Below are 60,948 nucleotides of genomic sequence, written 5' to 3' on the forward strand. Positions count from 1 at the left end.
TCCATTCTCCCCCAATCAAACTTCAGTGGCAGTGCATTCCACCTGAGACAAAGTGAAACTGGGTGGTGAAGGTTGTCTAGGTTTCCATATAGGCTTTGACAAGCACTGGGTCCAGGCATCGCCTGGGTCCCAAAAGTTTTATTCATTTAATTGTGGCTAAACAAAGGAGAATGATTGCACAGCAACAAAGGAGCAATGAAGTACAGAAGAAACTCCGATTGCCAATAGTACACATCAGAATAGAAAAGAATTTAAAAAAAAAATGTGTTTGTCATCTTTGTAGCATTTATAAAAATACACACACCACTAATCCCCTGAATGTATGATTATTAATGACATATCTAATGTTGTCTGACAGCTCTCCTTATGTTGGATATAAAAAGAAGCATTCACTGAGTGTTTCAACGTTAAAAGCTTTTTTCAGTTTCTTGCAGTGGGCCGCATTTTCATGAAGGGCTGTATGCTTAATTGGATAATTGTTTAAGTGAACCAGTGGGTGGTTAAGGCCACAGTAATTACTTAGTGAATTGAAGAAAACAGGAGACTCTGCAGCTAGCAAACATAGCAGGAGAGAGAGCTGAGCAGCTGGCTTCCCAGGAAGATGATGGGTAGGTCTTAAACTGCATAGCTCCTCCAGATCATATTCGTCAGTCCCGTACATAATAATTCCCTCGGTTTTGGAATCTTTCACAAATGTTTTAGCATTTCACCCAGTTCATCCTATAAGAAAACACTAAACTTTAAAAGTCATCAGAAATGATGAAGCACTGGTACATTTACAAACCAAAGACACGGCTGTAATACATCACTTAAATATAAGTGAAATTCCCCCAAATAGCTTAATAATATTTTGAATTAATAAAATGCTCTTACCACAAAGTGGATTCTGGGAGTTTTGGAGAGATTTAAAGAGGACATTAACATCTACATTAACACCAGGCATTCTGATGTTTCAATTGCTTAATAAATACTGAAAAGAGAACAGTTTTCATCCTTCATTGCCGCCACAGATGAGTTCAGGTATCGTGCGGTGATGTCTGTACCAGTACAACTTTATAATTTTGTAGCAGTCCAGGTACAGAACAAGCATTGTTCTTCAGAGTCATCATGAAAGAATGCAGCCAGCATGTCATTCAACACATGTACATACATCAGACTTTTATTTATGTTCCAACCAGACTGGTTTTCAGATTCTTGGTTTTAGAGATGTACTGAAATTTCCAACAGCAGCCTTACTTTAAGATCCATTGTGGTTTTTTCTTTACAATTTCCTTAAATTAAGTGACAGTTATCCAGAGGAAACCATTTCAGTCTTAAATGAGAAGTAGTGTATAGATAAAGTGATAACCTAACTATAGTCTTTGAAATATGACTTTAAAAGAACATATTCTTGTAATCCGAATATATTCTTGTACACTGTATGACTTCAGTGGTAAATAACAGTAAAAATACTATAGAGAACCGATACAAATCTGCACAACATAATTAATACAGGTTTGGATTTCATACCAGTCATAGCCCTGGTGTTAAACAATAACCTGAGCCCCCCACCCCACTGTGCCAAACACAAACATACTTAACCAGTGAATATATTAGACGTCTCTCTCTCTGCCTAGAAGAGAAATGAGCTTTATTCAGCTCTCAGGGTTGAATAAGCGTATGACAAACTGCCAGGCAGCTGATATGAGCTTTCTCCCGCACACACAGTGCTCTGGTCCTCCCTATTAAAGCTGCTGTACTGTTGGGTCACCACGGAACTGGGTCTCTCTGTTGCTGTCGGAGTGGGCCAGAGATCCGTGATGTCCGCTGGATTAAAGGCTCCTGGGGTCAGTCCACTCTCATGTTCGGTCTACAAGGGCCACCAGTTTGCCAAGACTCTCAGAGAACGACAGAATGCCTGTCTGCTTTTGTTGCTTTCTGGCAACTCTTAAGTTTCTTTTGTTTTTGAATTCATAAATACTACATCCTGCCATTGTGAAAATGTTTTACAATTGTCATGCACTGAAAATTATGGTGTACTGTAAAAAAAAATAAATACTGTAACAGTGGTGGCAGTGGCCGTCTGAAAGCTCAGAACAAGTACAGGAAGAAGGCACTTCTACTAGAGTCCTATACAAGCCCTGAAATTAAAGCCTGACCCATACCCGGAACCTAGAGACCAACCTGACCCAGCCTCAATAGTACTAGAAAATCTACAACCCGAACCCTAAATTGTGGAAATATTAGTGTATACGGAGTGATTCGCAAGCTGCATTTTTTCTCTCGGTAGTCAGATGCTTGCTGGGTAGCTGGTAGATGAGAGAGAAAGGGAGGGGCAGGGGTTGGGTGGAATGGTAAGTGCAAATGAGCAGAAGACACAGCAAGCGCAAAAAAGCAATTTGGACATTATATATACAAAACCCAACCCCAGCTAGATGTTGAACATAAACAACTGCTAGATATCTGGTCCAAAACACGAGGCTTTGCGGAATCCCATCTGGCTACGCTGAGTCGCAGACATGCAAGTTTTAACTGCAACAACAGAGGACAGCAAATTTGGAACTGCAAGCTAGAGGGCAGCCAAGAACAAAAATGGTGCCCCCCCCCCCCACCCAGGCGGGTAGGGATTTAGGTTGAGTGTTGTCTTTTGGTTTCTTTTTCTATTGCACATAGGAGAGAGTATGCATTTGGTATGAGTCACACTTGGTAGTTGGGGTTTTGTTTGTTGTTTTGATTGTGGTTGATTATGGGTGCCTCCTAGGATTTGAACCTATAACCCTAACCGTTCCAAGCGTTAACACACTGGTCATAGGAGCTATTCCTCTGTCATCCTGCCATTCCTGTGTCACATGACCTGGCTCCTTTATTCTGCTAGAAGAGAGCTTGAAGAGAGTAATGAAATTGCATTATGCCATAATAATACTGAAAATAAAAAGAAATATCAATATAAAAAAAAAAATAAAAGAATAATAATACCGTTGTCAGGTTTTGTGGATGAGGACGGGCAGACTGGCGGATAGGCGGCAGGGAAGGACGAGGCAGGCAGGCAAAAGGCGGGGAAAACTGGGGAATTATTAAGGGAGAGACGGCTACGGGGAGAACAATACATCGCAACGATACTAACATCAATGACAGACATTGGACAGGGCGAGACGTGGACTGATATAGACAAAAGACAGGGCGAAATAACACAGCTGGGCATGATTGGGGAAGCACACGTGGATAATCAGGGGGCGTGGCACACACGAGGATCGTATGAGCCGGGCGTGACAACCGTTTCTCAAAATGTGATCCTTATTTTATGTTACACTATAGAATGTAAATAAAATAAGCAGATCAACTACAGATATCTCTGTGTTTTAGCTTACAGTGAATTATAGAATCTTGCCTTTTTATTGCGCCCATCTCAGAGGCTTATCATGGCAGTACATCTTTCTTAGCATTTCAATCCAATATTTTATTGGTAAAAATAATAACAATGTATGAGATTTTCTAGCATTAAACCGTTCGCCTTATCAGTAGCCCCAGTCTAGAATGTGTCTAACGAGTCTCCCTGCCTGCAAATGATGTTAAAGCTCTGTTTGACCTTTGAATACTTTCATTGATCCTTAGATGAAGAATATGTCACCATGTGCTACTCTGTACCCTAAAAGCACAATGACGGAAAATAATAAACACAGAAGATGAATGTTATAAGTAAACAAAGAAAACTTTTATTAGTAAAGTTACGATATACTTTTGCTTTTTCAAAGAGTATGCGAGGTTTATTTCCTCTGTATGTGTGTGTGTGTGTCTGTGTGAATGTGTGTGTGTGTGGGTGTCAATGTGTTAATGTGTGTGTATGATCCCATGCATGTACACATAGTGCGCATATTCATATCATGGTAGGGGCTGTTCATTTCTGTGGGCATAACCCTAATCCCAGCAATGACAGCCTTTATCCCTACCCATCTTAATCCCTACCCAGTTTAATCCCTACCCAGCCCTAACCTTAACCATAAGTAACCAAACAAAATACAAGACTGCTGGCATTTTTAGGTTCTCGATAGTAGTCACAGATTTTTATAAAATTGAGGTTGTCCTTGGGGGGATGGAAGAAAAAATCCCCGCAAAAAAATTGCAGGTTTTTTATTTATATAATGAAATTTGGTCTCCACAATATAATAATCACACACACACACACACACACACAAACAGAGAGAGAGAGTCTGGATATGGTTTAATTCTGTTCTTGCTAGAAGTACAGTATACCCTGAATATGGGTGGATAATTTTTCAACGCAGAATCATTCTATTCCACGTTAATTGCACACATTGTGTATCTGAGGCTGTCAGGGTGCACAAACAGTCTGATTGTAAGGAGAAAGAGGGTGATTAGTCTACCTGTGTCTTTTATGCACTGTTACCTGGGTCCCGGTTTAGCAACTGTGTCTCCTCATTAGGCCTAAGCCTCCTACAGTGTGTTTAGTGGTCTCATGGTGCAGATCCTCCTGTTACTCGGACCTTTATGATCCTCAGGATCTTCAGACATATATTCTTATTAGAATTTATGGTAGTGCCTGCATAAATGGTATTTTAATTTGCTAGTGACCTTGTATAATTTCTGACAACAATGTGATCAACCCACATATTGTGTATAAAATACAAATTCTGAAAAATAAATAAACCCATTTAACTGTACTCTTTCTTCCCAAATTTAAGCATGCTAAATATCTAAGGTACATGAGTACAGTGTTGCTGTGTAGTGTAAATATGTATGCTATGCTGAAACTGACTTCACTAGACCCGGTACTGTCAGAAACGACAGCGTTGTATTCCCCAATTAGCCCTGAAACTTGCTCCACCCACCTAATTCATATTCGTCCCACACTTACCAACTTCCACAACTTCTAGAAGTACTGGATAAATGTTAAAGTTAATAAATGTGTTTTTACGTGAATGTTGTGAGTGCTTGTGATATCCATCCATCCATTTTCCAAACCGCTTATCCTACTGGGTCGCAGGGGATCCGGAGCCTATCCTGGAAGCAATGGGCACAAGGCAGGGAACAACCCAGAATGGGGATTGCAGGGCACACTCACACACCATTCACTCCTATGGCCAATTTAGTATGAGAGCCTCAGCATGTTTTTTGACTGTGGGGGAAACCGGAGTACCCGGAGGAAACCCTACGACGACATGGGGAGAACATGCAAACTCCACACACATGTGACCCAGGCGGAGACTTGAACCCGGGTCCCAGAGGTGTGAGGCAACAGTGCTAACCACTGCACCACAATGCCGCCCCCTGCTTGTGATGGTCTGAAAGGTCTTATTAATTTACTGTATTACTGTAATACTGACAATTTCATATAAGCTGATTACTTTTATTTGTTTTTGTATGTTTTAATGTCTATGATCAGACTTCTCACCCGCCAGCTCCTCTAGCTCACTGGGAGAATGCCGAGGCATTCCCAAGCCAGCCGATAGATAATCTCTCCAACATGTCCTGGGTCTGCCCTGGGTTCTCGTTCCAGTTGAACATGTCTGATACACCTCCTCAGGGAAGCGTCCATGAAGCATCCTACATAGATGCCTGAACCATCTCAAACTTCTTTTGATGTGGAGAAGCAATGCTTCTACCTTGAGCTCCTCCCAAATATCCATGATCCTCACCCTGTCTCTAAGGCTGAGCCCAGACACCATGTGAGGGAACCCTATTGCTGTCACCTGTATCTCATTCTTTCAGTTACTAACCAAACATACAGAATGGTACAGTGTCCTCATTACTGCCGATGCTGCGCCAATCTGCCTGTCGATCTCATGCTCCCTTCTTCCCTCACTCATGAACAAAACCACAGGATACTGAAACTCCTCTACTTGAAGCAGAAACTCATCCCCCACCAGAAGAGGGCAGTCCATCCTTTTCCGGTTGAGAACCATGGCCTCAGACTTGGAGGTGCTGATCCTCATCCCAGCTGCCTCACACTCAGCTGCAAACTGCCCCAGTGCATGCTGTAGGTCACAGTCCGATAAAGTGAAAAGCAAAGACGTGATCCTAAGATCACCAAACCGGACCTCGTCCACCATTTGGCTATACCTATAAATCCTCTCCATAAATGTTATGACAGAATTGGTGATGAAGGCCAGCTCTGGCAGAGTCCAACACCCACCAGGAATGTGTCTGAAGCGGGGTTTTTGGCTTATTGGGGTAACTTGTCGGATTTAAGGTATCACAGTTTAAATGGACTATATTTTCGTTCAACTGGAAAATCAACACAGCAAATATTCAGATATAATTATTAATTACTCATGTTTTGTAACACAGTCAGCTCGTGTTTTGCGAAAAAGAATATTTCGACTCATGCTAACTTAAGACGCGCTATTAAACTGACTTCATCTTTCTGTCTTTGGCCTACAGGAACTGGACAGTGTACTTCACCTTATATAAGGTTAGTTTAGTTTCATACAGTACAGTACATGGCCTTAGATCGTACCTGCTGATTTCTACAACCTACCAGAATCACCCTTTCAGTTAGTGGATGCTTCCTTGTGACAATATCGGCAGCAAAAAGCCTCTCTTCTGCTCCCTCATTGAGTGTCGACGCAATTGACCCTGTATCAAGCCTTCCTCCTAACTCAAATTAGCCATTGACTCAAACAACCACATAGAACACGAAAAAGCTCGACCTTGTGTACTGTGTATTCTGAATAATTATTTTATAGTCATCAGCTGCACTTCTTCAAATGGTCATATAAACCTCCTCTAATTCAGAATCATCTGTGAGGGTTGACTCAGCTATGTCCAAACTCCGCCTCATGAAAGGTGAGCTTCTCAGTTTCAAGCCAGAGCATGTGGCTCCACAAGATATTGGTTTGGAAAATGATTTGATGGTGGGCTTTTTCTTGAACTCTGCAGTTGGGATTCGCTGTTCCAATGGCCAGGTCTAAAACAGCTGGAACAGAGTTTTTCCTACTTGTACTGTATAATAGCTGTGTGAGGAGAGGTTTTGTAAGAAATTTTGATTGCCCAACTGATGATTGCTCCACAACAACAGACTGTGCTCTTTGCTCAAATACATGACCTAGTAACCATACATATGGACAAAAGAACTGGGACACCTGATCATTATAATTGCATGAATTTTTATGACATCCCATTCTAAATCAATAGGCATCAACATGTAGTTTGTCCCTCCTTGGCAGCTGCCACTCTTCTAGGTTGGCTGTCCACAATAATTTGTAGTGTGTCTGTGGGAATGTTTGCCCAATCATTCCAAAAAGGATGTGTGAAGTCAAGCACTGATGTTGGACGTAAAAGCCTGGTTCACAATCTCCATTCTAGTTCATCCCAAAGTTGTTTGTTGTGGTTGTGGTCAGAGCTCCATGCAGGCTAATCAAGTTCTTCCACACCAAACTCACCCAACCTGTCTTTATGGACCTTGCCTTGTGCACTGGGGTACAGTCATGCTGTTACAGAAAAAGGCCTTTGCCAAACTGTTCCCACAATGTTGGAAGCAGAAAATTGTCCAAAATGTCTTGGTATGCCGAATCATTAAGAGTTCCTTTCACTGGAACTGAAGGGTCAAGCCCAACCCCTGAAAAAAATAAACCCATAATGTTCTGGTGTGGGGTGGAACAGAGGACGCAGATGTGGGAATCGTGGCAAACAAAAGAAGGTTTACGAAAACACGACATCAATGACGGCACTGTGTCGGTGAGGTAAGGCTTACGAGAAGAAGGCATGGTTCTAAGCCACGCCACGGAGGAGACAGGCGTGTCAGGCCGGGCAGGACCGGACACATACCTTAATTCTTCCTTCACCAAACTATACATTTGGCACAATGCAGTCAGGCACATAATGTTCTCCCGGCATCCACTAAGTCCATTAAACTGCCAGACAGAGAAACGTGATTCATCAGTCCATAGAACACGTTTCCACTACTCCAAAGTCCAGTGACAGTGTGCTTTATACAGTACCACTCCATCCAACACCTGCTGGCCAAATGGGGACAAACACATAGGGCAGGGATGGATGGGCACCGACCCCGACAGCTGATAATTAATAATATATAGAATATGTCTCTCTTCCCCTCACATAATCTATGCATATGGACGCAGATCACTGGTTCATTCTTATCCCTGTTTATTTTGACCAATCAGATGGTGGTGACACATCCAGCTCAGTTTAAGCACACTTTGTCACTTGTCAGTACGGGTACGGCTCAGGTTTAGCTTGTATACTTTGCAATGGAAAACCATCAGTTTGCATTACCGGTCAGGTATGTCTCACTTCCTAGTGGCAGTGGAAAAGCGACATAAGAGCTACATTCAATGCCGATGAGAGCAAGGTGTCCAGTATCATTCGACTCTGTATTACGCTCAGGAATGCTAGAGCCATTCAACACAGAGTTGCCCTGAATTAAAATGTACATCAGAAGAAGGTTTTGGGAACACGCTTCTTCACTTCTTAGTATATGCTCAACAACAACTGATGAGCTTCCACTAGTATGGGTATGGGCAGGGAAAACTAGCATTGGTGGCCTCTGCAGGTAGTACATCTACTATCAGAGCCTCCAGAAGGTGACTGTGGACCATGGGGTGGCTGAGATCTGGAAGCAAGAGCTTGTGTGGATGCTATAGGACCCACGTTACTAGACCTTTTCCTTACAGATTTAGCTTATTAGCCCTGTGCCATTAAGGTACTGCTGACACTATATGCATTAGCAAACTCAGAAATTTTCTCCTTAAACGTGACTATTGTCTCATTCATGATATGGGCAAGGGGCACTAGTTCTTTACCAGTTTTCTCAACATCATCAATTCAATTTTAGTTTATTTTTGTATAGTGTCTTTCACAACCCAAGGCACTCTACAAGAGTGTGTCACAATACATTCCTACATCATTTATACAGAATAATACAAAAAACAGGGGAAAAGGAAGACGAAAAAATAAAATAAAAAGAGCCAAATCGCAATGAAGGAGAGGAAATAAAAACTTCAAAATAAGAAAGAAAAAAACCTTCGGGGGTCTAAGGTCAACTGGCTGCCCAGCTCCCCCAGGCGTGCTAACATTACAGAGAATGAGATAATGGGTCTGCTTGTAAAAGCACACTAAACTGTGGTCAAGATCAAAGCCAAAGTCCATCAATGAGTCAGTTCCCCTCGCTAGACTGTGTGAGTTAGCACACTGAAGGCTGCACTCACTGTGTCACAGTTTGTAAGTCACATCCACTTTGTCATATTTCCATGGGACTGAACCATGACATCACCTCAGATGGTGCCCAGTATGGGCACTATCCAGACAAGTGGGATAGTAAGCAGAGAGCATGGGTGGCCAGAATATGCATAGACACATTAATGGAGAAGCAAAGTAGTCCAAAACTGCATGTACAGCAGCATCAGTAACCATAGTTACAGTGTTTGATGTGCTAAGTTGCAGGTAAGCTAAACTGAATTAATAGATCTTAAAGATTAAGCCTGATTCGACATCCTGAACATGAGCTACAATACAAGGGCTCTGTAGCAGAAGGCTTTACCACAAACTGTTTATTTATATGTGGAATGGCAAGGCAGCCTGTGTTCTGTGATATGAGTGGATGACACAGCATGTAAACTGCAATTAGTCCTGTTAGTTAGGCAGGTGATAGACATTTTTATTGCCTTATATGTAATTAGGAGAACTTTCAAGTTACTCCTGAAGTGCAGGGAATTAAGAGCAGGGGTTATGTGTTCAAAGATCCTGCTCCTGGCGGTTATTAGAGCTGCTGTGTTTTGAATACGCTGCAGCATGTACTAATTTCTCAGTGTCCTGAATAGTATGGAAACATTGTAGATTGACAATGTTACATAGCTGTAGGAAGCACACCTTCAATACTGTATCCAAATGTGATATGAACCAAAGGCTCATATCTAAGGTGACGCCTAGGTTACAGGCTGAGCTGCTGAGGCAGTAGTTCTGCCCCTTAGAGTGGAGATCACAGCAGGCCTGTTTGTGGACATGCTTGCAGCCTCAGCATCTAGGTCTTCACTGCATGGAGTGACAAAAAGTTTTCATTCATCCTCTCTAATGCAATCAGCTAACAATAGATGAGGAGTCATTAGGTATAGCTGAAATGTATATTTTGCTGTCATCAGCATAGGAGTGATAATTAACATTGTGTTTTCCTGTTATGCTACCTAATGACAGCATGTAGAAAGAGAAGATCATAGCCTCGAGAACACATCTCTCTGATACTTTTACTGGAACTTTTTGACCGTTGACATTGACGACAAAGTACAGTTGTTGGACACTTGCATACATTGGTTAGTCAAACACGATTTAAACCACTTCAAGTGTAAAGTAACAAAACCAATCAGACATAGGTCAGTTGGAAATCACACGTTAATCAAAAGCAATATCAATAATGATTTGGATCACGTAAAATCATATAATATATAATGTAGTAGTGCATAATATTTGTTAGTGAAGTGCATACAATATCTTTTATATCAAAACTCTCTGCTTGCATATACTGCGTATATCTTTGTCTCAGCGTCTAGCCACACTCATTTCTTAGCTGATTTTGTGACCATGAAATCACCTTTACTTTTAAACTTTTCAGTGCTGTTAGTCTTGCATTTTTAACGAGTCCAAAGGGTAATGCTCCCAGTGCATACAAGGGCATAATTTAGATCAGGATTGTCAAACTCAAGGCCCGCGTGGCGGATGTGGCCTATGGTACAACTGTATCTGACCCACGCAATAATATCTTATGTCTATCAAGACTGGCCCATCGGTATATAACATACACAACACTGGCACTAGAAATCCCAAATTGCACGCCAATAACTGGCTCGTTGACACGTCAATCAAGGTCTTCAAGCCAGCTCCTCCTCCCGCTTCTTGATTGACATACTCATCAGAGCATAGGCATAGATTTAGGGGGGACAGGGGGGACACCCCCCCCCCCCATTTTTGCGATATGGGGGACTATCCCCTTCAGTAATAATATATAAGCATAACGCAGAATAATAAAGAAGAACCTGGACAGATGTCTTGCTTAGCCGGATAACTTGCTGATTTAAGGTAGTCCGGGCTAAATGGAATTGGATTTGAATTGGATTTGAAGACAAAGTGCATTTAAACTGGGGTACCTTAAATCCTTAAATAATTTAAATAGTTTTTTTCACTTACATTTAGCCCAGACTTCAAAGTCTAGTCATCGACTAGTCACATCTTGTGTTTACACGTCATCATCCAACAGCAGGCCAGGTAGACTGTTGCAGGAAGGAATATTTATTATTTTACGGTTTATCCATGTTTTTACCTTTAAAACTTTATTCGCTTTACTTGTGAAAAATGTTAGTGGATTTACAGTTAGAGGAACTACAGTTTACAGTTAGCAGAACCAACAGTGCAACAGCGCACACACACACACACACACACACACACACACACACACAATAGACAGTAGTTTGCTACAGGCTTGACTTTGTATGTGCTTTAAATAAATAAATAGTTTGCGACATTTAATAACTCAAAATTGCTATAAGTAAGTTAGTACTATAACTGTCTAAGGGAAGAAAGAGAAAAAGCTTAATGAGTTACAGTGCAAAGTAACAAAGTACAAAAGTGAAATAACAAGGGAAAACAGCAGAGAGAAAATAAGCCATAGAAAGAGGCTAAATTGCATTGATAGAAACAGAGAGTCAAGAAGTTGAACAATAATTACAGTTTTTAAATGGGCAGAATTACATTCTACAAGCAATATCAAAAGTTCTGTGTAATAAAAAAAAATAAAGTGGCAAAAGAGACCAGAATCTTTCAATGCATGCACAGCATATTCTTTTAATCTACTTGTAGCGTTTAAATCTGAAGATGAATCACATGCATTAATGCTTTAATTTATTTAGATATATAGATTTAATTAAATGAGTAATGATTACTTAGGTGATAGAAGTCGCAATATTGAAGTAATGTATACATTCCACCCTGAAGTAATGCATACGTTACATTTGAGTGTGCGGAATAATAAAATACTTTCATTCAAATTAAATACCATAACTACTCCCATCATTACCAATAATAATAGTAATAATAATAATAATCAACATCACTTCTTCTTTCACTCTCCTCGTTATAATTCTAAAAGAGATGAGGAAAATGCATTTGAAGGGATGCATGTTGCATTAGCCCGCTGGGCTTTTTAAGGTTAAGGTGGTGTAAATATGGTTTCCAATTTTCTTTTCCCAGAAATATGCCATTTTTGTTCAAAGCTGTCATTTTCTCACTGCATTTATATTCTATCACCAGACTGCCACCGTGAGTGTGGTTTTAGATTTCCAGTTCCGAAGGATTGCTTTTTTGGTCATACTTAAAGAAATAAGTACTATATATTGTGCATGTATATTGTGGGTGTCTTTGTCTGTGTAAGATCACCAAGCATGCAGAGTGGGGGAGAAGGAGGGAGTTTAGGATGGAATAGAGCTTTTCAAGGTGCAAAGGCCCACATGGAAGGAAGATAATTATCTATGGCACTCATGGTGCACTGTGAACAGGTCTCAGTGTTACTTAACCCCATTTTATACTTTTTATATTGACTATTATGTGTTTTTGTAAATTACTTTGTATTGTATAAGCTGTAGGTTGGTATTTACTGTCATTGTTAATGTGTTATTTCTAACTTCCACCCAGAAAACAGAGTTGGGGGAAATGTTAAGTTCCCTCTTTCATTTAATTTTTGGTATCATGGTGTCTGTCATGGATATAAGTTTAAATATTTTAGAGATTTCTTTTTTTTATTTTTGAGTTGGATAATGTTTAATATATTAAGAGGATTAAGGGTATTAAGGTTAGGCTTCAGGTATTCCTGGTGTTCATTTTAGTTTTGATGGTGAATTTAATATGTAAATATTCCAGATATTGCACGTTCCCAGCTCTGCATTTCTGGATTAAATCTTCAAATGACATGAAGTGATTGTTATGAAAAGAAGGTGACGATGTGTAATCCCTTTCAATTCCTTCGGAGCAGAAGTGAATGGTAGTATTTTGAAGGTGGAAGTCTGGATTTTGCCAGATGGGGGGTGTATTTAAACGGTTTAAGAGCAGACTTAGTCATTTTAATGACTTTCTACCAGGCTGTCAGAAATGTACAAATGGCAGTATTTTTTAAAGCAGTTAGGTTTGTTTAGTGATATATTGAAAAAGGGTAAGTCTGCAAACTTGAGGTTTTTACAGTACAATTGCTCCAGCTATAACCACGAGGTGGTGTTACTACTGTAGTGTAACCATTTAGCTATGTATTGCAACTGATTTGCTAAATGGAAATGAAGGAAATTTACAGCTTCTATTTTGTCTTTAGAATTTTTTTTCTTTTTTGTAATATGGAATAATTGATTTTTCCTTTTTTGTATTTGTGGTAAAATATGAGATTAAAGAGTTAAGACCTTAAAACCTTTTTCTAAAGGCATGACAGGAAGCATTGTGAAATCATAATTAATCCGAGGGAGAATTTTCTTTCTGATTGTTGTAATATGTCTTATTAGTGAGAGTGGGAGATTCATCCAGCACCAAAGATCATCTTCAATTGTTTCGAGTAAACGGGTGTAGTTGATAGTGAATAACTCTGACAGTCTAGGGGGAAATGTTGATACCCAATACCTGATATTTCCAGTTTGCAGTGAAAGGGATGAATCCTGATCTGCAGAATCCCAGGCATCTTCAGAGAGTGGGAGTACGGTGGATTTCTTCCAGTTTACTGTGTAATTTGATACCTTGCAAAATGGTATTAATAAGATGAAAAAAAAAGTGTAGTGAGGGTTAAGGGTTTTGTAAAAACAGCAAGATATCCTTTGCATAAAGACTAATTTTTTTATTGTGTTATTGATTTCCATTTATTTTACTGTTTTGTCATATTGCTGCAGAAAGCACTTCTACTGTATGTAGATAGCAAATGATGGAGAGAGAGGGCCCTTGCTGTATTTCCCATTGGAGCACGACTACGGGTGATGTGATCCCATTTGCGATAACTGTAGCTTTTGAAGAGGTGTACAGTATCTTTTTCAGTGGATACAGAACTCTCCAAAGCCAAATCTGCGTAATGTATAAAAATGAAATGTCCAGTTGCCTTTTCTGTGTCTAGCAATGTAATTGTTGTTTTAATTTGATTTTGTTGAGTAATACTGACTACATTAAATAATCTACGAATATTATGCGTAGCATGTCTTGCCATGCTGAAACATGTCTGATGAGGATGGATTACAGTGGGGGTGACCGCCTCTAACCAAGCGCCTAGAGCTTTCGTAGTGATTTTCAGGTCTGTATTCACTAGTGTGAGTGATCAGTCACTGTGGTTGTCTTGGGTCTTTATTGGATTTCAATAAACTCTTATGGCTGCTGTGTTCATATGTGATGGGATTTTGGATGTATATTTAAGTCCCCTTACTAGTCCCTTGAAAAGTGGAGATAATATGTTCTTTAAGTGTATATGGAATTCTGCAGGGTAACCATCCGGATCGGGCAATTTTATTGTTAGGCATTTGGTTGAGGGCCTTATGGAGTTCTTCTGATGTTAATGGGTCATAAAGGCTATCGCTTATTTTATTGTTTAATCTGGATAAGTCTAGATGATTTATTCTTTTATGTATGAATAATGAAAGGCCACGTTGTCTGCTGTTATGTTGATGAGACTATTTGATTATATTGTACAGATTTAAGGTGCAGTAATTCTGAATTTGCAAAGTGAATTTCTTGTACTAGACATATATCTGCTATTATATTAAGGAGGTGATTGAGGATGTTTTTTTAGCTGGGGTACAAATGCCACAGACATTCCATGTCAGCAGGTTAAGTGTTTGGGGTACTTATCGCCTTTAGTATATCCCATTCTGGGTAACAGAAGAAATAAAGATAATTCATGTAAAACTAAGCACTTAACAGCAATTACATAAAAGCAAAATTAAATTAAACAATTATAATGTGGAATCAACATGAGGTAATCAATGCACATACAAGAAATTAGAGTGGTGGGAGGGAGGCAGACTACTTGTTGATGTTGTTTACAAGAAAGACAAAAGAAAAAACAGAAATGTGTGAATTACAAATGTGTGATTGTTTATGTGCAGTGAGAATGAGTGGATAAAAAGGAGGAAGAGAGTGTTTGGTAAATAAAGTGCATGTATACAGTATGTTTGTGGGGAGGGCAATATCATCACCTTGGGAGTCCAGTGCAATGTCATTATTGTTATTAATATAGTTGTTTGTGGTCTGGTTAGACGAGCCATGGAGTGATCTCGCTATTTCAGAACAATTGTCCTACTGTCAAAAAAAGTTTTAATATCATGGGTATATTTGGAGGTCCATGGACAGTTCTATTAGGCAAGTGATGTACACATAACTCATTTATAGTCAGCTGACACAATTTTCCAGAAAGTCTTACAGTAGTGAGAAAAAGACATAATTTATGGGGACTGGGATTTGAATGCCTGAGCTTTTCGTCGTTAGCAGAATGCTCTATTTGTTGAACTACAGGAAAATGTTGATGTAATGCTAAATCGTCCTTTAGCATTTCATTTTGTAATATGGGGTCATCACACAAGATGCAGAATGGATGCCAAATAAAACACTGAACAAAAAAATGAACTTTTTATTTACAGTATATACAAGGCATTAGGAACAATCAAAAAGAATAGTATTCACAAATCAAAGTATCTTTAACTCTTGGATCTTTCACTTAGAAAGAACTCATAGAAAGTACTCAGATATCATATTTCCTCAAATAGAGGTCGGAGCCTTTTTTCCTGTCGCAGTAACACACCATTATTAGAGGAAGGCTGGCATTAGATGTAGGCTGGATTAGAGGCAGGCTGGCATTAGATGTAGGATGGATTAGAGGAAGGCTGGCATTAGATGTAGGCTGGATTAGAGGCAGGCTGGCATTAGATGTAGGATGGATTAGAGGCAGGCTGGCATTAGATGTAGGATGGATTAGAGGCAGGCTGGCATTAGTTGTAGGCTGGATTAGAGGAAGGCTGGCATTAGATGTAGGCTGGATTAGAGGAAGGCTGGCATTAGATGTAGGCTGGATTAGAGGCAGGCTGGCATTAGATGTAGGATGGATTAGAGGCAGGCTGGCATTAGATGTAGGCTGGATTAGAGGCAGGCTGGCATTAGATGTAGGATGGATTAGAGGCAGGCTGGCATTAGTTGTAGGATGGATTAGAGGCAGGCTGGCATTAGATGTAGGATGGATTAGAGGCAGGCTGGCATTAGATGTAGGATGGATTAGAGGCAGGCTGGCATTAGATGTAGGATGGATTAGAGGAAGGCTGGCATTAGATGTAGGATGGATTAGAGGCAGGCTGGCATTAGATGTAGGATGGATTAGAGGCAGGCTGGCATTAGATGTAGGATGGATTAGAGGAAGGCTGGCATTAGATGTAGGATGGATTAGAGGCAGGCTGGCATTAGATGTAGGATGGATTAGAGGCAGGCTGGCATTAGTTGTAGGATGGATTAGAGGAAGGCTGGCATTAGATGTAGGATGGATTAGAGGCAGGCTGGCATTAGATGTAGGATGGATTAGAGGCAGGCTGGCATTAGATGTAGGCTGGATTAGAGGCAGGCTGGCATTAGATGTAGGATGGATTAGAGGCAGGCTGGCATTAGTTGTAGGATGGATTAGAGGCAGGCTGGCATTAGATGTAGGATGGATTAGAGGCAGGCTGGCATTAGATGTAGGATGGATTAGAGGCAGGCCTTCATTTTGAATTCCCTCTGTTACTGCATTACGCTGTTAATACAAAATCTATATATGAATGAATAAAATGCCACCATTGTGTCAGTTTGAACTCTAGTAAAAAATACTAGCTAATTTATTGAAAATATTCTCTAAATATAAACTGTATAAAAGAAGATTACAATATTCCAAGGCCATCAAAATTTTAAGAGTTGGCTAACGGTGTCAGTAATTGCCTTCTAAAAGTGCATTTTAAAAAATGTTCATCTATGCCATGTAAATCATACATATAGTCAATTTAACTTGTGTATAGTATGACCAGTCACATACTGGAGTTTACCATAAACGTGCCCAGGTGTCACAACATAAAAACAAAACAATTCATGAGTTTTTCCAAATATTAACATTAATAGACATTCCTTTACAGCAGTCAAACATCAAATGATGAAAATATTTAGCTCCAAACAAAATCTCAACCAAAAAGCTAGAATATCACCTAAATATAAACAACACTGCAGTTAATAAGAATGCTTCTGTATTCGTTAATGCACATTTCACCAAGCGCTTAAACTGAGTAAATGCAACTTCGATGCAAATCCCTGTCTAAGTTGTCAAATTTCTTTTTGCTCAAAACTTTTCTATGACTGCTCTGTACCATTTTGTAAATGTATGAACTCGGGTATGTTTTATTTATGCAGTTTCTTTTTAAATTCCAAAGTCTTTGTATAAATGTGCATACCAATTTTTTTTGTCTATTTAATTCGTACCATGCCTTTAAAAATGAGTCCCCAGGGGTTTAATCACTTTCCCCGGCCTGTATCTGGGTCTTAGTCCTTATATGTTCATGTTGACCATGCCCCCAGCCATTATCTTAGACTTGGCTTATAATTGAATCCTGTTTTGATTTGAGGAAATAAAATATCTATATGCAGCTGAGAGTGAACCGTGGAGCACTTTGTGTGGCAAATTTTAGTGAATGAAAACACCACAGTATAAAAAAAAACATTAGCACAAGCCTACCTGACACACTCTCTCGAAAAAAGGACTTGATGAAATTCATCCACAATAAATTTCCCTGAGTTACCCGCAAAACATTTCACTGATCGGTTACCTCACAGCCTTACCTTTGCTAATGATCAAAAATCCATAGAAACATTTTCATAAAATATTCATAAAATCATCTGACACCCCCACAGTTTTAAAGAGACTCAGTTGTGCAAAGATTCATAGAATGATTCATGGAAGATTTGTGTATACAAGATGGTAGCTGCAGGCTTCATATTCTGCTCATGGCTGCACTTAGCTAGAAGTTCTAATTTTGCTGCTCTCTGTACTTGCAATTTTGGATCTGACCGAATGAACATTTTTAGGTGTACATATTCATTTGTATGTTTTTGTGAAATGGTAATAAGACTCATCAATGATTAAATAGGGTAAGAAGAATAAATAATAACAAATAAATCATGTTCATAAGAATAAGCCTGTAATCATCTCATCCTTTTCTTTGTTGTCACTAAGTGCTGATGCTTTAATTTTGGTGCAATTTGTGAAAATGCCCAGATCTTCAAACATCCAATGTGCCCGCAAAGTTAGGAAAAGATCGGACAAATACTTTTTGAGCTATTGTACAAACAGGACCTAATGTCTGAAAGCACCCTTTTTTGCTATTGTTGTGTGGCACTGCTTCTGTGTTGGAGTGATCTGTGTCAAAATTTAATCAGTTCCAGTTCTATAACCATACAGTATAGTTTGAAAAAGATCTGTTAAAAAGGTTTTAAGTTATCATCTTAACAGGAACATTTGTCAAAACTGCTACTTGTGGCACTGCTTGGGGTGACACTTTGATCACTTCCAGCAAGTCATTCTTAGTGTTCCAGCAAAGTTTGAAAAAGTATGTAAAGCTTATGGTTACTGTGTTCACAAAACCAAGTGTCTTCAACAGCTGCTGTTTTCTTCCTTTGCTGCAGCACAGGACTGCTGCTTGTGGGCAATTTGTCTGAGAATGAATTCAGGTGTAGATCTTCATCAATATAATGTTTTTGTGAAGCAGTAATAAGGTTGATCAAATACTTTTTGACTTATTCACAATGTCAAATGTCATCTGATTTCAACCTTCCCTTTGCTGCCGCTAAATTGTGTCGCTTCAGTTTTGGGGTGAACGGTCTCAAAACTTAGTTCCACATCGCTATGAAGTTTGATCTGTCAAAAAGTTTTTGAGTTACCATCTTAACAGGATCAACTACCCAAACTGCCATTTTTGCCATCACTTATGCAGTGCTGGTTCAGTTTTAGGGCAATCTGTCTCAAAACCTGGTCAGTTCCATTCCAACCCCCTATAATGCATCTGAAAACTTTGAAAAAGATCCATCAAACCATTATTAAGCTATCATCTTAATAGGATCAAGTGTCAAAACTGCCCTTAGTGAGTAGTCACTATATTTTGGGGCAATCCATGTCAGACTAAATGATTTTTACTTTCCCACTTGTGCAAAGTCTGAGGAAGATTTGTCAAACAGCTTTTGAATTGGGTTGCATAACAAAGTGTCTGCAGTAGTGGAGACCACGAGGCTAGCTGGGAGAAATAAGTTAAAGGAACTACTAACAAACTGGGCGAAAACAGGCAGCAGAACGTTTTAAAATTATATTTAAATACACTTAAATACACATAGGCAATCAGGGCAAACAAGGGACGGGTTTAACTCAATAATCAATAATCCAGTCATGGGAGACACAGGACTAACGAGAGACAGAAAAACAGACACCAAAACTAGAAAATATAATCACTGACTGAGAATATTAAGATAACACATAGTATTAAACAAAACCAGAATGGAACTTAAGCAGGGTAATCTTATACAGGGAGATAGAAATAGGAAAGAAACACAGAAAACACAAAAAACACACACAAATAAACCCATGACTGAGAGAGTTGTAGTTTTCACCACACACTCATCCCCCTGAGCTATGGAGCTGTCCATAGAGGATAGAGAGGGGAAACACAGGATGACCAGCAATGTCTGCTGACCAAATGGGGAAAGGCCACAAAGGGAGGGGTCAGAAGGCATTGACCCCGACAGGGTTCAGATTAGGCTTGGGTGGTATCTCATTTTTCATACCGTCATTCTATCCAGACATTATACCACGGTATATGGTATTCTGATGGTACGGTATTTTCAATTTCTGGTGATAAAATTTTGCTGAACGGTGACTCACTGTTACAGTAATTGGTGTATTATCGTAATGGAGCCAAACTAAGTTGAGATCATCATTAAGTTTCGCTAAAACGCATCTACTTTGTCATAGCAAACGGAACTTTTCTATTATAATGTTCCTTTTCAAAATGATCTATTATGTGTTAAACTTCAGTGTAAAGTTTCCTGCCGTTACTTTTGCATGAGCTCTGTATGTGGTCTCCAAGCCAATCATAATCATTTTTGCCCTTGCAGTAAGACTCATAGACAGTGTGGTGCACAATGAAAAAGAATTGGTCCCCAAAACATATTTGCTTTCTCTTGGACTCCCCAGAGAACATACTGAGCAAGTGATTGGTTGGCACTTCTTGTAGTAACACCACCGATTAGAATCACTGCACCGATAATGAACAGATTCTATTGGAAAGTAACAAGTTCAGTTTTGCTACAGTTTATTTTGGGTTATTTTTCCAAGTCTTGTTTTGCTTTATACAATATTTATCATAAAAAATTCACGTAATCATATTTCAATTTTTTTCCTTTATAGTGCATCTGCAACTCCCTGGTTATAAAAGATTCACACATGAAGGATATACAGTACCTTTCAAAGGTTTGAGTACTTCTCAAATTGTAGTGAATCCATCCATCCATTTTCCAAACCGCTTATCCTAGTGGGTCGCGGGGGGTCCGGAGCCCAGACGGAGACTCGAACCCGGGACCCAGAGGTGTGAAGCAACCGTGCTAACCTATTTGCTATATTCAAAACAAATTATAAGATGTCCCAAAGCAATGTTCAAGGAAAGAGAAAAGTGTCTCTAAATGGCATTCAGTTAACAAGTTACAGAAAGGAATCATCCATAACGTTTTCTCTGCAGCAATTCTCAAGAAATAAAGGAAAGGAAATTAAGGTAATACTGCCAGTTACGTAAAGTCAGGCTACTGTACTGGTACAGTACTGGGAACCAAAATGCACTCTTGGCAATCCAATGAAAAATGTCCATTAAATTTCCAAAACATAGTCAAGTTACACAGTAATGTTAATGTACGTTAAATTTTCAAGTCCACAGAAATTTTCACAAAAACATATCTTGTGTAATGAGCAAATTTTGGAAATTAGTTCATTAGTTCATTCACTTTATATTTTATCAGATAACTTTTGCATAATTTTGAGGTGTGTTTTGGTTTATTATCTTGCTTAATTATTACCAAATCAGCTGATACTGATGGAAAGGTCTGCATTGAAGTAATCTACGATGGACATGCTAGTTGAGATTGTTGTGGTTTTGGTCACTCAGCGGCAGATCATCACAGAACATGATACTGCCTCTCCAATGCTCCTAAAACATACAGACAAATCTCGTGCTTTGATCCTATCAGTAGGTTGTGAGAGTCCATTGCCCAGGTGCTTTGTCCCCGTTTGGCCAGCAGGTGTTGCTGGCCATCCTGTTCTCTCCTCTGTCTTAGTCCTTAGTCTATAGTGTGTTTCCTTACTCCCTGGACTTGGCTCAGTGGGTTGAGTGTGTGGCTCAGATTGCTAACCCAAAGCTTACCTAGTGTCAGGATCCGGGAGCACGGGTAATGCGCACGGGCAGGCGAGCGAGCAAGAAGCAGGCGAGCACGCCAAAGTCGAGGAAAACTGGGGATTTATTAACGATACGGGGAGCAGGAAACATCAGACGTCTACTAACATCAATGACGGACAAGGAACGAAGGCAAGACATGGACTGAAATAGACAGGACTGGGCGAAAATAACCGGACACAGCTGGGTACGATCGGGGAAACACACGTGGATAATCAGGGGGCGTGGCACACACGAGGATCGTACGAGCTGGGCGTGACACCTAGCCAGTCTCATTTGTTATTTTGTATTTATTGGTTTTTGGTTCCCCAGTGTTTATTATTTTAAATTGTTTCAATGTCTTAGGTTTGCCCTGTTTGTATTGTGGTTCCTTGTTACTTAACCTAGTATGATACTCTTGGTCTGGGCTTTCTTAGAGTTTCCCAGTTCAATGTTTGTTATTATAAGTTACTATACAGTACCTGTTGCCTGTGTCCCAGTGCTTAATTGTTAATCTCATGCTGCACCCTCCGTGATTGGTTGATTGTCTTATGTTTTGCACCTGCCCATCCTCATGAGTCTGGCTATCAGTGTATTAAAGTGTTTTCCTTTGTTTTGCTCCTTAGTGAGTCATTGTCTGCTTTGTTGCTGTATGTCATGCTGTGTCTCCTAGTTCTAGTCCCTGTGTTGCCCAGTTTCCTTTGTATGCTTATTGGGTTTTTTCCTGTTGTTGTTTCTTTTCCCTCATGTTCAGTTCTGAGCCCTTTGTTTTTTTACCATGGCGTACTGATTTTTGTTAATAAACCTCCCTTTTCTTGGATCTGCAAGTGGATCGTCCACATTTTTTCCCAGCTGCCCCATACTGTGTTGCGACAGTGGGTGCTTTCACAATGAAGTTATAGAACCTGTTCCCAGTCTACAAGTCCCTGGGCTGTCTCAACATGGGACTTTTATAGCTCCTGGACACTTTTGTGTGTGTCACTCTCACACCGCACTACAGGAAATGGGACCTTTATGCTAAATAAGTGTGGGAGAGTCAAAAGGTTTGTGGGTTAAACTTGAAACACAAAACTACACTGCCACAGTAACACAATGGATAAGTTGTTTTGTTCGTTATTTGTTACTGGGTGGATCGACACAGCCTTTTATTTATATTTTACTTGTATGACCCACAACATTTTCATGATACTTATTCAATCTAGCCTGGAAATCACTCTTTCGTTTTCCACAGAATAAAAAACAATGCAACATTATCCCACTAATAAGCACGGGAAAGTGTCACTGCAAAGATTGGTGATATTAGACAAAAGTATATTGCTTAGCAATTGACTTTTCTGATGCAGAAATATGGAGATTCGAGCACAAATATAATTATTGATGCATTAGATGTAAATGGGGTATTCAATCTGCTCAATATTGCTCTGCTACATCTGGTCAACTATAGTCAATCAATCAGCATGCTATTGCTGTAAGCGCTTCCCCAGTAGTTTGTGTTTGAATTGAAAGTATAGGTGTAGGTATAAAAGGGGTTCCAAAACTGCCTCCAAGAAACTACATTCTGGTAAAATTCTTACGGTGTGAACATGACAAAAGTCCATGGTACAGAAAAAAGGTTTTCGTTCCAAAAGTTCCGTTGGCGTGAAAGCACCTTGCGTCATACAAATGCAGGACAGTTGGTCCAAAATATTTGACCTTTTGACTTATTATTCATTATTTTCCTGGATTTTTTTAGGTAAGCCATATGTTGCTGGCTTTTTAAAAAGCTGTGCATGAATAAAAATGAGGCAGTAATTATGATGTTTATTTGCATTAAGCAGATGGGGTGTGTTCAGTTGCAGTACAAATGCTGTTTAATGTATAAAGTAAAACTAGAAAGTATCGAATGCTAAGCAATCAAAGAATTTTACATGCACACTGAAACCAAGTGTCAGATTTAACTCTAGTTGGAGTGTCACAAGCTCAATACAAGGCGCACCTGTATACTAAGGAAGTTTCAGTGGTTAATATGAATTAACTCTTTAATCACTAAACAAATACGGAATGATATTCTACCCGTCCTAAAGGGGCAAAACAGTATGTTATTGCTTATGGGTTGAAAGCCAGCTCCATACCTCTGTCATTTTATTAACATTTTACTAATGTTAATTGGATAATAAATTATTACTCTAGGTCTTCAGTAATTTAGAACCTTCATAAAACAACTGATAAGAAATGTAAGGGATATCATACCACTATAATATATCATTATATGAATCTCTTTATAGGATTAAAGTTATTTCTGTACGTTCGAGAAAATATTTGCTATGTATTTGTAATTTCATTCCAGTCACAATGTACTCATCTTCTGGAGCACATTAAGCAAAACATGCATTATAAATGTTTAGTGTTTGATGTTGTTGCTGAGGTCTTCCATCTTCGATGGGGCCTTTCTTATACAGAATTCCCTTAAGAACCTTTTCAATTAGAGTTTATTATACACAGTTGTTTCCTTGAGTTCTGTATCAACAAGGGCCACCTAAGGAAAGACAGACATTTGCTATCTGCTGAAGCATGGAGAGATCTGCCTTCCTTTATGGGATTCTAATAGCTGCTTTTGACCAACACGTGTACCAGATGCAGTGGAGATGTGTGCTTTCAGTCCAGGGCAGCTGAAGACTGCCAGTGTGCAGATCTCTAAACAAGGAAATTCAGACATTTGATATCCAAGGAAACCATGTCTCCTACTTTTCCCAGCATAGACTTTTATGCACCCTAGTCCAGGTGGTCTGTTAGCATATGACAGGTTATGTCATCTTAGGGTAATTTAACTGTCTTTGTGCATGATTACAGTGGATTGTTTTATAATGCCTGGTTCTGTGACCCAACTGTCCAGTGCAATATTTGTGTCAACATGTTTTAAATATATATTTGCAAACAGTTATTGAAGATTATTATGGTATAACGTATGTTTTTGTTCCACATTTTAATTCCTTCAGCTTTAAGGAAGCTGACACATGACGGGAAATGTATTAGGAATAAATACCATTTCAATTTCCAATTACAAATTCAGTATTCAAATAAAGTAAAACATAAATAAAAAAAGAATATTCAAATTATATATAGTCATTCATTTTATATATAGTATTCACATTAAATCTAATTTACATGAAGGTGCAGTGATTTTAAAAGCAGTTGTTTATTTTCGAGAACTTGACTATACTATATACAGTGGGGCAAAAAAGTATTTGGTCAGCCACCGATTGTGCAAGTTCTCCCACTGAAAATGATGGCAGAGGTCAGTAATTTTCATCATAGGTACACTTTAACTGTGAGAGACAGAATGTGAAAAAAAAATCCATGAATTCACATGGTAGGATTTTTAAAGAATTTATTTGTAAATTAGGGTGGAAAATAAGTATTTGGTCAATAACAAAAATTCAACTCAATACTTTGTAACATAACCTTTGTTGGCAATAACAGAGGTCAAACGATTACTATAGGTCTTTACCAGGTTTGCACACACAGTAGCTGGTATTTTGGCCCATTCCTCCATGCAGATCTTCTCGAGAGCAGTGATGTTTTGGGGCTGTCGCCGAGCAACACGGACTTTCAACTCCCTCCACAGATTTTCTATGGGGTTGAGGTCTGGAGACTGGCTAGGCCACTGCAGGACTTTCAAATGCTTCTTACGGAGCCACTCCTTTGTTGCCCGGGCAGTGTGTTTGGGATCATTGTCATGTTGGAAGACCCAGCCACGTTTCATCTTCAAAGCTCTCACTGATGGAAGGAGGTTTTGGCTCAAGATCTCACGATACATGGCCCCATTCATTCTTTCCTTAACACGGATCAGTCGTCCTGTCCCCTTAGCAGAAAAACAGCCCCAAAGCATGATGTTTCCCCCCCCATGCTTCACAGTAGGTATGGTGTTCTTGGGATGCAACTCAGTATTCTTCTTCCTCCAAACACGACGAGTTGAGTTTAGACCAAAAAGTTCTACTTTGGTTTCATCTGCCCACATGACATTCTCCCAATCCTCTGCTGTATCATCCATGTGCTCTCTGGCAAACTTCAGACGGGCCTGGACATGCACTGGCTTCAGCAGCGGAACACGTCTGGCACTGCAGGATTTGATTCCCTGCCGTTGTAGTGTGTTACTGATGGTGACCTTTGTTACTTTGGTCCCAGCTCTCTGCAGGTCATTCACCAGGTCCCCCCGTGTGGTTCTGGGATTTTTGCTCACCGTTCTCATGATCATTTTGACCCCACGGGATGAGATCTTGCGTGGAGCCCCAGATCGTGGGAGATTATCAGTGGTCTTGTATGTCTTCCATTTTCTGATAATTGCTCCCACAGTTGATTTTTTCACACCAAGCTGCTTGCCTATTGTAGATTCACTCTTCCCAGTCTGGTGCAGGTCTACAATTCTTTTCCTGGTGTCCTTCGAAAGCTCTTTGGTCTTGGCCATAGTGGAGTTTGGAGTCTGACTGTTTGAGGCTGTGGACAGGTGTCTTTTATACAGATAATGAGTTCGAACAGGTGCCATTAAGACAGGTAACGAGTGGAGGACAGAAAAGCTTCTTAAAGAAGACGTTACAGGTCTGTGAGAGCCAGAGATTTTCCTTGTTTGAATTGACCAAATACTTATTTTCCACCCTAATTTACAAATAAATTCTTTAAAAATCCTACCATGTGAATTCATGGATTTTTTTTCACATTCTGTCTCTCACAGTTGAAGTGTACCTATGATGAAAATTACTGACCTCTGCCATCATTTTCAGTGGGAGAACTTGCACAATCGGTGGCTGACCAAATACTTTTTTGCCCCACTGTATATATATATATATATATATATACTAACTATACATGGAATATGCCCATTCTCCTCTTTCTGCTGATAGCATTTGACATGTGATTAACTAATGACCAATGAAAAGATATGTAATGAAACCATCTGTTTAACTAGTATTTAAGTTTGTATTAACATTTGTATTCATAATGCTTATTTGTATGGGTTGCTTTATATAATTAATTTTAACAATTTAACATTTTTAACTAATTAGCTAACTAACATCATTGTTAATCCTCAATATGAAGCGTGATGATATTGGACCTTGTATCTTAACACTGACAACAATCCACATAAGTCCATTAAAAAATTTAACTTTTCACTGGCATCTATGTAATGCTACAGTAGGTTTGTATGTGGAGTCTCTACATTTTTTGGGTTTATTTTATAAAGCAGTTTCTAATAAAATGCATTTTTTTCCACATGCCAGAGATATATTTTTGCCGATACTTGATTTTCAATGGACAACCATAATATGTTTATTTAGCACTATGCCACAACTTAGCCATCCCTGAGGTCACAAAGCTTAGTGTCCCAATGTAAACAGTATGGCAACCACTCTACCTCTCTATCAACTTGTTCACACTTGATCCAAGATGAACTGTATGAATCTCATCTCTGTTCACTGTGTGTGGAGTTTGCATGTACTCCTTTGGATTGGGCTTCCTTCTACAGTCCAGCAACATGAAATTAGGCAAACTGACATCTCTGTATTGCTTGTAATATGTATGTGCTCTGCATAAGATGTTTGATATATGTAGTCCCAAGCGTCATGCCCTGTGCTTCCTGGAATCAGTTCCAAGCTTACCACAAAGCACTGGACACGTGGTCATGGACAATGGATTGAGGATACTTATCAGTAAAAAGTGTAAATACCTTTGTTGAATTATTTCTTCACTACATGATCTTCAAATCAATGAGGTCTATGTAGCCCTACCTACGTTAAATCTGATTTAAATTTCAGCTGCACTACTAGGTGTAATGCTACTAAATTTTAAAATCACTCCAGCTGGTTAACTGAGCTTGTTACCACTTTAGTTTGCATTTTTCAAACTAGTTTAGTTTGCAAATGGTTGACCAGAATTGCTTTATAAGATCAGAATAAACTTGAATTTTTGGGACTGATTTTCTGCATCCATCCAGATGCAGTGAAAATTCTTTTTAATGACCAACTGGCTTCCTTCTGCAGCCCAAACCGTTTTAGTAGCTGTTTGCACAGCTGAACATCCATCCATCCATTTTCCAAACCGCTTACCCTACTGGGTCGCGGGGGGTCCGGAGCCTATCCCAGAAGCAATGGGCACGAGGCAGGGAACAACCCAGGATGGGGGACCAGCCCATCGCAGGGCACACTCACACACCATTCACTCACACATGCACTCCTACGGGTATTTTAGCAACTCCAATTAGCCTCAGCATGTATTTGGACTGTGGGGGGAAACCGGAGGAAACCCCACGACGACATGAGGAGAACATGCAAACTCCACACACATGTGACCCAGGCGGAGATCAAACCCGGGGTCCCAGAGGTGTGAGGCAACAGTGCAAACCACTGCACCACCATGCCACTCCCCAGCTGAATGTTCATTTTCAAAATATTTTAGTTATAAAATATATTGCTATTTAGCCCTTTTGGTACTACAATTAAACAAATTTCCAGTCCCATACCCAAGTGATTCTTCTATTCCATCCTTCTGTCCCTGTGTCAAAGTGCACATTATCTCACATATAACCCATATACTGATGAAAGCTATGTGTTCACAAATCGAAAGTGCTTCTGACATCGTGCAAATATTTCCCCTTCAAAACATAATACCTACCATATTTAGTTACTACTGTTGCCATTGTTATGTAAAAGAAATATTTGCAGTTTTTTCAATAACTTATGAGACAAGTTTTAAAAAAGAAGTCTGCAAGCACGGTGTTGGTCTGTCTGTCTAACTGGATAAATCTGAGCATGTTACCGTACCTTGTGCCAGTGAAACTACATGCTTTTTTTTCCCTCAAAAAAAAAATACAAAAATGTTCCGACTAGATATGTAGGAAAAGGTTCATACGTTACTTAGAAAATTTGGCAATCTCTGGCATGTCAGTTTTACCCGAGAATATTTCAGTGAAATTGTATCTTCTTAATTTTGTTTAATAACTTGATTATTTTTTTACTCGTAAATTTTCGACTATAAATAATCTTGTGCAAAATATGTAACTTGAAAACGTGTTTTCCTCTGCATTCCAAGGTACAAAAATAGTACATTCATATATTACCCTGTTTCATTGTTTAAAATCAGGGTACGTTTTAAAGGTTTTTAACCAGGTTCCGTTTCATTCTTAACATAATCAAAAACCTTTTCTCAATTCTTATAGCTGCACTGAAATATGCATAACGGAGAACCTTGGAAAATGCTAAATAACTTTGCCATCTTTCAATATCTTACTTTGGATAATCTGTAACCATAAAACAAGGCGAAGCCCAAACCGCATTTCATCGTGATGTTTTCTCCTAACCGGACCAGCTGGGGCTTGCGGGTGTGGGAGTGGCAGGGCGGCAGGGCAGGGCGGAGCTAAACAGCGTCCATGTGCGGAGAAACGGCCGGAAAACCAGGCTTGGGTCCCGCCCACTTATTTAAAGCGCCGGTCATCCTTTTGCTGTATAAACATGTTTATTGGTCCGCGCAACTGTCGCTCAAGCTTGAACTTCGGCTCCCTCTTCCTTGTCGCTTGCGCTTTGAAATTGTTGGCCACCCTAAAGGGGAGGAAGTCAATCGGCTTTTTGTTTAAGCGACGTCGGATAGATACCGGCCTTTCTCTGTAAGTTTTCTGTTCTTTGTGGTTCTGGTGGTAGGTGTAGGAAGAAGCGCTTAGGCACTCCCTCGGAAAGAAGTTTACATAATTTTTTTTTGCTGTTGTTATTTGCTCCGTCTTTTTCATTGTCTTCATTTCGGTCGTTTTGTTTGCATGTTTTGTTCCGTTTTGTTGTTGGTTGTAGGAAAGTGCGCTTTGCTACGTGCGAACTGTCTGGCTGCCGGACGAGGGGACATGAGAGTCTAACGGGACAATGCGGCCCCGTGGGGGAAGCAACGGGGATGCCAGTGGTGCCCGTTCGAAACCGAGCCGAAAATAATAATAATAATTATTATTATAAGTAGTAACAATAAAAGCTCCGCAGAACTGAAGTGGGTGCGCAGTGGGTTCTGGAACCGGCACCGTGTTGGATTAGCTGGTGGGAGTGGTGGGGGAGTGCGGCGCATTTTCTAGGATGGCATCGGCCAAAGGCGCACTGGGGGCGGACAGTGAGGACGGTTCATTTCGGGACACCGGCGGCGCCACAGGCGGCTCCCAGATGCATGGGGACGCGCCGCAGCCCCCCGGCAGCAACAGGACGTATTCTTTGGACGACCTGGACACCGTCGCTACGGTTGGTAAGTCCCGGCTCACCGGTCTTTCAAAGTATACATTGGAAACGCATATGGATGGATATTCAGCTTTTTTTTTATGGAAAAAAAAAAAAAAACATGCACGGGGTGCTCCATTCTCATTTTTTCAAAGCATCATTTTAATAATGCGCACTGACAGGGTCGCCAAGCTTAATTGTCCGCTTGGGTACCCGAGTCTGAGTAAGAAATACTACATGACAGGTCACACGAGTGCAAACTTTCCTTTCCTTTTGGCACCGGGGCTGCAGAAGAATCCGGCCTTAGTCACGGTGTACTGTGTAGCTGAGTATATTACATTATTATAGTATATTGTAGTACAGTATATTATACTTGTATTACTTATTTTCTCGTGTATTTGTGAGGTTTATTGTGTAATAACTAAGGTGTCATTGTTACCCAGCAAATTAAAAGTGGCGTCCATAGTATTAGGAATTTGACCATAATAACATTGGTGTGTCTGTTTGGGGGTTTATTGTCCTTTTCTCTTCTCAGTGCCTTGGCTGAAGTTAAGTTCATATTATCAATGAAGTGAAATCAGGCGCTCTGACTATTGTACTGTTTAATGATGATGCCTACACTGGTACTCTTATTTTTTTGAGTGCTCTTACTTTTAAATCATTATTTATTATTAATTTTGACTTTGTTGGACTTGGTAGGCTGGTTGAAATTCCCCTAATTTGGTTCTTCCATGGAAATCGAAGCAAGTGCACTGTGGTTCAAACTCACTATTCTTTTCACAAAGAATTTGTTTAATTAATAATCTAATGCAGTTTTCACTGGTATAATCAAATAATTGATCATTTATTTCTGGGAATCCTTTTAGAGATGTGGTGGTGATTAATTGTTGTAATTCCCCTATTGTCTCTTCTCAAATGGAAAGGAATGAATAGAGGGAAAGTATTGTGGGATTGTGTAAATGGCTTGTGGAACTGGCTTAGTCTTCATTTTTTTGATGGGTAGTTATTACGACAATTTGTTGTGGTATGGCCTTCAGCTCCAAGACATTACTGTCAATCTGACAGTATGATTCTTGGTAAACAGGAAGGGGAGGTCATAATGGGAAAAAAAACAAATGAAATACTTCTCTGTTTGCTCCAGATATAGCAGGACATGCCCCTTCAGGCCTGCTCTACCTCATTTCTGGGCACTGCTGCTTTGGTTGCTAGGTACTAGCCACCTTACTGTTTTATAGATGGGGTGGGGAGTGCTAGCATAGTTTTTTTTATTATTTTTATTGTTTGGATGGCAACCTCCACTGACTGTGCTGCATCATCAGATGAAAATATTTCCACAGAGCCTGTAACTGATGAAACGCCATGGGGCTTTTTCTTGATTTATGACCGGTTTCTATTTAAAGGAAGAAGTAAAATCTGGCCTCGGATATTCTGTAGGTTCCTTCGGGTGAAGTCAGGCCAGTAACCCATAAACCAAATTTAGATACATATTCTGTAGCAATAACGTCTTTTGATAATTATTTGCCTGTCACTTATGGTAACGTTTGCATGTGTCAGGTATGCAGATTGGATTTGAAAAAGATATTGTTATCCGTTGCCCTAGCGGCTTCGCAGGCCTCTTCCTGTGTTTAATCTGCCTGGGCAAGTATAAATCATTTTTTGTTTTTTTGTGGCCTAGTCACACCAAAACTTGTGCTCGCATCTATGCGTGACGTGTTTATGTGTAACTCCACCGCATCTCTGTTTAAGCGTAGGTGTGTCTTTTATAGGGATGGTTTGAAACGACGCATCAAGCCAAGAGCTTCACAGGCAGTGGTTTTTGAGAGCAGCACTTTCGGCCTTGTTTGTAAGCTGCAGTTGTGCTGAAGTAAAGGTCAAATGAGCATTTCCTCCTTCCTAAAAGTGAGCCCTGCCATCTGCTTAGAATATCTTTTCCATTTGTTTTCTTAGAAATTCAGAAAACCCTGTTTTGCTTATTTAGCAGCTTTCCATGCACCTGTGCAGGCCAATAAAGTTTGGGATTTATCGTACAATGATGCTTGGTGGTAAATGTAATTTATGGGCGAGTTTTTATTGTTAACCATGTTAAGTTCATGGAAGCCTATCAACCTCTGATGTAAAGATGATGGAAAATACTGGGGTCTTGTTGGATCATTATAATCCTTTAAATGACCATGAACCTTGACTGCTGTGTACTGTAATGGATGTTAAATTAATGCGAATCATCAGGGACCATAGACAAATACCTGCAGCTACCAAGAAATTTATTTTGTTGCGTTTATGTTCAGTCACTTGTATGGAGCATAGTTATACTGTACTATATTGCATATTTTCCTTTAAATTCCAAATTACTGTAAAGATGAACAGCTGTGGGAGAAATAGCTTGTAATTTATTATGGTGACAATAATAGCTTCTACTGAGTTGCGTTTTGAAATCATCACAAGGCCATTAGACCTAGGGAGGCATACAATACTATCTTACAGAGAAGCCCCAGCTTAGGGTTACCATATGTCTGGGTTTATCTGGACACGTCCTCTCTTTGGGCCCCTGTCTGGGCAGTTTTTTTCAAAAATCGGTGGTTTGTGCAGTTTTAGCACTGCAACCCGTATGACCCAATGTGGCAAGTTACGGTGGAGAGTCAAGTTAAGGAAATGGCACCAATTTTCAATATATGGCAGCCACTCAGTATCATCACACAGTATTTGCAAGGTTCGTGCATACGTTTATTTTAAATATCAAACGATATGCACATCCCTACATGTTACACTGCTCATGAGTGATGTCAGCTTCCGTAAACCACTTTGCATTTGTATTTTTGTGAACCAGAGCATGTGAGCGGAGCGGGAGCGGAACGATTTTGGCCGGAGCAGGAGCGAGCGTGGAGTGGAATATTTGAGAAAAAAAAACAGCATCAGCATATCTCTCACACCGTCTTGCATGACTTTCACATACTGGATCAGTACTGGAGCCGCTCGCACTGTGCGTCTGTGGCATGACTGACCCAGAAATACATTTCTGGTTGAATGTGGATTTGGCTGCTCAGTTATTTTGATGCCAGGCTACAGTTTAAGCTAAAACGAAAGGACAATGCAGATTGTTTCCTTTTTTGGATCAAGTGCAAAATTATTTTATTGGAGTTGGGTCACAATGGAATGGAGCGAGGAGGGGTATTGAGCACAGCCATCTGCAATGGCTGTGAGTGGTGAAATGGGGGGAGCATGCCACTCTGTGAGCGATGAGTGAAAATTCTTATCGCTCCACTCGCATTCTCTTGTGTGAAACAGTTAATCGTGTCATTTGCTTGAAATTTAACAAACTTTAGCTTAGTATTTTGTAATATTTGTTGAAAAACACGTGTGTGTATATATAATTTTGATTATGTTTTATATATGATATATATTGTGTCAATTGCGTGTAGATTGCAAAACGTGCAAATTTTCGTTTTACAGGGTGGGTAGGGGGCTCTCATTCATAGTCATAAGAGATGTGCTCCCTCATTGGTGGTGAACGTAAGAACTCATTAATATTCTAATCCCCAGACACGTCCTTTTTTTTCTCACCAAATATGGTAACCCTACCCCAACCTGCCCTTAATTTTATGCTCTTCAATGTAAACATTAGTGTAGGTGTTTTGGAATTGTTGCTGCTGAGTACATTCCAGAGTTTTTGCATTTTCAGTATTAAATTGTACCAATCTCAGGTGTTTAACTCATGATGTGAAACAGTCTCTCTTTTAGATTCACATATTGGTCAATTACAAACTAAAGCCATATTTTCCCAAGCTGAAGCTAAATGAAACCATCAGGATTTCACAAACTGTCCAGTGTTGTATACATGTTGCCGAATTGATTTAAAACATGTAAAAGAACTGGAGATGTTTACACTATGATTGTATTATTTTAAAAATGTTGTTTTTGCTTTTTTGTGTAAAAAGAACTTTTCATCTTGAGATTGTATGAATTTTATCTGATGTGCTCACAAACAGCTTATCTTCTAATTTGTTCACAAAACTTTAATTGTCACAGCTGTACTTTTTCTGCATGTTCTCCGTTCTTCTGTTGTTTCAGGCAGCTTTCCCCCCATTATGGGGGAAAAGATAGCATGTTGTAAACTTTTAAGAGTTGACTAACATACATGTGCATTTCTGTGTCTAAATACAATGCCCGTAAACTGTTCTTAATGATATAAAAAGTGCCATTTGACAAATGTAGCTCACGAGTTGTTGACTGGAGCTGTGTGTTAAGATTCATCACTGTCACAGCTTCACGATGAAGCGACTCCTGCCTCATCCTCTCCCCCCAACCCCTCCCACCTCATCCTTGTTGAAACAGGCAGCACAGAAGGATTAGACTTTCTTTGAAACTGACTCCTTCATTTGAACAATGCAATCCTATACCACTCTGCTGGTATATGAGCAGTGTGTGGTACTCTGTAGTGCTCTAATGGGTTATCCATTATTTTTTTGAGAGGGGTGTTTGCCATGGGCCAAAATTAAATTGGCAGCCCAAGCTTTTGCTGAAAGTAATCATTTTATATTCTTAGTATGTAAGGTTTATGAAACTGTAATAATATTTTTCTCCATAGTCTGCTTTTTGATGGTGCTTTTCCTATTAATATTTAAAATCATATTTCTGCAGTTATGCTCTTTAGTATTGTGCCTTAGTTTTCATCTAATATGCAACAATATAGGTGTAGACAAATGACAAATAGACAACTAGTGAGATGAATGTAATGATTATTTAGTTCAATGTTGAAATCACAATTAACATTACTTATTGATTTTGGAAATGTTATGGGTTTATTGAACTTTAAAACTCTACATATAATTCAACTGAGGAATAAAAAGGGAGTAGAAAGGGGTGCGCTGTATTTATAACACCAGACAGAGCGAGAGCATCATTGAGAGATGAAATGCACACAATATTATTTGGTTTATTTTATCTAGCCAAAGCTGTTAATGTAAGCGCACTTTCCTCGTGATTCGACGACCTGCTAAGGGAGAAGTACTCTTTCTCATTTCATAGGGCAAGGCTTTACTTTGGCTTTTAGAGTTTCACCTTTAATAAAAAGTTTCACACGCATTTCTGTTGCCGGCACATAGTATGTGCTTAATGCAACCTTAATGACCTGCTTAATGAGCGTCTCTGGTCCTTGCTGTGTAGCTTGAACATTAGTGCTTGTTTTTGCTTTTAATGTCTGATGTGTTCCTCTGACGATTCCGTGGGCTTCTCAATTGCTGTGTCTTTGTGTTAAAATTACACTAGGTGACCTAAACATGCGGTATAAAGTTGCAGTCCTGCCCGGCCCATTTCCCAGAACAAAAACCTTTTTTTTTATTTTAGCCCAGTGGGGCCAAACACAAAGTAAGCTCCCCAAGAGATTCCACTCCATCTTATGGTATTGACAGTAGCTGAGTACTTGTGCGAGGAGTCATAATGGACAGACGGAATGAGGATCATTTTTTGTCCTGGTCTATGACTGGTTACATTTGGTTAAACGACACTACATTGGGAACTCCCTGAGTTTTCGGCATTGATCTCCGTTTGACTTTCTCATGCGTGCACTCAACTGTTGATGGGCTTTTTAAGTTTGATATGGCTTATCAGGAAACCAGCCAATGTCAGCAGTCCTCATGACCAACACCCTCCTTCCGATCCATTTGTCAAATGCTTAGTGTCACATGATCCCTAAGGGTGTGAAATGGCCGTCTGGTTTGTAAAACATTATGTTCCAATTGTGTGCTCAAAGTTTCTGTGGAGCTGGTGCTTGTCATAGAAATGGGATCGCTGACTAAGGCTCGCATTTTGTACATCTTGGTTGATTTTTCATTTCTTAGGTGTGTTCTGAATTTGATGAAGTGTCAGTGAGTCTTGAGAATTTTCCGCGACCATATTCAGAGAGTGAATCAGGTCAACCTTGAAACTTGGATCAGCGGTTTGTGAGAGGATGGATGAACGGATGGATGGATATTTGTTTTCTTCTTGAATCTGTCAGTCAAAATTGGTGCTGTTTGTTTTATCGTCTGTTCCGTTGTTTCCTGCACTGCTTCCTGCATGTTGACGTTAATACTTAACAGTTAGCGCCCTCGGTTAGATAAACAACCATAATTTGTGCCCTTCTGATTTTGTCCTGTCTTTGTTTTTGTTTTGTTTGTAGCTAACTAGTTGGTGCAAGAGGGTGACTGAAAATTACCAATAGCATTCAGGCTATTAATGGTACAACTGTACAAGTCTTCCTCTGCACCCTGAAGGGCGAGTGCCTTTGATATCATGTTACTGTAATGTATAGTCCAAGGCAAACACCCTCTTGTGCGTGTTTGTTGAACGAACTGAACCTCTTGATCATCAGACACTTGCTGTTTACTCAGTGTAAAAAGGCATTTATTTTTGATTTCTTTTAATTGGCAGGTTCTTTTGTTCTCAGTCACAAAGCGTCATCTGCAACCAACTTGCCAGTTTTAGTGCTAGCTAAGCTGCATACCTACTGGAGCACTATTTACTCTAGAAGGTCTACTGCTTTGACCTCAGTTGCAGCATGAAACCTCTCATGACCAAAACCAGCTGGTATGGTACTTTCTAGGGTATCAAGACCGATCACTATTGTTCCTCCAACATGGAACATAAACCCAAGCTCTTATACTGACCAAAAACGTGACCTTTTTGGCCATTTAAGATGCTGTTTCTAGTTAGAATGAAGTAAGAGAGATTTCTAAATCCTGTCTGCAATAACTTGCATCAACTAAGAATTCAGATATACACAATAGTAAAACTGTTCAGTTATTTGTGCAGTTACTCATCTTACTTGCAAGTTGTGCTGTAAAATGTGAACATTAAGGCTATTATGGTACAAATTTGTTGTGTGATGTTTGGTCTGTCTTTTTTGGTTTTGTGTACTCAGTGAAATAAATTAATGTGTTTATTGACATGGGTGGAACCTAAATTCATAAGTAGATGTTCAACGCAGAAAACAACATGCTAATTGTAGCTGTGAGTTAATCACGGCTAATGTTTCATACTGACCAGTTTCGGATTGTTTTGGTTTCCCAATAAATTACACCAGCACTGAAAAGACAGTAGTCCTGATGAACCTAACTGTTGCAGGTTAGTAACTCTCTTTGAAATAACAGATAAATTGAAATTTTTAGGGCACTGTCTAGTGTGCTTTTGTTTACTTGTCAAATGATATGACCCCAGAAAAACTGACAATTCATGATAATTATGAAAATTAGTATTTCCTTTAAAAATTGTTAGAAACATTCACCCCACGGCCGTGTGCGTACATAAGTGTGCATGATAATTCCTTTGAAATTTGATTTTAAATTGAAATGTCAAATAGTATAAGCATTTAGATTATTTGACTCCTATTACAGCCCTTTCTATTAGAGGCCAATTTTGCCAAATATAAGTAGTTTACGATGCTGGTTAAGATGTAATATAAACTTATCTATGTGAGGCTTTTTTTTTTTTTTTTTTTTTTTTTTTTTTTAAGTGTTCAATGCTACAGTTTTGGGGAAAGTGATTTATCCACAACATTATTATGACTTAATCCTAATAAAATCTTTCTTTTATGTGATATTTACAATGAAGTAATTATTTTGTATATGCCTAACATTTGTATATACATAATATTTAATATTCTTCATTCCTTTGTTGTTACGCTATTTGACATTTTCAGGCGCATTCAGTCATACCTTTTGTAAAAAATGTCATGGGTGACTTTTCAAAACCAACTTGATTAAGAAATGTACATTAAAAAACTTTACATGCGTTTAAAACAAGTTTTGAACAATCTTTGAATTGCTCATCTTGCTAACCCTTATTTGTTACTGACCCCATATGCAGCCAACTGGGTAGTAGAGAATACAGGATGTAATCATCATGATTACATTATGATTTTATATTTTTGAATTTCGCATATTTTAACAAAGTGTTACTAACTGTTTGTTTGCAGTCTTAATAAGTAATTTCAGAAGTGATTATTTTTTTCATGCTGTACTGAAATTGCACCGAACCGTGATCTGTAGTGAACTGTGACTTCTGTGTACTGTTTACACCCCTAGTAAATGTATAAAACAAGGGGCAAGTTGAAAGAACACTTTGAAAAGAAAAGGTTATCATTGCTGATTCGCAAGCTGCTGCAGCCTTTTCTGGTAATAATGTCCATTGGCTCTATATGCTCACTGTTTCTTTTAAATTTACTTTTGGAATTTAAATCGGCATTCAGTTTGCGGCGTTCAGTCTTATTCTGAACTTTCTGCATGTACATGCTCATAAAATGCACACTGAAAAAGGTAGTTTTCTGTTTATAATTATGCAAGGAAATACAAAAGGTGATTTCAATATTGTACAAATCAGTCGTGATTATTGTGATAGTTGTTATGCTGGACTGCTGAAGGCAGCAGCTGTTCTGTTTTATTTGCTGCAAAAGGGATCTTTTTTTAATATATAGGTTGTGACTTTTTTTCTGTGACTAAGTTGGTTGCATGTGGTATCAAGGTTCCATGCTAATCTAGCATGAAGCTGTGTGCTAACTAGAGGAGATTCTCCAACCTTACTTTCAGTTGGTCGCAATTGACCCATAGTGTTTAATTAGTGTAGTTAAAAATAGTAAAAGTTTGAGATATATTAATACGAAGGTATGGTTGTGTGGAGTATTTGGGGATAGTGTCATTTGTCTGGGTTTGTCTGTGTAAATGTGTTCCACCTGCCTGTAAATGGCAGCATATAAATGTAGCTATACTCTCGCATGCTGGTTTGTTATGCTCTCGGTAACCCAGATGCTAGCTTGATGCCAGTTCCAAGAACCATAATCTGCTTCCATGAAGTTATTTCCCACATTTAGGCTAGCCCCAGTTTCGTGTTTGTCACGTCGGCCTAGACCCCACCCAGTCTCTCTCTTAGCCTGAGAACTGGAAAATATTGTGAATAAACTAGATCCCTGCTGCCAAGTCAGAGTCATGTGCTTCTGTTTGCTGTCCCAACTGGAGACGTTCTTGCAATTGCATGGCATTTTCCTGCCAGGGCTATTTAATCTAGAATTCCGCTGAACACTTGCACTAACTTAAATTAACCTGGCAACACTCGCAGCACTGTTGCACGCTCAGACAACGTAGTAATTTGGGTTGGGTTAGTGTGGCGGAGCTACCCTTCCTGATAGTGTGATACAGGCCGTCCTCCCAACCCACCTTAGCCTCTGGATCAGTTATGTGTAAAAGAGGTCATAGCATGTTTGGGGGGGGGAGGGGGAATTGAATGTGCGTCTTGGCTGGAAGCGCTGTCCTCGGGCCAGACTGGGGTTTGAGTCACTATTGAATCATTGTTTTTTTGTCCTTTTAGCTACTGCTGCTGTTTGTATGGGATGAGTGATTTGTTTGTTTGTTGCATTTTTTATAGCCAGCAGTATAGTCTTGCATTGGAAGCATTTACAAGAGGAGGGCGTGGATGTTTTGGGGTGCGGTGAAGTTGGGGAGTCACCTGTAATTTAGTGAGGATGCGTCTTAGAGAAGGGATCTGAAGCAGTGGTCTCGCTCACCTGGGTTTTGTTGCAGTTGCTCAGTAGTTAAGAGGGCAAGATGTGCATTTCTTTTTCTGTTTTCTTTTTCCTCTGGTTCCCCTATCCATCAGGTCCCTGCAGTGCCAAGTAAAATTGTCCCTTTTTATCCTCCAAGCAATCTGGATCTCTTTGTTATATCAAAGTCTTTTCATTGTCCATGGGACACAGGGAGAGCATGTCAGCCCTACTTGAAGAACCCGAGATGGGAGTCAAGCCCACAGTGCTGGAGCTGTAAGATATAAGGCCACAGTGCTAACTGCTGCGCCACCACACTGCTCTTGGTGCGTTTAACACACATCTATTACAAATTAGCTAAAAATGGAAAGGTTTTAGATTGTATCACATGCCTGTCTGAATGCAGATGCAGTGTCAGAAGGCTTGGCAGTCGGTGTTGCTGTCTTTATGAGGTCCCGTGCCGCACGTTACAGGTCTGTAGCTTACCCCAGAAACAACTTACTCAGGTGACGCAACAGGTAACAAGTGACTGCAAATGCATGTTTTCTCCTGTTCTCCTGCGGAGGGGAGTATTGTTTGCCTGTTTTGCATCGGTTAGTTCACGTCATCTTCTGTGATTTATAACAGTCTGTTCATAGGTTGGACTCATTTACCGTCAGCTGGGTAAAATATTACTGGGTATTTTCTGCACAATATTTTAAAAGTTTTTTTGTTATTTAAATTAAGGGATGACCCAAAGTGTCACTCAAAGGACAAATGCAATGCTCATTGGATTGCATTTACCTTAAAATTAAAATGTGCAGAAAAATTGATTAAGGGTAATTATGTAATTATCATTACACCTATTACCCTTTCATTAATGGTCTACTGCAGAGGCGCAGGAGTGGGAACATTCCCTCCAATCCCTGAGAGATGAAAGTGGAGTTTTGTGAACTAATTTTTCATTCAAGCGAAGGGGAATACCCATCAGGATTGCGACTCGTTAAAGAAACGAGCAGCCTAGCCAATTAGCCATGGCTCTGCAGAAGAGTGGGTGGGCCAGATCGACCCAGCAGAAGTGAAAATGGAGGGGGGGGGGCTTCTCGGTTGCATATCAGCAGGATCTTCAGATATCACATCTCTTGACAACTGAAGCGTCTCATTTCCTAAGTATTTATTGACATTCATTGTATGTGCTATTAGACAGCACAGTTGCGCATTCTGCAGCAGTCAAAAGGTTGGTTTGAAGCTCGAGAATAAAAACACCATCTCACACCATGTCATGCTGGATATTACCTCCGTGATATTGGTACCCTGATGGAGAAACGTTGGAAAATCCCACGAACAGCTCTTGCAATTGAATCCGACAGCTAGCTGTCTCGCGATGTAATTTGTGCAGGTATTACCCAGAGGCTGTCCACACATTCCAGGTGTCCTGTTCTCCGTGCAAGCAGTTGTTGTCTTATTTCATTGTGTGTCATGTTAGGCGTAAACTCCGTCGAGTCTGAGGCAGATATATTAGTACAATATCTTCGAAGCTGTGGGTGGACTTTTCTGGCTTGGGACTGGCTCCCCACTCCTGTTTGGGTTTCAGGCAGGGAACTGCAGATGAACAATGAGGAATCAGAAGACTGGTGTTTATCTGCTATAAGTACACATCCTGGGGTGTGGAGGCAGGAATACTGTTTGACCCGTCGTCTGCAGGATTGTCCGTCACCTGCTGCTCAGCCACATTTCCTACATATCTGCCCTCAATCCCCCGAAACTCTCCATGGTTATCACAGCAGTGAGCTATCCTGCAATCAGAACCTCATGTCCATGAATGGGCTACAGCACTAAACTGTTTATTTTCACGCCATGACCCCAAAGCCTGAATAGTTTATTAAGGAAATATTTTGCATGCAAGTTTATCTGCTATGTGTATATTTTTATAGTAATGATTTCTGCGTTCCATTTGGGAGAATGTCTTGTGTAGTGGTGACAGTCCGCCCACAATGGGAGTGGTGGTGTGGCTGCTTTTAAAGTGTATTTGTAATGGACAGCAGCATAGTCAGTCCCTTCCGGGTGTTCATTAATTATACAGAAACGGAACTGGTGAGAGAGCTGGTTGGGGAAATGAGGTGTTCATTTTAAGGCAAATTGACTTGCAGTTTTTGTGATTCCGATCATTTGATTTATTGATATTTTTTGAGGATTTCTGATACATTAAAATATTAATTTAAAATTAAATGTGTCATTGTGGGATGTGATATGGTCTTTTTAAACTTTAACTTAACCTCAGTGTGTGTGTGTGTGTGTGTGTGTGTGTGTGTGTGTGTGTGTGTGTGTGTGTGTGTTTGATGCTCTTGATGCCAAATTTTGTTTTGGTGGCACAAGTTGGTACTTGCTAAGTTTTGTATCATTTACTCATAATTACTGATGTATACAATTATGGATCCCTCATTAAATTCCCTATGCTGTAGTATTTTAGTAGTAGTGAGGTACATGATCTGAATTATTAATGTAAAATGAGATGTTTGGTTATATAAAAGGGGGGAAAACAGTTTTGGATAAACTTTTCAGCAAATCAAGTATATTGATGGTTTTACTAGTTGTTCTAAAGGCAGAAATGGAGTATTGACATAAAGTAGGAAAATAATAAAAATGCACATGCGATGTTCATGTTAGCCTCATGCGAGGCACTGTTCCCCCACTCCCGCTGACACGCGCACCTGTACCACGCAGGAACTGGAACGTTTGGCCGAGTGTTTCTGGTGAAGGACAGAAAAGCCAGCGGCTACTTTGCACTGAAGGCCATGAAGATCCCAGAAGTGATTCGCCTGAAACAGGAGCAGCACGTCCACAATGAGAAGGCAGTTCTTACAGAGGTGAACCACCCCTTCCTAATCAGGCTGTGAGTATCGTTTTATGTTTCCCTCAGATTAATGGAACATGATCAGAAACATATTTGCATGCATGCAGAATCATCTGCCATGATTCCACTGCACGGAAGTATTTTACAGTGGTGTTCTGCTCCTGGGTTATTACTCTTAAATATTACTATATAGGTTAAAAACCTTCTAAAAACCATTTCTGAGAATTATTTAAAAACTTTACTGATTTACATTTTGTGCATTATGTGATTGAATCCAGTAAAAATATGAATATGCATTCATGAACTTTTGTACAAAATTACTTTATTTTCTATTTTCTTTTCACATAGTAAGTTTCAGTTCAGAATAATACAGTATGCCTTAAGTTTTTTGACGGGATAAAAGGAAGACAAATCTTGTATTTAGATGCTGAGGTGGCTTTCCAGTTACAGCGCTATTTTTCTGGCATGGAAAATGGGGCTGTCTGCTTCTTCTGCTTTATATCGCCGCTGAGTGACTCCCTGAGTTTCTTCGGTTGTGGGGAAAGCTGCCTTTTGCACCTGCGCTCTCCTCCTCAGGTTTTGGACGCACCACGACGAGCGCTTCCTCTACATGCTGATGGAATACATAGCCGGCGGCGAGCTCTTCAGCTATCTGCGAAACCGGGGCAGGTTCAATAACAGCACGGGCCTCTTCTACACCGCGGAGATCGTGTGCGCCATCGAGTACCTGCACTCCAAGGAGATCGTTTATAGAGACTTGAAACCCGAGAATATACTGCTGGACAGTGAAGGGCACATCAAGCTCACGGACTTTGGCTTTGCTAAAAAACTGAGCGACAGGTAATGGTCACCTCTTTGCTAAGTGGGGTGCATGAGGTTTGATAAAAGCATTACGTTGCACTTCATCCCAATCAAGGTGATGGAAGCAAGTGGGGGTAAATATGCATAAATATTATAGGGATCTGATACAGGGATCTGATAGGGATCTGATACAGTATCCAAGTGCAAACAGTGTTTATTACCTGCACTTTGGGTACTTCTGAAATATCCTCATGTGATTATTTTAGTTAAAATCAAACTTTATCTAGTAAGGGATAAACCTGTTAAAGCTGATTTAAACTTCTGTGTTGAGTCTATGCGGAGCTTATTGGCGGAGCTTATTGGCGGAGCTTACGCAGTGGCCTCCACCATTGCGAGCATTTATGCTTGCGGACTGGTGCGTCTGTGTCGATCTGCAATTGCACCGGCAAAGCTCTAATTGTCTGAGCATGAGTGGTTTAATTTTTACTGTCAAAGGAACTTAACAAGCTTTGCAATTTTTATGATTTTTCTGGTATATGTTTGCAAATCAGTTTAAAGTTCGCCGTCCTACTTTTGCACGAGCTGTGTATGCGTTTCCCAAGCCAATCGTAAGCATTTTCATCCTAGCCGTTTAAATCACTCACAGATGGATCTGTGAGAAATGTATTTATTTTTAGCTCCTTTTTAGGTTTATAAATATCATAAATATTTATTGCAAAAAAAATCACTGAAATTTTTTGGTATTCTGCAGCCCAGGTTTGTGTGGCTGCAACTATTTTATTTAATTTTATTTACTTATAAATAGCATGAACTGTGGCAAAAACAGCAGGCTCACAATGAGTGAACACAACTTGTCCCACAATAAAATCCCCGCCAGCACTGCTACCAAGCGGCCCAGTCACAGTTGCTGCAGTCTGCATTGCCGCAAGGTATAGTTTCTGTGGAGGTGCACAGGGATACGGTGTAGGGTATGCGACTATGCCGGACCTACAGCGTAGATTCCACGCTAGAGTATAAATCAGCATTTAGCAGTACAGTGTATCAGTAGAGTTTGTATCGTCCACTTGTATTGCATGGGTTTACTGTGGGTACTCCTGTTTGCCCATGGGTAAATAGCCCATATTATGATTGTGTGTGCATGTATGTGCCCTGCAATGGCCTGGCATCCCATCCAGGGTGTTTCTGTGGGATAGGCTTCAGGTTTCCCTGTGACCTTGACTCAGAGAAGCGCTTTAACTTGGATGGATGGATGGATGGATGGATGGACTAATTGATTACATTAAACTACATTACATGCATTAAACTCTTGGAAATGTTTAGACATTTGTGCCATATGACTATTCAGTTCAGGATTTCTCTGCCTTAATGTAACTCAAGCAAAACAGAAAAGCTTATGATTCAATTTTCCATACATCTGGATAGTAACGTATCTGTAGTGGATGTTTCTCTGATGCGTAAGCATCCCGCTCGTATAATGGAAAACAATAACACTGAACAAATGCAGCTGGAAGACGACTTCACCATTGGCTACCCAGGGTTTTCAAAGTTATTTTCGCACAACAGTAATTGCATTCACAGTGCCATCTAGTGGCCATCTATCAGAGAACATCTTTAGTTTAGCCAGCTTTGACTGTCACGACCAAATCTGTTTTGATTTGATGTGTAGTGAAGAGGAGCGAGCTCCTTTTTTCCTTTCAAAATAGTAAATGTTTGAGAGCATGGGAACATTTTATATGTGGGTGTGAAACATTTTGTGAACCTCAGTTTGATGTGATTAGCGTATGTCTCTGGAGGTAAATCTTCCACATCTCTGAACAGTGCAGAATTGAAAGCCTCTGGGATAGTGTCATAGTGCAGAATGTCCATAGTGAGATTTGGCTGCATAGCCGGTCACGTGTCTGTTAATAAAAGAATAGAATACAGTGTTTCCCCTAGGTTTACAGCTTGGGAGGTGGGGGCAGATGGACAGACGGATATTTCTGTCTGCTTTTCAGGTGGTTGACGCAACATATTTTCCGACGCGCGCTCCCTGTCCGCTGGTGGGAGTGTGCTCACCTGTGTGTGTGTGCACACGTGTCTGTGCACACGCATCGGGGTGGTACTCTGCCACGCGCGATACAGAGAGCAGAGGAGAATTGTAAACGCGTGACCGTGTACAGACAAAAATGACAAGCTGTTGTTTAAGTAAGATAAACAACATAAGGCTATTTACTTTGTTTAATAAAAGGATAATGTATAGACCTGTTCTATAGGAAAGGTGACCTTGACTTCTGTTGTAATCTGGCGCTATATATAAAATACAATAAAATAAAATTAACTTCGTCAAAGGGGGGTGGGAGGTGCCGTTGTGGGTGGGGGGGTGCCCCTCTTATATAATGGTATTGGAAACACTGGATTAACTAGCCTCTGCCTGCTCTGTAATTGCTTCAGTTGCTTAGGCACCTTGGTAATTTCAGTCATATCCTTCATAATTGATAGAATTAAGATTACAGTATATAATGTTTAACATTAAATGTTAAGTGCCACAAAAACCATTGCACCATAATGAGCTTCTCTGAGACCCATGTGTCAGCACGTGCAGTGGTATCCAGAAAGACGTACCATAATGACTCCTGCTCCAGTGGTCGACAGAAAATGGCAACGACACGAGCAGTAAAGACAAGTATTTGTTGACATTGTTACAGCCTAGAAAGGCAGTAGGAAGGAGGAGAAGGTTAGCCTTTATGATGGGTCCTGGATGCTTTATGACGCAACATCAGCTGTCACTGCATCACCACATCTAGTTTTGTGTCGAGAGGTCAGTGAATGAACCAGGGTGAGCTTTTATCTGCCGATGCCTTGACCGTAAGGATAAGAGCCCTCCAGAATTGCTGCTCTGATGCGGATGAGAGTAGGACTGCAACTATAATATATTTTGACATTCGATTTTTCTTTTTCTGAATGTTTTCATTATTCTTTCGAATGCTCTTCTCGTATACTTCCGTACAGTAGCCAGCTTGGTTTTCTTGCCTCTCTTCCCTTTGCTTTTAAAAAATTCCTTTCAGTTTTAATCAATGTGTGCCTAATTATCACAATGTCCACTCTGCCTTAAGAATACACACTGGAAATGGAAAAAGTTGCCAATTTGGATGAAGTACCAGAGGAACCATCATAGATTTACATTTTTTTTTTTCTTTTTTTTTTTTGAAACATTGTTTTTGAACTGATCAAATTTATAGATTATCTGTTGCAGCCCCTGCACTGAGGCCAAATGAGTGCTTGGGAAGAGAGACCGGCAGAGAGTCACTACAAACTCAATTTCCCCCTTAGTGGGCAGAAGAGGCAGCCAATAGAGCTTGGACCCCAAATGAAATCTTGACTTGCCACGTCGCCTAACCATTTCAGGTGTGCTTGAGTCAAGGTGTCTAAGTCAGAATTGCAGGGTAGCTGATCTATTGTGATCACTTGGTAAGTTTACATTTTCGTCCACTTCATTAGCCTCATCCTTAACGTTAAACGCAACGCATCTAGCGCTAGTGCAAAATAAATTGTGCATAACCATGAACCCGGTGCTTCTGGAGTAGAATGAGCAATCAGGGTACTTAAGTTGAGTGTCTAAAGAAATTCTGTATAGTAAAAATTACTTTCAACATCTCTACATGGATGAGCTGCATAATCAAGACATTTGGTTAACATCATTTGTGTAGAAAAGGGCCATTTGCAATCTCTGCAGGTAGAGTCTAGAATCCAGTAACTCTAGCCATCTGCCTGACCAGCATCACACATGAGTAGAACTGCCGCCACCATAGCAACAGTCATTACAGACCAAACAGCCAATTAACACGCTGCCTGAATACAGCGAGGTAGCAGCGGGACCCTAACTGCCCAAGCAGAGAGGACTCATCTTGTGCTAACGGGGCGGGTGGATGTTTTACACGCTTGCCGTATGGCAAACACCTGTGGAGAAGTTCTCACTACTTCAAGGAGGACAATGTCATGCCTTCCAGGCCTAATGTGTTACACAAAGAGCGCAAAGTACAAATGCTTTGGCCCCGGCTTTTATCCTGCTACCTTTTGCTCCCTGTAGCCTTCCTATGATGCTACCAGGCAAGTCTACGTTAAACAGATAACCAGTTTAGCACCAGGTCGTTCATAACCATGCCATTGTTGCCGGTGATATACTGTCCAATACCAATTATCTTGTAGCCTCGTCTCCCTACTGTGGTTCCCCACTTCTCTCCCATTTCCTGTAATATCCTGTCCACAGCCGCAGCTGAAGCACATGTCCTGCTGAATGCTACAGCCGCAGCTGAGCGATGGCGTGAGCAGCTAATCCACTCAGCACCAAGTGAAGCAAATGGCTTTTAAAAAACGAGTCAAACTATAATTCTGTTTCCAGCTTCCTTGTATCGTAGCTACTGTGCAGCATCTAAGGTGTTTGTACTGATTGAATAACTGTGAGTTCATATTATTTGAGAACCTTTACTGATGCAGAAAATAAGAATTCTGAGTAAAACATTCAACTGGATTGCTGGGTTCTCATGACTGGGCTCCTGAAACCAGATGATTTGCTGACTCAGATGCTAAGCAATTTCAAGCCTTTAATTTAAAATTCTATTGCAATTTCTTTTGCCAAGAAGCTACGTATTTTACATGCTCAGGGTGTAAAGCTGTCCTAATTTCGCCCAGTTTCATCGATTGCCATTGCAGACCCCTGATCCAGCTTGAAACTTCCATCAGCCCCAAAAGCCTGGAAATGGAAAATATTCATAAAAACACTCCCACGTAATACATATCAAGATCAGCCTGGTTGCCTACAAAAGCTTTGTAACAGCATCGTCAAACGAAGACGGCTCCCTTCAGTGTTTAAGTCCACTTTTTAAAAATGCCTCTGGAACAATGATTAGTGCCAGATAATATAGTTTTCTTGTTTTTGGTTTATAGATTAGCGACTCAGTGTGCCATGTGTCTACAGCCCTCTTTTCATGCCTGCACAGGACCTGGACACTCTGTGGTACCCCAGAGTACCTGGCGCCCGAGGTGATTCAGAGCAAAGGTCACGGCCGAGCGGTGGACTGGTGGGCTCTGGGGGTCCTCGTCTTTGAGATGCTCTCTGGGTAAGTCACCACCTCACCGCATCTGTAATGCGTGTCTGCTTCTTTACCTCCCTGGTACTCTCAGCGTGGATATTAATAGTCATTGCTTCACATTGGACCATGAACAAAATATCTACAGCTACAATGTTCTCTTTGATAATAGGTCCCCATTAGTAACGAGAAGGTCTGTGTTTCATAGTGTGCTGTATTTGTGATGGTAGGACATCATCCAGATGCTTCCGTAAGTTTATTTGACTGGTAGGAGCACTGTGTCCACACGAGAGTTGGTGTCTGCTGCTCGTGGAACTCCCTTGGCAGGGTCGCAGTGAGAGTGGCACTGCACAGGAGAAACCCTTTCAGTGTCTCTGGAGAGCTCAGTCTCTCTGAAAAGTGCTGTGAGCATCAGCTACTCCCTGAGGTGGTCCACCATGGGGTTTCTCTCAGAGCTTCGTTCCGTTCAAATAGCCTGACTGGAAAAATACTGCAAAACTGAGTCACAGTGGCTTTGGTTCTGCCTGGATGTTTTTCTTTAGTGTTTTCGCACCCAGGTGGGCCGTTGATATCCCCGGCTTTTTGTCTTGGACTACAGCATGTCGATTTAAGTTCTTGTGCTACAGGAAACATCAGAATACATGCAGCTTCAGCAGTTTGACTTTCTCAGTTTCTCATGTGTGCCCGAGGGCTTATTGGCGGCTATCAGTTTATAAAAATCTGAAAAGCCCTGGAGGAAGCCGCAGGAGATCAGGATCTTCAAGGGAAACAGCAGCTCCCATGTTATCTCCATCTAACGCCCATGTTGCAGTCAGGATGAAAATATGTTCAGCACCTTATAGTAAGACTGAGAAATTTAGTACCAAGCTCAGCTCTTTCCTGGGTAGTTCTTACCAGCATGAAAATGCCTCGCCTCAGTGCTTTAGTCCCATTTCTGTAGCGCTCCCTACTGGAGGGTGGTTTGAAATTCACAAAGAATATCTGCATGCTTTAACTCTGTTAAGAAAATGAGTGAATAATAAAACACTTAAAGAATATATGGTAAATAAATATATTAATTCACTCTATTTTTAGCAAGTGGCAATGTGTAACCTTTAAGAAAAGGGCTTACAAATGCTCACAAAATAGGTGGTGGTCCTTGAGATCCATCCTAAGAGGGCAGTGTGTTGGAACCTCGCATGCTTCAGAGTAAACAACAGTTATGAGCACTTTCTTCTAATAATAATTTTGATTTAAAGGCGCATGCCGGTCATTTTTGATTAGATTATATGAAATTTATTGATCCCTTACTTTTATAAGTAGCTTTTCTATTACATTTACAGCTCTCCATGCATGGTAGGGGATGCTGTGCTGCAGGCCCATTGAGTATTTATGGTGATAGATTTATCTGTCCAGTGGAGGGCAGTCTTAGGTCTTTTGATGTGGAGACTGTGCAAACGTGGTGGACAGGTCACTGTACTGCACACATCGTTTGGATTGCTTAAGCGTTATATACAATAAAAAAAAAAATGTGGTAGTTTTACGGCTGCAGTAATTCACAGTGCTATATTAGAAGAAAAACTGGGTAAACTGTTGCTGTGGTTACAGAAGGCAAAGACATCGCCCTTTGCTTGCAAATACAAGTAACCGCTGTGTCCCTCTCCACATATCTATTAATTCCCCCTATAAATCCTTGTATTCAGATTATTGGTCAGTAATAAACTGCACAGAGAAAGAATGTTGCTGCTTGTTGGACCTGTTTGCTGCATGTTAAGTGCATTGCCAAGCTTTACCTTATGCTAAATGAAGTATTTCTGTCTGCCTTAGATCTTAGATTTCTTCAGTCTTCAAAGTATATCAAGTATATTGACGATCAGTGCCCCAGTCAGAGGATTTTGGTCTGTTGACCTTTGGTCCAGAGCATCATTCTAGAGCCCTTCTCCACAGGGACACCCGGCACCCATGGACACCTCCCCCACCACTTTTTCATAAGTGTGACCCGTGCGTGAATGGCAGGACCAGAGGGGGGGTTAATGTTGGCCTGCACCCCCCATTGGCCAGATCTCAGAAACGGTCAAACAGGACGGTCGTTTTTCTTTCCATGCCTTTCTTTGAGAGCAAATAAAATGCCTAGTGGAGGATTTCAGCACCAGCGTGAGAAACTTCAGCTGAAAGTATACGGCCAGAACTCCGCGGGCTCTTGAAATGTACTATGATATAATCTACTGGCCAATCCGGGGCTTTAAGTTGTTTTCCGATGAAGTGTCATGTTGTCTGAAGCAAGCCGAGGAAAACAAAGTACTCCGTATATTTGAAGGCGGTGTCTAACATCCATGAAAGGGACGGAGAAAGCCCGCCACCCTCCCTGTCATTCTGCAGTGAATCGGGTGCCCCTTTGAAGTGACCACTCCTATAATGAATGTCCTTCTTTGCCCCTGGCTGCAACTACAGAAGTGAGCTTTCAAGAGCCAAATCAAATGGCCCTTTGAGCCCAGAGGCCCAATGAGCTTAAGACAGTGTGCTTCATTCAAAGGTGTGGCGACGCTTGTTTGTAGATGGAGACCATCTTCCCCGACTCCCAGTTAACGTGAACCTCCAGCCTCTGCGATGAATACTCTGCAGTATTATGTAACCGTGTATCTGCATCACCGGTGGGGGTTTCCAGAGCGTTTAAAATCGAAAGAATTTTTCTTGACTCCTCACCTTCTGGATAGAAGCAGGCCCTTAATCGAAATAGTGCGTATGCTCGTATTCTACTGACAGAGTTCACCGGCTGTTTATGCTGTTCTTTTTGCTCCATTTGATTTATGTTGCTCTTCTGAAAGTTTATTGGCTCATCTGTGTATTTCACAGTGAGGAATAAAGAAATTCAACTGTTAACTGTTTTCTTATCGCTACCTCGTGTTTCAAAGGAAATTCTGAAACCCACATCCACCATGGCCACTTTTGGTAAAGATTGTACTGCTATCCTAATAGTATCAAAAAAGTATCGATGACCATTAATCATCCAACACTGCCGTGCCGTAATCCTGGCCATGTCTCAGGTGTTATATAAACTCATGGCAGCTGTTACATAACCAGAGGTGCTGCTAATACAGCAACTGTCAGCTTGCCAGGTATGGTAGGCAATACAACAGCAGTCTGGAGCCTCAGCTTCATCCAGATTAGCTATACTTGTCTGTCACATACTACTTTATAAGCAGCTTATAGGTATGCTAGCTACTCTGAACTTGCCAGTAGCCATTTTCTCCATCGTTTTAACTGTTACCAGCTGCCTTTCAAGTCTCTAATGCCCCCAGTGAAGTAGCAGGATGATGTGGGACTCGTCTGACTGTTGTGGTTTCTGTCTTTCTCCCTTAAACCTTTGCCCAGTCATGTGGTTGTTGGGATAATAAGGGTTCTGGTTCTCAGAAGAATCCGTAGGTTCCTATCCTACTGACCTTAACCTGCAAAATGCATTAGAATAACCAGACAAGAAAGGAGAACTTACCCTGAAGTTATAAAACACAGGAAGGCAATTCTTTAACTTTTTTCTGCACTCGCTCCTTTAAGTATTCAGATTTCCAGCAGAGGATTTACACCACTTTTGGTGGTGTTTTAATAGAGTAAGGATCGTGTTTTTGCTGGGAGGGACTTTTTGTGAAATTGGCATTTGGTATCACATTTCATTTTGTCACCCTGGAACACTTAATTGTATTGGATTATTCTTGGATTCCTAGTATTCAAGTATGCGAATATTATTTAACATGCATTCATGAGGAAATTTTTTTAGGTAGGAACAGTAAGAAAGAAGATTCTTACTACTTATATATATAATGAAGCAGAATTATGACTTGCATAGCTTGTGCGGGAAGTGAATATTCTGGGAAATCTTTTGGCATAATTAATAGATTCATAAGCTTTCCACCATAGCTGCAGACTTTGTTGAAACAAAGGAGGTTTTGGGTAAGAGAGAAGGTAACAGCAGACAATGACACTCCACTAAACTAAAGCTTCATGACTGGAGTCTTGAAATTTCATGGATTTGTGTTTCATAGGTTTTTTTTTTATAAGATGCCATTTTTAACATTGAAAACCACATTAAATATTAAGACTTAGCTGGAATTCTGATAGATAACTGTCTTACAATTGTCGTCTCCCAGTTGTTGAGAAGTAAGATTGAAGCAATGATCAAAATCTTGACTGCTGTGGATAGCATTGCTTGTGTATGATAATTTGGCTTGCCTTGTTATTTTTTTCTTCTCTAAAGGTATCCACCATTCTTTGATGACAATCCATTTGGCATTTATCAGAAAATCCTTGCTGGTAAGCTGGAATTCCCCCGGCACTTGGATTTCTATGTCAAGTAAGTTGCTGATTACTCTGAAAATCACATCTAAGGATTTAAGAAGCAAGTCTTTTATCTCTCTCTCTGTGTGATTACTGTGTGCATGTAAAGCTGTCAGTTTTTATGATGTTGTGTATGCGCTTTATGTATTTCTTATGCATGAGATGAACCTGGTATTTATATTTAATCTTGCCCAAATGATGAGTAAAATTTCAGAACAGCTGAATGCATTGTCTTTCAGAAAGTAGAGGAAAACATCACATTCAGCACTTTCACTTCTCCTTGCATTATTGGAAATGCAATGGAGATTATGGGCTTTAAGTAGATTTAAGCTGCTTTGTATAGATGATCAATAGCAAGACCAGACAGATCAGCTACAAGATTCCAAATTAGATTTGGAACAGAGCACATAAAGGATGATGTGTACATTATTTCATTACACTGTACGTAAAAATCTCTCTTTCTTTAAAGAATATATGACTGCTTTTATACTGTTGGACAGCAGTATCAGGGAAGATAAATTTATGCATTATGAAAGAGAGATATGACTGTGTTTGCTTTCATTTTCAGTGCCACAGTGTAATGCAGTGGCAAAAAATTATTACTTAGGGTCAGCAAATGTCCAAGTCTAAATATCGGAAAACCAGTTTCTGTTGAATCCTACCTATGTCTGTTGTCTGTCTGGGCAGTAGGAGATGCAGACAATTGAAGTATCAGCACTCATTTTACACCAATAATCCCCTATTTTGGGTGAAGTACAAAACAGTGTAATACTGCATATATTCTGGATTGTGTGCAAAGCGATGTGTGTTATCACAGTAGCATAGATTCAATGAGTTTTGTTGTACATTATAACTTGCAGTGCAAAAACAATTTAAAAACAAAAATCATACTTGGTATTATACGTCTTAAAGTAATTCTCTGCATGTAATGTAGATGATAGCATGCCATTTCCCAAATGAAGTTCCTATTTCATGTTTGATTTCCGCATGGTTCTCTTGGTTATCATGCCTATCATCGTTTTTTTTTTTTTTTTTATCGGGTGAAAGGGCACCTAATATAGTAGCTGATGTGGGAATTTCTGTTCTGTTGTTGCTGAGAAGCTCATAAAGTTTCAGCGTGAACTCCTTATTGACATTGAAAATGCACAATGCAAACTGCTGAAGCTCTTGCACTAAAGCTGTGGAATTGAATAAAACATGGGCTTGATGTGAAAATGAACTGCTAAAGAAATATCACAGGCAGCTTCCGTGTCCTATACGCTAAAGCTGGACGGGTGCAGGGTCAAGGTTTCGATTTAAGAGCCGTCTTGCTATGCCTTCCAGAAGACGACACTAACAGCGTAGTCTTGAGTCCTGTAGCATGCTGCCACTGGTTCACTTCTGTCTTCACTTTGCTCAGATTATGTTTTTCAAAGGTAGTTTGTGACCGTTTTAAACTCTGCTATTTATAAAATATGTTTCAAGATTACCTTTGGTAAATCAGCAAGAAGTTCACTTTTTACCCAAAGCAGAAAATTTGTCATTTTCCGAGTTCCTGTCTTGGTCTATTTTGGATTTTAGTCTATTTAGTTTGGTGTTGAAAGAATCGCACTTCATAGTTTCATTTGATGGCAGTTTTTTAATTATCTGAAATATTTTTTTTTTCCTTCTCAAGAGATCTAATCAAGAAGTTTCTGGTTGTTGATAGAGCGAGAAGGCTTGGGAATATGAAGGTAAGGGCTGCTTTTTTTGCCACAACCAGTTCTTTTTTTTTTTTAACAAAAAAAATCCATTCGTTATTAATATAAATACTGTAACTGTGCGGTTTATATGTACATGAGAAAAGACCAAAACTACATTAGAGTAATTGAAAGATTCCCATGCATATCTTGTCATCACAGTCCCTCAAGCTTAAACACCTCAAAACTCAACTCACCCTAGGTGCTTACTTGGCAATGTGACATGTTGGTTGTTTACTACCTACCTTACTTAATCATCATGTTAGATAAGAGTCTGCTAAACAAAGTATTTATCTATCTATTTCCCTCATGTCTGACTTTGCTCTGGACTATCTTGGTAGCAACATTTTTGTATCTGTACATCCAGCTGACACCTGTAGGTACATATTTTACACCCAATCCTGTTTTTGAGGTGTTATCTGCTGCCATAAGCCCAGTTTCTCCTTGTTCCCCCCATGTTCCTCCTACAGAACTTAGTTGTGCTTTCTGAGAGTCTGCATCTAGATTTGCCTGCTGTATCTACTGAGGATTCTTCCATCACAAGGTGATGAGTATGGAGAATTGGTGGGATAGCTTGCAGAAGAAAGTGGATGGATAGTTGGCCTGCCTGAAATCTCCATACAGGAGGTTCATAAATTCAGATGCAGATGGATTCACAACATCCAGATATTTCAGGAGAAAATATTACTGGATTCTCCTTTTCAGAGAATCTAGAATAAAGTTTTACCAAGCCCATCTACATATGAATTGAGTCCAAGCTTTGATAAATTTTTCTCGACATGTTAAACAGAAACCATATGCTAGAATGAATCACTTTGTGATTTCTCTTACATCACAGATTGGCATGACTCGTGGTTTTAAGTCTTACTATATTTTTCCTGAGAGTAGAGCGTACTTCACAGACTGTACTGGCAGCCGATGAAGCAGAGACATCGAAGATGCCACCCCATGTAACAAATGCATCACAGCAAAACGCTGGGTATAAGCACTTCCTACATTGCTCCCCAAGTAGATACTCGGCTGTAATTTGATGTCACTGTCAAAAAAAGATCCAAATCAAGGGTTCTTGGGAAGTGAGTTTCGACTTTTGGGCAGACGGCTCATTTAGGAAAAGAATCACAAGAAAGATGAATGTAGTTGCTCCTGTTGATGTTGCATAATAATGTAAATGTAAGTTTTAAAATAGTATTTGATTGGTAAAATTGTGGGATATCTGAGTGAGCAGAACGAAACAGAATGTGACTTGAGGAGCCAGAACAACATACAGTCTTTTCGGCTGAGTCACATGTGCCAAGGGTGGGGCACTGGAGTCAGTGGTGTACTTTGGAACAAGAGAAGAAAACATAGCACAGGCTTGCGTAAGGATCCGTAAAAAGATCCTGGTGGAAGCAACTGGAAGTGCACCTGAGTTCACCCCACCCTGGGAAACCTAGTCTTCTCTTAGAGTTTGAGTTTTATTTTTAGGATGTAGTGCTACACTAGAACACTGGACTACTGCGGGTATACAGTAGTCGCTCCTATCTGTAGGTGATGCTTTCCAAGACCTACTGTGGATAGCTGAAACCGTGGATAATAGGCAACCTTTCACGGACCACATATGTCCCGTGATTTTCATGTGTATACATATGGAAATTGATAAATTACACACAGTACCAACATTATATACAATAATAATAAAGTACATTGTACTTTATTATACAGTACTGTACAGTACTGTGAGCTGTCTTGAATTTTCATTGAAGACGTTGAGTTTTCTCAGTCACCATGAGTCACAGAGACATTGACAGGTCCTTGTGTGTTAACCAGAGTGTAGTATTTGCCTAGCTTTTTCTGGGTTTCCCTGGGGGAAATGATCCCAGTTTCTCAGCTGAACTGCTTTGTGTTTGTATTAGTGTTGTCGTATCTCATCACCAGGAAGGTGATCTCTGTAGAGGTAGGGAAAACAAAATTTCCCTGGAGTTGGCCCCCAAGCGCAAGTCGAGTGTGCAGAATTGGCGATAACAGCTGTATTTACACAGGCTAATGTGGAGGCTTCCCCAAGCCCTGTGACTTGGCAAGCGTGACATATTGCTAACAGGCAACATTTATCTAAGAGAATGGTGCAGTTTTTTTAAGTAACACAGGGAATATTAGGCAGGCAGTGGCTAAGGGAATAGTCCGTCTCACCTTCGACGGTGAAACTTTGTCTTCCAGAACGGAGCGGATGATGTGAAAAAACACAGATGGTTCAAATCTATAGACTGGGAGGGCGTGCCACTGCGGAAGCTGAAGGTGAGAATCGCTCAAGAGCCGCATGGGACATTAAAGGAAATCTAATTTAAAATGCCTGACCTAGAGGAGGGCACTAACCTTGGCTGACTTGCACTCCACAGCAGTATTTTGTAAAACTAGCATTATTAAAAACATCGAACTGAATACATTTTAATACCGCTCTTCCTCTTCCAGTGTATATTTATGGTAGCCTATTGCTACAGTTAATGAAAGGTAAATGTACCTACATTTTATTTTTAGGTACAGGTATTTTTATGTGCCTCATGCTGAAATATCTCCATGCATGTTCTGCATGAGATTGACAGTTTTTGCCAATGCCTTAGCCTCCAATAGTCCCAAAAGTAACCCATGACGGAGACACGTCAAACTTTGATGCATATCCTGAAGATGAGTGGAAAAAGGAGGCTCCGGTACATCCCAAGGACCTCGAAATCTTCAAGAACTTCTGAAAGGTCTTCGGCATTGAAGCAGCAGGTAAAGACGCCCTGTTCTGCCCTCTGGATTGTTAACCTTTCTACCTTCCTTCTGGTTTTTGTGCACACCGTAGTAACTCTGCCTTTGGCATGTGCTCTGGATCAATGGGAGAGGTGAGTTTCTAAATTTAACCCAGCTTCTCTCCGAGAACATTATTACGGCCTGCATGCGATCCGCAGGCTCTCTTGGTGCCTTTTGCAGTGAGACGCTCTTGCCAAGTCTCTCATGTGCTCGAGGTGATGGCTTCCAGCTCCTGACGCTATGGAAACACTGCTGGTGTTAAAAATGGGGCAGCTCTCACTGCGTGTTTCACGTGGCTTTGTGCAGCCAGGATTCTCTAATAGCAGCTTAATCCATAACAATAACAGCATAATCCATAATGATAACAATAGAAAGATTTTTTTTGTTGTTGTTTTTGTCCTCTCATCCACCTTTTCTATGTTGACTTCAGATGCTCTTTGCTAGTGGTAGAACGAAGAACTGCATAACATGATCATTCAGACCTGGGTTCCCCAATTACCTAAATCCTAGTGCACACACATTTTTTCTAACCTCTTGCTGTATTAGAAAAATAATTTCTTTTTTTCTTTTTTTATTTCTGTCTAGGTGCTGCCTCCGTAACTCAAGTGAAGAACTGCTGCCGAGTTTTTCAACCGTCCTCTTCCAATGAAGCATTATTCAGTGGCTCTAAAACCACAATGAATGTGTTTTTTTTTTTTTTAATACCAGTCTTGTTTTGAATTTTTGAAATACGTTAAGGTATTTCACTACAGGGGAAATGTGCAGTTTCTTTGAGGTTTACAGCTAATAACTGTAAAAGTGAATGGAAAAGGATTTGATGTCTAGAAACCTGGGTGGGATGTTTTGCAAATTAGCTATTGAATTTTATTTCAGCAGAAATGTTACATGATGCAAAGCATGGGAATCGGGCATTGAATCTCTGTTATCACAACGGTACAGGTAACATGTTTAAAAATATACTTCTGAAGCTATCACATCATGCACATGAACAAGTCTACAGGCATATACCTCAAAATGGTACTGTAGATTTTTTTTTATACAGCACATAGTTATATTGATATTGTTTTGCTGCTGAACATCAAATTGGATATATTGAAAGAGAAAGTAATATAAAAAAATCTGTGGGGGTGTTGCATGGTAAATCCAGTTCTTCCAGTTTTGAACTGTATATTATTTTTTTTTATTGCGTAATCATTCTGCTGAGCAGTGTGTTTAACACAGAAATTGTACAACAAAATCAGGTCCAATTAAAACAACAAAAGCCAAGTGGCTGACGTTACTGATTAATGAACTGGACTGGGTCAAGCCCTTTTCTTCTAAAACCGGCCCCTCTCACTGAAGATGTTTGTAAAACCTGTTTTATCAGAGTAAATATAGGAACAAAACAACATCCCAGTGCATAATTTTAAAGCATTTCCATCACCAAATGCACTGATGAAACTGAGAATTAATTTGGTGCTAAAATCTTCTATTATTTAATATGTACTTGTCAAGTGATTTTGGTTTATTTATGCCTTTGGTGTTCCAAAACATTGAATGAATTTTTACATCTGTTACCAATGCCTTTTTTTACTGCCTTATTTTAACGCTCTGCCTTTTTTAACCAGGACATGGTCTCGTTCTTCAGTAATACGTCCATTGTTAATTATTGTTGTAGCATTTTTATGTTTGGAAAAATGATGACAATGATGGCAGTTCGCACATCTTTAAATATGGTTTTAATATTCATAATGTTCTGCCTTTTGGAGGTGTATGTGTATTAGCACTGTGTTTCCTACAGCCAAAACCAGTTTCTGAATTACAGATTGAAATACAGATGATTAAATCATCACTGGAGTTTGTCATGTTTCTTTAAGGAGTCATTTTGTCATTCATTTGTAGAATGTTTTGATAAGGTATAGTTTGGTCTGTTAAATCACTTCACATAATTTGACTATATACACTGCCCGGCCAAAAAGAAAGTCGCTATTTGAATTTTTCGTTTTGACCGCCTTTAGCTTTGATTATAGCACACATTTATCATGGCATTGTTTCCACAGACTTTTGCAACATCTCCCCCTTTAATTTCATCCAGATTTGCATTCATTTCTCACCGAGATCCTGTATTGACAAGTGAGTTGAACCTCCATAAAGCCACCTTCAGCACATCCCAAAGACCTTCAATGAGGTTAAGGTCACAACTCTGTGGTCACCAATTCATACGTGAAAATGATTCCTCATACTCCCAGAACCACTCCATTTGACAATTCGAACCCAATGAATCTTGGCATTCTTGTCCTGGAATATGTCCATGCCAACAGGGAAGAAAGAATCCATTGCTGATGGATGGAGGTGTAACCTGGCCATTCAGGTACTCGGCTGACTTCACTTTATTGTTGCATAACGTTGCTGGGCTGTAATAATGATCCAGTCATTGGCTCTTAAGTATTTGCTGATATAAATTCAAATGACGACTTCTTTTTTGGCCGGACAGTTTATAAAACCATTTCCTTTGTAGGCAGCAACTGTTTCTGTATGGGAGTGAGTACCGCCATGCATGGTAGTAAATGCTTTTCCAGCTGTGAGTCCATACAAAAGAAAGCTGGGGAAGGAATCCTTTTGTTCAGATAACAAATGGGATTCTATGCATTTTAACCATCCTTTTAATCCCCAGGCATTTGTTGCCTGTTTTTTTGGAGAGCAGGAAATGAAATGTGCAACTTTGAGCAACCTTTGGATATTAGCTATTTTTGCCACCTTCGAACGGTTTGCCCCGATAGAAAGGACAAAGTCCTCTGAGGACAGCTGCCCTCAGTAAGTTTTACAGCTCAGGACTGAATTTTTCCTGCTTCTTTTTCTGTGAGTCATGTTTGTGTTGCCTTTAGACGTCGAAATCATTCTAAATTAATTTCTGTTGTGTTGAATGTTGGATCTTAATATGTGCATCTAAAAGCAGCATGTGAGGGAAATATAATGAGCAGCATGCAGTACCATAAATGCCCTGTAAATCGACAACTGCCCTGCACGAAAGCAATTTCAAAAACCGGTAGCTATGCAGCGGAGGGGCAGTAATATGGAATTTAATGTCTAATTTTAGCTGCTTGAACAGAGGCAGCTGAACAAATGGGTAGAATTCTTCAACAATGCATAACTAATATATGTACAGAGATGCCTACATTACGGAAAGTTGGTCACGCTGATTGTGAGAGGTCCTTTGTAAATGTGGTGTTTGTATGACCAATTGAATGATGGTGAGGAAACGTTTAACTCTGTGGGCTGACCGGAATGACTCACTTCAAGGGCTTCCCAGTGAAAGATGATCTCCACAGTGTTTGGCCAGGAGTGGCACCTTGGTGACAGTTGACATTGTATCCTCTGACATTACTGTGTCACTTATGGCAGCTTGCCGTGTCGGTCTGTTCCAGCCCGTCTGTGCTTGCAGTAGACGTTTCCACAAATAGCTTGCATTTCTGCAAAATCTTCTCAGTGCTGCACCAGACCCTGCATATATATATGAAATGGTAAGAAAATATGCGCATATATTTTTAAAAAATACATATTTGTTCCTTTTTGAAGTATTTTTTTTTCTCCACTGAGGGCAATTACAGCTGAGTTTGAATCCTTCTCATTTCAAGGCATGACTGATGAACAACACAGGTGCCTGTCAGCCACTGGAGTTGCCAAAGAAACGCACAAGGGTCCATTTCATGGGCCCCTTTGCTGAGTGCTGGACTAGACCTCTTTGGCATCAGCCTGAAATGACTTCAGCTTTTGCGTGAAGTATGAAGATGAGCAGGAGCGAAGCACAACTTAAGTCGGCATCACCACAATATGCCTTTTTGTAATGAGCTGTGTTTGTTTTTTCTTCCTGTCCCTATCAACTTATTTCAGGAAGAAATGTATCGGGCCACCAATCATTACCTTCCTCATATTAAAATCGACAAAATATACTCTATAGGAAAAAAATAAGCTGGAAAAGAAAGCGTGGCCATTCATGTTTTTTAAAACTTATATGTAGCTGAAATCCCACTCATTTTAATGTTTCTTTTATATATATATATATATATATATATATATATATATATATATATATTAGTACTATGTAAAGAGCTATAGCTATATCTACTAATTTGAAATGCATTTAAACAAGAAATAAATAGGCTGGATAGTGACTGTCAACTAGTTTTAAATGAGTACAAATTTTTGGGGGAGCAACAATCTGCTAATCCTGGCCTTGTGTTGATGGATCTTTATTTCTGATGCTGTCTCCCATTCCAAGTGCAGATCTGTCTGCTGGTGCCAGATCAGCAGGTCTGTCTGCTGGTGCCAGT

General features: G+C 40.0%; 1 protein-coding gene across 3 annotated transcripts; it reads left to right on the forward strand.

Moving 5' to 3' along the window:
• The first annotated feature begins 28,943 nt into the window (after positions 1 to 28,943).
• prkx (protein kinase X-linked) lies at positions 28,944 to 58,467 on the forward strand. Of its 3 annotated transcripts, none has more exons than XR_007382722.1 (10): positions 28,956 to 29,669; positions 41,850 to 42,018; positions 42,556 to 42,819; positions 47,757 to 47,876; positions 52,075 to 52,170; positions 53,809 to 53,866; positions 54,343 to 54,416; positions 54,761 to 54,851; positions 56,066 to 56,143; positions 56,467 to 56,485. XR_007382722.1 is itself a non-coding variant. In XM_048977994.1 (10 exons), exons 2-9 carry the CDS (start codon positions 29,507 to 29,509, stop codon positions 56,590 to 56,592), a joined length of 1,074 nt encoding a protein of 357 aa, XP_048833951.1. In that variant the 5' UTR covers positions 28,965 to 29,058; positions 29,237 to 29,506; the 3' UTR covers positions 56,593 to 56,617; positions 57,224 to 58,467. The 3 variants fall into 3 exon arrangements, 2 of the variants coding, with proteins under 2 accessions (XP_048833950.1, XP_048833951.1); XM_048977994.1 differs by lacking the exons at positions 54,343 to 54,416; positions 54,761 to 54,851 and adding an exon at positions 57,224 to 58,467 and having other exon boundaries at positions 28,965 to 29,058; positions 29,237 to 29,669; positions 56,467 to 56,617; XM_048977993.1 differs by lacking the exons at positions 54,343 to 54,416; positions 54,761 to 54,851 and adding an exon at positions 57,224 to 58,467 and having other exon boundaries at positions 28,944 to 29,669; positions 56,467 to 56,617.
• Positions 58,468 to 60,948: the final 2,481 nt, after the last annotated feature.

This window comes from Brienomyrus brachyistius, chromosome 16, assembly GCF_023856365.1.
Source record: "Brienomyrus brachyistius isolate T26 chromosome 16, BBRACH_0.4, whole genome shotgun sequence".
NCBI lineage: Eukaryota > Metazoa > Chordata > Actinopteri > Osteoglossiformes > Mormyridae > Brienomyrus > Brienomyrus brachyistius.

Excerpts from the sequence above, each read along its gene's own strand:
- prkx (XM_048977993.1), top strand. The coding sequence starts at position 29,507 with ATGGCATCGGCCAAAGGCGCACTGGGGGCGGACAGTGAGGACGGTTCA. Across the intron at positions 47,877-52,074 it reads GTCTTTGAGATGCTCTCTGG|GTATCCACCATTCTTTGATG; the intron begins GTAAGTCACCAC and ends TCTTCTCTAAAG. Across the intron at positions 53,867-56,065 it reads GAAGGCTTGGGAATATGAAG|AACGGAGCGGATGATGTGAA; the intron begins GTAAGGGCTGCT and ends TTTGTCTTCCAG.